This window comes from Sarcophilus harrisii, chromosome 1 (assembly GCF_902635505.1).
Source record: "Sarcophilus harrisii chromosome 1, mSarHar1.11, whole genome shotgun sequence".
NCBI classification, from domain to species: Eukaryota; Metazoa; Chordata; class Mammalia; order Dasyuromorphia; family Dasyuridae; genus Sarcophilus; species Sarcophilus harrisii.
Window position 1 is genome coordinate 266,096,577 of NC_045426.1, and position 72,089 is coordinate 266,168,665.

Genomic DNA, 72,089 nt, shown 5'->3' on the forward strand with positions numbered 1-72,089 from the left:
TAACCAGAAGGTAACTGGCAGGTTTCTGTAACTGATTTTCTTTTTTTTTTTTTAAGTACTATTTGATTTTTCCTAAAACATTCAAAAATAATTTTCAACATTCACTTTTGCAAAACATTGCATTACAAATTTTTCTCTCTCTCCCCCTCATCCCCTCCCCAACAAAACAAGCACTCCGATATAGGTTAAATACGTGTAATTCTTCTAAACATATTTTTATATTAGTCATGCTGTACCAGAAAATCATCAAAGAAGGGGGAAAAAAAACATGAGAAAGGAAAAAAAATGAGCAAATAAACAAAAAAAGGTGAAAACCCTATGCTTTAATGCACATTCATTCTCCATAGTCTCTTTGGTTGTGGATGGCACCTTGTATCACAAGTCTATTGGAATTGCCTTGAATCACTGAATTGTTGAAAAGAGCTAAATCTACTACAACTGATCATCACATAATCTCATTGTTGCTGTTTACACTTCACTTAGCATCAATCTTTCCAGGTATAAATGATTTTCTATAACAAATCATTATCTATGCCACCTTAGTGGTTCAACAGATAAAATGTCCAACTTAGAAACTGAAGGACCTAAGTTTAAATTCTGTTTCAAACACATCTTAGTTGGGAAAATCACTTAAGTGGTTTTAGTCTCTGTTAAATGGGAATATTAATGATATCTACTTCACAGTTAGAGTGAAGAACAAACAAAATAATATGTGAAGTGATTTGCAAACTTTAAACTATATAAATGTTAGCTATTATAATTATAATCACACAATTGACTGAAAGATAGAGAGAACACAACTTTTCATTCTGATTCTTGAGTCTGAGATATTTGCCTTAGTATGAATGTATGAAAAAATATTGATTAATGCTTCTGAATATATTAAATATGTTTAATATATTTAATGTAATTATTATATGCAAAGTATATAAGATAAAAATAGAAAAGTAAGACAGAATTTTTATTCTAATAGGGGATTCACAATGTATAGGAGGTCTCAATGGCAAGTCCAAGTCAAAACCCCAGTTGTTGTTAGGGTATACTGAAAAGCAATTGATTATTAATTCACCTTCTTTGATGATATTTCCACTGATAAAAGTGTATCTATTTCTAATGCTGAACCATTTAATAGTATCAACAAATTTTATGATGAGGACTTTCTTTTCAAGGTCTTTAGAGACTGTAGCTGTAGAGGAGAGATGGGGGAGGGCTCTTCTCTGGGAGGTAACTGGCTTTGGTGTATGGTAGAAGACTTCTCCACAAAGATTGATCTCTTTCAGATGGCTGTGGGGACTGAGCTGAAAGCCAGGTTGGTATTTGGGAAGGGAGAGGAGCACTGTTTTTTCCTAATGTTCTTTTAGATCAGAATGCAGCCTAGACTACTTTCTTCCAAGAAGACATTGGCCATGTACATATTAAGATCATATATGATTGGGGCATCTGGCAGAATAGTGGATAGAGCACCAGCCTTGAAGTCAGGACCGGAGTTCAAATCTGGTCTCCGACAAGTAACACTTCCTAGCTGTGTGACCCTGGGCAAGTCACTTAACCCCAATTGCCTCAGGGGAAAAAAAAGATCATATATGATCGATTCATAGATGTGATTATGGAAACTTTGGCTAATGGTTCCCTGATTATCAATATCAAAGAAGATATAAAACAAGGAGGAATTTTTAATTTTTTAAAAAATTATTTTGCAAAAAGATATTTATTGCTATCATCAAAGAGATTTAGGGAGTCCAAGCCAGAGAAAAATTCTTTATATATCAGGGGTTTTTATGTTGAAGTCTATGAATGTTTTTAAGTGTTTTTTTTTTTAATAACTACCTCATTGTAACTGATTTCCTTTGCAATTTTATGTACTTTATTTTATGTAATCAAAACATTATTCTGGGAAAATGTACATAGGTTTCAGCAGACTGCCCAGCAGGCTGCCCAGCAGGCTGTCCAGGACACAAAATTTGTTCAGAATTCCTGCTATGGAGGGTAAGATCCTTTGGTTGTTCTTGTTTGAAGAAGTCATGGTGTTTTCTTAGAATACTACAAAGTGTCCCCACTAATATCCACAACTACTCAAGAGAGATCACCCTAATAATCTAGGAAGGGGGAAAATAAATAAAAATACTTATTGTCCAGACTAATTATATGAGGTTGGGTAGGCAGTCTATTGATTTAATTCATCAATATGTACATCTTGGACAGGCACTATAGATGGATAATGAATTTAGTCCCGAACTGAGGAGAAGGAGTATGAAATGAATTTCATTTGTGAAATTGTGAACAATTTTTAATGATCCAATACTACCCAAAGCAAAAGCCCATATTTTTTACACTATAATAGTAGAACAATTAAATCTCCAAAATATCAAAATGGCAGCTGATCTAAAGGTCAATGGAGAGACTATGGTAGGTGTAACAAGGCTTCAGTATATTAACTGACAATGTTGTATGGATAAGACATGATATAAAAGAAATCATCTAAGAAAACATATAATTGGAGAAGGTGTTTCAGTCATACAACAAGAGAAGGGAATAAGCAATGTAGATACTGCTCAAGGGATGCTCTATATTCACAAAGTATTAAAGACCTGGAGGAATGGCTCCAAGATGCTGGGTAGATTCTCTATAGGGGATTTATGGGAGGATATAGACAAGGATCACAGGAGGCATGGAGGAATTGCAATCTGCCCTGCTATTCATATTCATGAAATCATGAAATGATTGAAAAAGAAAGTGTGTGGGGGAGCCTTTATACATCGTCACACATATTATGTATATACACACACACGCACACACATATATAGAGAGAGAGATAGAGGAGAGAAGAGAAAGAGAGAGAGAGAAAAGAGAGAGAGAGAGGAGACAAAAAAGAAGTAACAAAAATAGATGCAGCAGCAGAGGAGGAGGAGGAAATGGTGGAGGAGGAGACTTTGAATCTCTTGGTTGGAGTTTAATTGTTCCATTTAAAGAATTACTCAGAGAAATGAAAGCTAAGTGACCTTTCCAGGATCACACAGCCAGAATATATATGCCAGAGATGGTATTTAAACCTAAATCTTTCTGGTTCTAGGATCAGCCACATTGTCCCTAGTATCAATGCTAAATATTTATAATATAATCATAATTACCCAGGGTATCCCAAAAGTCTTAATGAAGTTTTAAACTTTAATACACATCTATCTATAAATAGGTATGTGTGTATATACCTATTGTATAAGAAAAAAAAATATATAGAGAGAGATGAAGAGGGAGTTGTCTGTGAATTCATAGACTGTGTATATGTCTACACATATAAAAATAAATATATATTTATTGGCTTCCTTAGGAACTCATAGTCTTTCTGACTTGTGGCAGGGTTAGAAGCCTGGGAAAATATTCCTTGACTACAGAAATGCTAAAATCCATCCAGGAAAGTCAGGGTTATTGATGAATCCATAATGACCTGACATTCAGAGTGCTAATTAAAACACTAAGACAAGTTGCTTTCCATAGATATTCATGAATCATGGCAGAGCAAGGAAGCTGTTTTCTACTCAAAGATAGAATGCTGACTGTCACTACTGACTAGAGTTGATTCGTAACTAGATGTAGGAGATGAATACAGCAAGGAGATGGCTTGAAGCAAGTTCTATGTCCTTTCCTCTCCCTCCCTCTTCCTTCCCCCACCCCCTTTAGCTTCTTTCCCCTCCCCCTCTCTTTTCTCTTCCTCTTCTCTCTTTCTCTCCCCCCCTTTCTTTCTCCTCACTCTCTGTCTCTTTCTTTCCTCTCTCTCTCCCTCCTCTTTCTTTCTGTCTTTTTCTCTGTCTCTCTTTGTGTCTGTCTGTCTGTCTATTCCTCTCTGTCTCTATCATTACTCCCTAACTCTCCCAAGCCCCTCAAATACAAGCCCTCCTTTATAGCAAAAAAAAAAAAAAAAAAGTCAAGAAAAACAAATCAATACATGACAATATAAAAAAAGATACAATTTGTATGTTTAAGACATGGTTTAGTAATTTCCTTAAAGCATTCTCCATCCCTACAATATTCAGAGTTTATACCCTAATGGGGCATGAAATAGTCCATGCCATTTTATCAACACCATTCCCAGATCCATGAAGTATGTTATATAGTTCTATATAACTTTGCTTTGCTGCAACTTGCTGGAAAATCACAATATTTAACCTATTGATAACAGTCTGGAATTTGGAGTTCTTTTTGAACAAAAGCTTCTCAGCAACTACAAATCTAATAGGTAAAAGTATTACTGTCTGAAAAGTTATTTTTTAAAATACGTCTTTATGCTTCTTCCTCTTTCCCCCTAGAATGTAAGCTCTTTGAGGGAAGGACTTTTTCTAACTACCTTTGTATCTCTAGTGCCTAACATGATGCTTAGTAAATAGCAGGCACTTAATAAATGCTTATTGAACTAAATTGAATGGTGTTTTCCATATGTAAGCTGAGTGGGAAATGATTTTGTTAAAAATTGCTCTTTTCGGCCATTGGAGACATCATAAAGATATCCACTCATTTAAGTGGCCATATAACCTTGGATAGGACACTTCACATTTTCTGGGCCTCAGTTTTTTACCTGTATAGTGAAATGATTGAACTATTTCATAATTTCTAGAATGAAAATCCTATCAGTGAGTATGTTGTTATGGGGGAAAAAATCAAGCCTGGGTGAAGTTCAGTATCAGAAAAACTGGATTTGAATTTTGACTCTGCCATTAATTATGTGACCATTGGCATTTCATATCACCTTTCTAAGGCTTCATTACTTCTAGTTCTAAATCCTTTAATGTAATGATTTTTTGAAATCAGTATTATATAATGTGCTTATGCATGGTAGGTAGCTCCATAAAAATAGCTTAAATGCCACCTCCTGTAAGTCATTGAAATGCTGAATCATCCATTGGTACCTGTGATGGTAGTAACTATTCTTGTATTAACATATATATGTTCCCCCCCACCCTCAAGCATTTGGGAAGGAGTATTTTCACCCTTCCAAACTAATTCATTTTGATCAAATTCAGTAGTTTTTAAGTCCCTATTATGTAGCAGGTGCTTTGTGCTAAGATCTGAAGTTATAGAAACAGACAAAATAGTCCCCTACCCTGAAAGAGCTCACATGGGAGGAAGGGGGAAATTGGAAATATCTTGTATTCAAATAAGGGAATATGAAAGATAGGCAATATAGATACAAAAAGCTTTAGTAAATGGAGAAATCAGAAAAAAGTCCTTTGTAGGAGGAACCATGAAGCTAGGGGTTCCAAAATATGAAAGTGAGAAAGGAGAAGATTCCAGGCATGCTGGATAGCTTGTGCAAAACAATTGAGGGAAGTGAGAGATTGACTTGTGTGTAGGAACATCCAGGAAGTTCATTTGGAACACAGACTATGTGAGAGAGAATAATATATCATCATCCTGAAAACTGAAAGACCAGATCAAACTGAAGAGCTATATTGGAAAGCACTTCAGATACTAAACAAAGAAATTTGACTTTTATTTAAAAGGCAGTAGGGAGCCCCTGAAACTTTTGTGGGGAGTCCGTGGTCATACCTGAAATTTAACAATCTCTCTTCAGCAGCTGCGTGGAGGATAGATAGGAAAGCTGAGAGACTGGATGCAGAGATGAATTATGAGGCTGCTTTAATAATTTGGGCAAGAAATGATAAGGGCCTGCATAAAGGTAGTCACCAACTGACAAGAGGTAAGAAAGAACAAGACTGTGAGAGCTCTTCTGGAAGCAGAGTCAGTGAGGATTGGCAAATTATCTGGTAAAGGGGGGCAAGTGAGATAGCTTAGGATAATATCAGTGTGCTTGGTAGATTCTCCCAACAAATTAGGCCTTTGCCTATTTCCAGGGGACTACTATTGTGATTATTTAGAGAGAGACAAGAATATTTTATGAAGTTTCCGTTGCAACTTGCACCAACAGCAGGAATCACTAATTACTTGTTGGCAGTGGCTACAGAAAAGAGTCTCTGTCCATAGGAGAAACTAAATTACCTCTTTAGGACATGTCCTAAATTTCCTACTATGGAAGAAGTAACATGCTTCACTGATGTATAATAGGGAAAAGGACACATTTTAACCATCAGTTAGTAGATGTTTGCTGTTATGCTGGAGGAAATTTGCATTAGGCCCACACAGGCCACTGGGGAAACATGCCCTGTCACATGCAAACACCAAAGAATGCCTCCCTTGGAAAAGCAACATGGTCCATCAGTTTAATGAGACCTGTGAACCATTTTTGCTGATATTTCACTCAATAAAACCCTTCATTTCTCTTTATCTAATCTGTCCACAGGCAATGACTCTGCATCAAGGGTTCCAAGTCTTTTTAAATTTTGTTTTAATTAACTGTGTATTATTGCAAAGCAGTGTGTTCCACTCCCTGCTTTTGATTGGGAGGGGAAAAAAAGCTCCAGTCTTCTCTCCTTATCTGCTTCCTTTTACTCTGGGAGACCCTACATAAGGAGAAGGAGACTAGACTAAGAATCTGAGGTCCTGGGTCCTAAACCAGGATCTATAACCATAATTCGCTATACTTCCTTTGTGTTCTCACTTTTTTTTTCTACTTCTGAAATAGCTTAGAGACACACCTGCTTTCCAAAGGCAGTCACAGTCTCCAATCTGATTTTGGAATTTCCCTAATTCAACAATTTAGAACAAAGGCTCTTTGGGCATTAGAAAACTTCTTTTCCTGTTTGCCCTGCCTCTAGTGTGTGTACATATGTGTGGTGTGTAAATTAGGCAGTTCAAGAAGATAGGGAAGCAGAAATGAGTGAACAGCTTGATTGTTTCACTGAAGAACTGAGAATATTTTTCACAGTTTAAATTTGCCCTAGACCATGTTCTCACTAATGTGGTTGTAAATGGCATGCTGCTTTTAATGAGAATTGGATAAAATTTAAGAATTGAAAGGGACCTTAGAGATCATCTCATTTTACAGGGAAAGGAACTGAGACCAAAAGAATATAAGGGACTTGCTTAATACTATAGACCTAGTCATGGAAAAGCCAGTACTGGAATGAAACTCAAGTCTTGTGATTCTCAAGCCAATGCTTTTTCCATTCTACCACTCTGCTTGTTGACTATAAATAAATGGTGTCTTACACGGCAAGCCAGTCCAGAGAATTGCAGGGAGAATTTGCTCAGAATGTCACGTTTGCCCGGCAGAAAGCCCGAAAACCTAATTAGTGTCACATAGAGATGAAAGCGCAGCAATCAAGCTTGCGATCTCTCAACAATTAATCATCCACCTATGATGGGTCACTGGTCTCATTTTTCAATTTCTTTTTCTAATATCCCTTACAGAGCTGAAGTGGCTTGTAGAGCAAACAAAATGCTGGAGTTAGAGAAAATCTTTGCTAAATACAACTGCCTGGACTCTAGAGGATAAACAGTTTCCTATCTCACCCAAGAAACCATAAAGTGTATTAGCCCATAGGATGCTTACACAAACTTAGGCAAACAGGATCCATCACGGTTTTTGACAAAAGGTTATAAGAATATTCTTTCAGGGTAACTGCTATTTCACTGACATAAAGCTAATTATTCACTCAAGAAAGACATATCAAATATCTGCTTTTGAATTTTAATGTTGGAGAAGGTCATGAATTTATTACTACTGCAAAGCCATAGAAAATATGAATCATCAACCTGTTTGATGTAGTTATTGTGGTGAGGACCACTAGTATTAGCAATTAAAACAGGAAGTGGTAGCCCTGAAATTGGTCTGGACAAGGATTGAGAAGTCTGCCAGTGGATAGCCACAACTTCTCATATTTCAACACTAAACTATCCCCCCAAATACTCCATGATGTCACATGGTATATCATCAGTTGTTGGAAGCTCCCAGATATCACAATTGTCCTTAATCTTAGTGCCTTCCATCTGAGCTTATCTCTAATTTACTCTCTATATATCTTTTTTTTTAAATAACTTTTTATTGACAGAACCCATGCCAGGGTAATTTTTTACATTATCCCTTGCACTCACTTCTGTTCCTATTTTTCCCTTCCCTCCCTCCACCCCCTCTCCGAGATGGCAAGCAGTCCTATACATGTTAAATAGGTTACAGTATATCCTAGATACAATATATGTGTGCAGAACTGAACAGTTCTCTTGTTGCACAGGGAGAATTGGATTCAGAAGGTAGAAATAACCCGGGAAGAAAAACAAAAATGCACCTCTCTATATATCTTGAACTTGTTTGTATGTTGTCCCTTCTAGAAGCCTTCTAGCAGAACCTTCTAGAGCACCTAGAAAATGCAGATCTTTTTGTCATTCTTTGCATCCCTAGTTCTTAACATGCCATATGGAACATAATAGGTGTTTAATAAATACTTGCTTATTTGACTTTACACCTCCAGGAATGGTTGTTGTTGCTTTTGTTGTTTGTCCTTTGTTCTTTAAAAAGATCATTGCAAAAGGGAGGTGATGTCATGACATACAAGTAAATTGGATTTAAGGGAGGGAGGGCTGTGCAAGATCCCCTGCCTCACTTTCTCCTCTAGGTCATTGGGGTCCAATTGCAGTCAGAACAACTGGATTTAACCCTGGATGCACTGGAAGACCCTGAACTTTTTAAGCTAGGTACTTTAAGTATAAATGGTATTAGAAGACAAAAGAAAGTCACAACTAAGTGAAAGCATGGCTAACAGGTCTTTCACAGATTAGCAACTAAAAGAGTATGGTTGGTATTGTTTCTTATCATACATCCAAAGGCAACTTTCAAGAATAGGCAACAAGAATAGGTAATGAGATATGGTATTTAAAAAAAAAACAAATATGATATAATTCATCAAATTTGGCTCAAAATGACCAAAGAACTTGTGGTATGATAAAGGAGGTTTCTATCTTTAGAGGTAGAAGATGTAGGATTTAATTCTATTTTTTAATACCTGTGTTACCTCTGAAAAATCATCGAAATCTCTTGCTTTAATTTCCCCATCTGCAAAATGAGGAGATTGGACTAGATAACATCTAAAATCCCTACCAAGTTTAAGTGTATGATGTTTAAACTTTTTTATTGATTCTAAAATCAAATCTTCATTCAAAGGATGAATATTTGCTCCTACTAAGGATATATTTTTTAAAAATATGGCTGAAGGTATTTTGGAGGCAATTTCCAAAGGGGAATTTCAACAGTTTTGACAAATGGTACCCTCACTGAAATCAGTGGGAAGCTTTCTAACATAGGAGTATTTAAAAAAAAATACATGGTCAGTTAAGTTTTGCTTTTTAAAATAACCTCATAGCTTTCTTTTCTCATAACTTCATACCTGAAAAGTTACAAGACGATATCAGATAAGGAGAGCTGTTTCTGGGGGAGGGGACAATCCTTCTAAACCTAGAAGGCTTAAAGGAAGGCATTGGACTGAGGTCAGAAAGTCTAGGGAATAAGAGCTCTAAGTTGAGGAGGTTGGAGTTGACAAAAAAAAAAAAATGTCACTATTTTATCCTGTTCTAAATAGACCACACATAAATATAGAATTTAAAATCATTGTTATTCTTGTTTTTATTTTTGACCTGCTAAGTGGGTGGGGCTAGAACAGATAGCTGTATAGTCAGTAATGAAGAAGGGTGCTAAATTATAATTTTTCAACTATTTAGAAACATTAATTTAGTCCCTGGAAATTTAAATATAAGATTCTTCTTCATTGACATGAGTAGACAAAACTACTGGAGGGACTTAATCATAACATTCTTAGTATAAATAAAATGGAAAGATGGAAATTATAGTCAAATGGAAAATTGCCTCACAGCTCTTTGGAGAGGCAAATAGAGGAGTAGGTTTTATCATATATCCAAAGACAACAAGAAATATCATTTCACAGGACACTTGGACATCTTGTAGTTCAGTGCTCTTGAGAAGAATTTGCAACAAGACCACCTTGAAGTTAATTGCAGCTTCTATGCCAGCATCTGTTGCATTGGATCAGAAAGCAGAAAAATTCTATGAAGACTCTTCAAATTAAATCAGTATATACTTGATAACTCCATAACTTATATGCAATGTTGGGCATAGGGGAAACTATTAAAAAAAATTAGAACAGATGATTTTGAAGTAAGAAATTAAAGAGAATATAAGATTTTGTGCTACATATAAATATTATAGCTATATATGTGTATGTATGTGCATATACATGCATATACATATATATGAAAAATGAACACTTTCTTTGAAAATAAATATGAAAGAGTTGGACTTTGTGGGCACCCAAAAAACATCATAGCAATGACTTTGCTTACAGTTTATCAGAAAAGACAAAACTGATTGCCTATGTGGGAAAAATTTCTAAATCATCTGTCTGTATGTAGTCAATCTACTGACTTGTTAGGATAAATATTAAAACAAATACCAAATTAAAAGTGAGAAAATATGGTTTATAATTATGATAATTCTAATATGATCTAGGCAAGCTACTTGTTGATGTCAAAAAATGAGAGATTGGCATAAGAATAAATGTTGACACAAACTATCACCATTTCTTAAGAAGTTTTAAGTGGGTGTATATGAAAAAATAACTGAGAATGGCATCATCCAGGAAAAAAATTAACCCCAGTAGCCAAATGAAATAATATGGCAGCTAAGGACAGACAAGAAAGGCATTTGTAAAAGTTTACAGAAGAAAGGAGAGGATTATGAGTACTATCACTTTATAAGTCATTGAGAAGCAGTGAAGAAAATAAGTTTAGATAAAACTTGTCAAGAAGCACAATGAAACCATATTATTCTTTTTTTGTTGTTGTTTTTGTTTTTTTATTTAATAGCCTTTTATTTACAGGTTATATGCATGGGTAACTTTACAGCATTAACAATTGCCAAACCTCTTGTTCCAATTTTTCACCTCTTAACCCCTACCCCCTCCCCTAGATGGCAGGATGACCAGTAGATGTTAAATATATTAAAGTATAAATTAGATACACAATAAGTATACATGACCAAACCGTTATTTTGCTGTACAAAAAGAATCAGACTCTGAAATATTGTACAATTAGCTTGTGAAGGAAATCAAAAATGCAGGTGTGCATAAATATAGGGATTGGGAATTCAATGTAATGTTTTTTAGTCATCTCCCAGAGTTCTTTCTCTGGGCATAGCTGGTTCAATTCATTATTGCTCCATTGGAAATGATTTGGAAACCATATTATTCTGAGATTATTTAGGGATGACTCTGGAAGAAGGACAGTAAACAACAGAAGTTAAAAAGATCTGTAAAAATTTCTATGGAATACTGATTTCTTCGCAAATGACAGTGCAATAGTCACATCTGGACTCTTATAGTTCTCAAATTGATACATGATGGATTAGAAATAACTTGAAATATAATACAAATTTATTGTGCTATAAGAAGTTATTGGAAAGACTTAAATGAACTGATGCAAACTGAAATAAACAGAACCAGGAGAACATTGTACACAGTAACAGTTACATTGTGTGATGACCTTAACTATTTTCAGCAATACAGTTCTGAAGAACTCATGATGAAAAAATGCTGCCCACATCAAGAAAAAGAACTTATGGACTTTTAAGGCAACTGAAACATACTATTTTTACTTTCTTTATTGTGTGTGTGTGTGTGTGCGCACACACACACACAAATGCGTTTTTCCTTTTGGTCTGTTTCTTTATTACATGACTAATATGGAATTATGTTTTACATGATCCAACATACATAACCTACATTGAATTGCTTACCATTTTAGGTTTAGGAGACAAACATTTAGGTTTGTCTCCGTACCAAAGGGAGACAAATTTGGGAATCAGTATTTTACAAAAATCAATGTTAGAAGTTGTCATTACATATAAATGGAAAAATATTATTAAAAAAGAAATGTCTTTTAAAAACAGATGGGAAGAATAGAGAAAGTTTGAGCATACTGTAGCTGATACTATATAATAGGGCACTGTAAGTGAAAAAATGTTTAGAGTTTTAAATAATTCATAATTCCTATTTTCCAATTTCTAGAAAATATTTTTGAGAATAATCTAGAAAATATTTTTGAGAATAATAAGCCATAGTGAGAGTTTCTGGTAAGGATTTTAAACATAAAAAGGAAGACTCATAAACCACGTTCTAAATTAGATTATAACACACAATTGATAGATGTGAAAAATATGAAAATACACTATGCTTGTTGTTTGACTACAAAAAAGCATATAATTTTTAATAAATAATAAATAATTATGATTTTGAATGTGAGTGTGATAAACTCATCCATGAAACAGAAGAGTATAATAGAATGAATGAGAAAACAGGATCAATAATTTTTTGTTTGTACTTTTTTTTTTTTTGGCTGAGCCAATTGGGGTTAAGTGACTTGCCCCAGGTCACACAGCTAGAACGTGTTAAGTGTCTGAGCCCAGACAAAAAGTATATTTCCAATGCATATATCAAAATTATGCAAGATTCCTTGAAAGCTACAATTTCAGAGATAAATTTACTTGATGATTATTAATATCAAGTGAGGCATAAAACAAAGGATGTAATACTACTTAAAGATATTTAGCAATGCTGTAAAACATTTCTAGTTTAAAGTCCAAATTGAATAACCATTTCCAATTGATAAGTAAAGTCCACAGACAAATGTTGTCTATTGTGCTAATGGCTTCAGGTTTTGGAACACTGCAGAATCATCTAAAAGAGATCCATAATCACTCTTAGCTTAACTATAGAGTCTAAGTATAGATATAGGAAAATCAAATGGTTGAGGAATACTTATTGTGCAGACAATGATATATAGTTGGATGAACAGCACATATATAACAGCACAGGTCAGTTTTTGTAAAGATGCCATGCATAATTATATATCTATATCTGGCTATCTATCTATTTATGTGCATATGTATGTGTCCATTTAGTAATCATCAGAGCATGATCATTTTTTTTTTTTTTTTGCTCTTCTAAAATTCTATTAAGGTCTTTAACTTCTTTCTTCTTTACCTTTTTGTTAGATTTTGTTAGATTTGTTAGATGTACCTAAGAGAGGTACATCAAAGTTCACAATTATTATAGGGTGGTATTTTTTTTCTGTCTCTTCCTTTTAAGTACATCTGCCATTCAGTGTATAACATTAAATTATTTCATCATCTATGGTACATTTAAGCATAATTTAGTCTCCCTAGTAATCTCTTTTAATTCTATTTAACTTTACCATGGGTAGCTAATTGGTGCAGTGGATAGAGTGCTGTGCCTAAAATTAGGTAGATTTATTTTCCTGAATTCAAATCTAGCTTCAGAAATCTACTAGCTGTGTGACCCTGAGCAAGTCATTTAACCCTATTTCCTTCAGTTTCTTCATATGTAAATAAGCTAAAAAAGTAAATAACAAATCACTCTAGCATCTAGCACATTTAGCACTCTAGCCAAGAAAATTTTACATTGGGACACAAAAAATCAGAAATGACTGAATGACTAAACAACAGACCTTACTGTTGCCCTGCTTAAGATTCTGATTGCTACTCCTGTCTTTTTAAAATTTTTGTTCAACTAAAAATAATACAGTCTACTCCATCTCCTCATTTTCATTTTGTGTGAATTTGGAAGGATCCATTTAAAAAATATATAAGTATGAACAGGGGCAAATAGGTGGTGCAGTGGATAGAGCACCAGCCCTGAAGTCAGGAGGATCTGAGTTCAAATCTGACCTCAGACACTTAACACTTTCTAGCTGTGTGACCCAGGGTAAGTCACTTAACCCCAATTGGCTCAGCCAAAAAGAAAAAAAGTACAAACAAAAAATTATTGATCCTATTTTCTCATTCATTCTATTATCTTCTTCTGTTTCATGGATGAGTTTATCACACACATTCAAAATTATAATTATTGTTTATATTTTTCTACCATTATATTTATACTCTTTGTTCATTTTTCTTTCTTTCCTCTGGGAGTCTCTGTGCAAAAAAGAAGAGACTAGTAAAAGATAAGAAATGTGGCTAATACTAGTGATCAGTAACTGAAGAAATTTGCTTCCATTCCTTTCTTTCCCATATCTAAACTCTGATCCCTCATTCTTGTATTTTCTTTTCTCTGAATTACTCCCTTTATGAATTATCTTCCAGAGGTGAAGTTTGTCTTTTTTGTGTCTATTCCCTCTTTTAACTCTATCTTCCCTCTTCCTTTCCCTATGCTTAACTTGTTTCTTTATTGGGTTTAATGAATTACTACACCAAATTCATTGTGTATATAAGTCTGAAAGGGTATTCAATTCTCCTTTGACCTATTCTGGTAAGAATGATACCTCCTCACTATTTCCTAGTACAACCTTAATAAATGTTCTATGTATGTATGTATCTAATCTATCTTGAATATTAATATAGTAATCTTTTTCACATCCCAATTAGGAGGTATAATAAGTTGGGTCTTGTTCTTGTTCTTGTTCTTTTTGTTCTTCTTGTTCTTCTACCTTCTTCTTTTTAGTGTATTCCTTTTTCTCCTTCTCTTTATTTTTACCTCTATTAAGATCAACAAAACAAAACAAAACTATGAGGCCTATAATATTTCTTTTGTCTTTTGTCCTATAATATTTTTATAGTGTTTGAAAAATGCAATATTAACCAACCCCAGTTGAGTTATGTCAAGGCCAGATGTTATTTTCTCCCAAGCTCTTGAATTTTCTCCCAGGCTCTTGAATGAGGTGATCAGGGCTTGTTTGTTCCTGATCTTAACTTTCTGAACTTTTACTTTTGGCTTCTACTTCCCTTGAAGTGTCTGGATTAAGAATATTGGCAGCCTTTAGGATCTTCTCCTTGTCTTCCTTACAGAGCTCTGTGGTTGACTTTTCCAAGCTGCAGGCTTCCTTCCATCTTTTTGGGGGGTTTATTTGGTTCTGCTATTACTCAGGTTTCCATCCTCCCCACAGTTTTCCTGGTTTTGCTGCCACTTTAGGTTTCTAAGCTCCCTATTTGAACTCATGTTGACATTCCTAGAGGGATGCCTCTTTCATCACTCATAGCTTCTGGCTGTATTTTTGGATAATTCTAGACTGTATGAGGGAGTCTACTGATGGTTCTCTTGAGATTTATTAATATTACTTGATCTGGTACCCTTTAAAGATTATTTTTAGAGTATATGTGAGAGAGCTAGGCTTCTCTATAATCTATCATGCCATCATCATAATTGGAATATCTATCTTTGATAGATGTTTGAGATGAACAATAATTTAGGATAAGAATTGAATAGGTAGAGGAAAACAGGCAAGATTGCCTTTGGAAAAGTATGTAGTATTTTTAATGAATTCCATCTTCTCCCTGAAACAAAGACCCACCTTTTCAACATCAACATTCTTCTAATAATGCTATATGGCTAGAAGTTATAAAAGACCAAAATTATACTTGTGGAAATGAGAGGCATATGTTGGGTGTGGGTAGATTGTAATATATTACCAAAGAAAAATTATAGAAAAGAAATTGTAAACAATATCATCAGAGATATGTACTAATTAGAAAAGGGGAAGGATGATTGTTCAACAGAAACAAAGAATGAGTGTAGCTCAATAAAACAAACATTTATTAAGTACTTAATGTGTGCTAATCATTCTGCTAAGCATTGGGGATGCAAAGAAATATTCTGACTGGACCACCTACAAAAAATCTAAGAGCAGATACAGACAAGAGCTGCCCAGAATGGAAAAAATGGCCGATTTGTGAATTGCACCAATGATTAAGTACCTACATTGAAGAAACCAGACTTTCTTTAAAAGTACTGAGAAAGTCTCAGCCCTTGATCGTCCCAATGGATTTTAACAATGTATATAACACATAAAGAGAAGTCTATCATCTCCTTTGTATCATGTTCAGCAGCTATTCCCCACTTTCCTACTTAGAACATGTTTTTTTTTTTTTTTTTTGATTACTGATAACAGTGTATCCAATATGATACTTCTCCATGTAAGTCATTTTCTCCTATCAATTTTTAATCAGTACTAGGAAAATGGCTGAATTTAAAATGTTCCATGTTAATTTCCATTGCTTTTTGATGGCATAATTTCCAGATGATCTTCATCAAGGAAGAACAAAGCTAAAAGAAATTCAGGAGTTTTGTTAGGTTCTGTAAAGATGGTGGCTGAAGGAAACAAAGAGAAGTATCATATTGGATACAAATGAATAGGTAGTGTTTGAGCAGATTATGGAAGACCATAGTATCCAAGCAGAAGAATTTGTACTGATGTAATTGATAATAAGGAATCACTGTAGTTTCTTGAGAAGAAGATTTTACTTTAGTCCTTGATTGCTTTTTATTAATTTCATAAATTGATACATAAAAAATTTTCAGAGTCAGTGTGACATGGTAGAAGGAGCACTGAATTAGCAATCAGAAGACTTGGATGCTGGTCTGTTATTTACCAGTTGTGCGACATGGGCAAGTGACTTCAACTCTCTAAACACCAGTTCTCTCATCTGAAAAAGAGAAAAGTTGAACAAGATGAGAGGGGATAAAATGAATTTATTATTCAGATTCTTCCTAGCTCTAAATTTGATTAATCTCTGTTTTGACCAGCTCTGTAATGTAATGTAGAGAGCCAGGGTTGAGAAATTCACTCTACTAATGTAGGTGAACATCATATGTACAATTTAGAATCTTAGAGAACTACTGTGAGATTTAATGACAAGCCCAAAGTCACATTGTCAATGTGTCTGAAAGGAGTCTTGCTCTCTTATCTTCTGGATTTGCAAGGCCAGGTTTTTATCTATTATACCATATTGTTTCTCATAGATGAGGAACAAGTTCAAAGTGAATTTTTCTTTGATTAAAAAGACTTAATTTTTTCCTGATTGTAAGACCAAATCTAGTTTTAACACTTTTTGTTAACCTCTTAAATTATAATTAGGAGCTCAAAGGTAGGAGAAGTTTGATCTTAAACTTCAGAGTTTCTGGTTCCTTAATGTAAAGCAGAGATGTCAGATATCCTGCCTGTGGGTCCATGCAGCTCACAACACTCCCTGACACAGATTAAATAACAACTGAGAAATACTTGATAATATAAATAAAAATATGATAAAATGTAGATAATATTAACGTGTAATTTTCTAAAACAATATATAGCCTCAAGGATGCTGATGTATGGTTTAGTGCATATTTAGTTGAGTTTGACATCACTGATATAAAGGATCCCTCAGTTCTGAGAGATGCTAATATAGATCATGACAGGAAAGGTCATTTAGAAGACTTTAAAATCCCTTCTTGTCCTACATAGCTCCTGATAAAGTTTTTTGATTGTCTGGTTAGGCAATGAACAAATACAAAAAATACAATGAATGTCAAAGTTGAATAAGCAAAAAGGAATGTGTGTTCCATCTGGTGTTCTATCACTGAAATGACCAGTATTTGTCCTGTACATGCTCAATTTATCTGGATTTTATTAATGTAAAAATTGAAATGATTACCATTTTAAAAAATCCAGCTCAGGCCAAAAATAAAATTAGCTTTAAAAGATTCACCTTCATTTCCAGTTATTAAATGAATGCGTAAAATGTTCATAAATATAAAGGACCTTGAAATTGTAATCTACCAATTGCCATGATAATGAATTAGCTTTTTTTTAAAAACCATAAAATTTCTCATTATAGTCCTTGTGCTGACATTTCCGAAGCATTACTTTTCTCTATTTCTTTGACTTTTTTCTTTCTTTCTTTCTTTTTTTTTTTTTTTTTTTTTTTTTTTTTTTTTTTTTTTTTTTTTTTTTTTTTGTCTGAAACTTTAATACTGTCTGGGAGGCATCACTGAGAGATTATTTCCTTGGTAGATCAGATATTGATTCAATGGGGAAAAAAAGATTGATCTATAATCATAGGAATCAAAGCTGACAAGGACCTTAAAGATCATCTGCTCAACCTTCTCATTTTGCAGATGAAAAGACTGAGGTCTAATGAGATTAAATAATTTGTCCAAGGTCATAAACATATTAAAAGTAGAGCTAAGATTCAAATTTAATTCTTTTGATGTAAAATCCCATAAAATTTAAAAGTTGAAAGGGATCTCAGGGCCATCTAATCCAACCCTTACCTAAAAAAGAATACTCTTAAGAACAACTCCCACAAAGTCATAATGCTTCCACTTGATAGTCTCCAGAGAGAGACTTCCCTGCTTTCAAGGGTGATTTATTATATTTTTTGCTTAATTCTAATAATGAGGACATTTTTTCCCCTTAAATCAAATGGAAATTTACCTTCCTCACATTGCTCCTATTTCTGCCCTCCAGGGCTAATCAGAATAAGTCTAAACTTTCTTCCCCAGGATAATCCTTTATATATCTGAAGATAGTTATCATATCATCCAGGAATGTTATTTTCTCTAAGTCAAAGACTCCAAAGCTCCTTCAGCTGATCCTTTTGTGAAATATTTTCAAGGCCTATCACCTACACAGTTATTCTCCTTTGGATCGTGTTCAACTTATTGGTAACATTTCTCAAATGTAGTTCCAAGAATTGAACGCAATATTTCTTAGAGGGAATAGAAATAAGCCAGGATAGACAAGAGTGGAATCATTGCCTCCTTATTTCTAGAAGCAATACCTCTCTTGGGTGAGGGAGAGGAAGGGAGAGGAAAAGCATGAGTATCCATAATGTGCTAGGAACTGTGCTAAGTATTTTTAAAAATATTACCTCATTTGATGTTCATGACAACTCATAGGTAGGTTCTATGATTATTTCAATTTTATAGTTGAAAAAATTAAGGCAAATAGAAAGTAAGTAACTTTCTTAGGGATATAAAGTTAGTGAGTGTCTGAGGCCCAGATTTGAATTTCAGACCTGGTGCTTTCTGTAGTGGGACAGTGTAGTACCTCTTAATATGGTTTAAGGTTGAATTAGCTTTATAGGCTACCATATCATACCCTCTGTCTCATAATGTTTTAGTAGTCTACTAAAACTCCTAGATCATTCTCAGAAAATTTATTTATAAAATATGATATTGTGAAATGCAAATACAAATAAATATTTAAAATATATAAAAATCTTGAGTATGCATATATGTGTATATATATACATATATGAATATAAATAGGTGTGTACATATACATATATGGATATATATGTACTCACATACATATACATATTTCCAAGTTCAGTGTTCTTATGAGAAGGTCTGGATCTTATATAGCTATGTCCTTATTAGTACAAACAAGGAATGTCATAAAGCCATTGCAAGTTTTCAAATTAATAATATTCAAGATATAATTATGTAAACTATGGCAAATGGTTCTATCCCTATGGAAATATGCAAGGTGAATTTGAATAATATGGTCACATCATGAGATTCATTATTCTCACTAATTAGGACCTAGCTCTATGTCACAAAGACATAATATCCTTACAAGAATGTCTTAGAAAATTTCACTACCATATCCACTAGGTTGAGGGAGGGATTTCTCTTATAAAAATGTGAGCCTTGAAGCTCTAAGATGTTCATTTTATCTCAGAGTTCTTCTGAAGACACAGGAAATCTAGAACAACTGAAACAAAGAAAACTCTTCATCATATATAGGTATTTCACTGATGGCTATTGACTGAGCAGTCAGTAGCTCCGCTTTGCTTTGCTTTGCCATTACTAGCCTCTAGCCTACATTAGTACTGACAGATCAATTAAAATCTCTCTTGCTCATCTTTAGAGGAAATAGATTCCTCTCATTGGCATTCATGTAAAGGCTGGATGACCACAGGCTGAGCATGTTATAGGGATTCTTTTTCAGGCATTGGTTGGGATCTCAAATGAGCCCTCCCTTCCAATTCAGACATTTTGTGATGGACTTAGTGGAAAGAGTAAAGCATTAAGAATGACTCCAAATCAAACTTGGCCAACTAGAAGGCTATTGATTGCTTTCAACTGAAATGGGTAATTAGTGAATAGAAGTTTAAAAAAATATATTCTAAATCATGGTTACTATAGCTTTTAATTGAGGTAACTAGTTTTAACATCCCATTACATGGATTTGGTACTTTTGCAAAGTTAACAGGTTTCTAAATAGTTCTGAATAGAAATGTTTTTTAATTATGATGGCTTTGTTGTAGGGCAGAGGGATCAAACGCCTCATTGCTGAATGAGGCCAGAGCCCAGTTAAAATTTAAGTCTTTGACAGTTTCATATGTTTATATTAATGTATCCCTTCTCATATGAGAATCCCTATCCTCAAGGGAATGTTAGGGAATATGGGACTCATCAACCCCTGGTTTTAAGCAAATGTAAATATACTGGTAATTTTTCATGCTTAATGTGCTAATGCTTTTAATTGTCTGCGGAGACAAAATTCCATGGATGTAATAAATGAGCAATCTTGTACCTCTCAAATATCTTTTCCCTGCTGGGGACACATGGCATCCTAGACAAGTATGTTTGAGATGGAATTGCTTCTTCTTTATGTCTGTTTTCTTTTGGTACGTGAAGTGGAGAAGTTGTGGTAGAACTGGGTGAGAAAGATGGAGAAACAGAAAGAGAAGGAGACAGAAAGACAGAGAGAGACACACAGACAGAGAAAGAGAGAGAGAGATAAACAGAAAAAAAAAGACAGAGACAAAAAGACACAGAAGCAGAGAGATAGAGAAAGGGAGAGAGACAGAGACAGAGAGAGGAAGAGAGAGAACATAGGGAAGAAAGAGTACACATGGTTTTGACTGAGTTGTACTGACCAGAGATAAAATATAAAATGGTTAATGAGCAGCTCCATTACAAATGTCCCAGGAAGCCTAAATACCAGTCTCTCAACTTATTGTAATCATTCTATGATTCTTTATTGCTTTTCCCTTTTTTTTCATGGGAATAAAGTTGCCTCTTCCTTATTCAATTCATGTTTTTACTCTGGGTACCTTGTTACTTTCTCCTTTTTCAAACAAGAGCCAAAAATAAAATTGTTCTTCAGGAATTGGTGGAGAAAGAATTGAAGCATTGGAAGACTGATTTTTATACTAATAAAAGAGTTAGCCATAAGATAATGAACCTAGGAAGTACTTTAAGCAATTGGTTAAGATTCCCAACCCTGTGGCCCCAACTTAGTGGTACCATGCAAGCTATTGTAACAAACAATTAATTCTTCCCCAGTTTGTCTGAAATTGTTCTGTCTTTTTTGGCACAGTAATATTCCATTACATTAATATACTGCAATATGTTTAGCTAGTACACAATCAATTGACACACACTTTCAGTTCTTTGCTACTACTAAAAGTACTGCTGTAAATAGTTTTGTATATATGAAAGGCATATATATTAAGGTAGCTTGTTGGCTCAGTGGATATAGTGCCGAGCTAAGAATCAGAAAGACCTGAATTCAAATCTAATCTCATACATTTACTAGATTTGTGACAGCAGACTACTCATTTACTCAATCTCTGTTTGCCTTAATCCATTGGAAAAGGAAATGGCAAACTACTTCAGTATTTTGGAGTCATAAAGAGTCAGATATGACTGAATAATGATATAGAGGAATTTTCTCCTTGGAGGTGCACCTTCTGTCTATTTTTGATGTTAGCAATTTTTGTAATATAATTCCAAATTATTTTCCAGAATGAGCAGAGTAATTCATATCTTTACTAACAATGCATTAATATGCCTGTCTTCTCATAGTCCCTGCACCATTTATAATTTTTATCTTTTGTCATTTTTATCAATCTGAAGAATATGAAGTAAGATCTCTGAGCTACTTTAATTGTATTGAAATGTCAATATACTTTGAGAAAGCTTTGTTAGGGTGCCAAAAGAGAAGTGTTGTGATAAGTCCAATAAACAACTCATCAAAATCCATGAGAAGATGACTATGAGAACTTATTTTAGAGGATTTAGAAAGACACTATAACTAGTTCCCTCTGGACAGGGATTTATTAATCCTGCTCCTGTGAAGTCTGAGCCAGCAGTGATTGAATAGGCCTAAATAGCTCATCCTCAATGGGGCAGGGCCAATGGCTATAGGCTTCCATCAGCTTCACTCATTGTAAATAAAATAATTTCTCTGCTTATTGTGGGCCAAATCCTCTTTTGACAAATTCTTTTGATGATAACAGGACGGTTTAGTGGAAAAAACCTTGGATAGCTAATCGAGCACTTGGAATCACAAAGTTCATGACTTAGTTATATTACTTACTAATTGGATGATATTGGGCAAGTAATTTTACCTCCTCACTATCCTGGGAAAAAATATGAAGGTTTCAATATTATCCCATGGGAAGTGAAGCCTAGCAAAAAACTTTGAAGTCAAAAGACCAAGGGTCAAATCTAGCCTTTAATGAATCTTAATTATGTGACTTTGGTCAAAACATTTCATTTCCTAAGTCTTGATTTCCTAATCTGTAAATCGAGAAAGTTGGACTAGCTGGCTTTTAAGACTTTTTTTTTTAGCTCTAAATCTATGATTCCAAGGTCCATTTCAGCTTGAATTTTCTGAAATAAAAAAAAGTCTTTGTTTTTGAAAGGTTTTTTTAATCTATAGTCATTGATCCACTTGTTTTAATCAGTTTTGATAACCCTGTGAAGTAGCTCACAGAGTTATTATAAAGAAGGCAGTTAAGGAAAATTGTAAAGTGGTGTATAAAATGTGAGCCATTATTGATATAAGATTCCAGCTCAGAAAGACAGTCCCTTGTAGCATGTTGTAATGGGATCTGACTGCTGCATGGGTATTTGTCTGTGCTGGCATGTCACATGGATGAATGAAACTAATGTTGACAAATAACGAATGTGATTAGGTGTGGTAGAGAAATCCATTCCCAATTTGTGGCTTAATGTAGTTTCATCTTCTTGCCAAGGATAGCTCCTGGCTTGATTTTGTTCATCTGGATGCTTTTCTCTGAGAAAAAGGGTGTTCCCTGAATTTGAATTCTCTTATACCCGAAGCCCAATTCTGTCAAATCCTTTGAAAACACCAGTATGGAAGAATTTAAGGATTGCTTTTGTCAGTTCCCAGGAAAGAGGAACACAAGCGACCAGAGCTTTCTCTGTAGTTGTGTCTGTGTCTGGTCAGAGGACAAAAGTGTGAAGTGACTATAGGATTCTGGTGACCTTCTACTACCCTTACAAGATCTTCTTTGTCAGCATTTTCTTTGACATTTTGGTATTGTCTCTATCAGTTTATATACCTTGTATCATAAAACTATAGATTAAGATCTGGAATGGACCATAAAAGTTGTCTGATCCACACTCCTCTAAAGGAAACTAAGGTCTAGAATTAAATGACTGGCTCACAGTCATACTGATAATAAGTGGTAAAGCCAATTTTGGGACCAGGTCCCAAGATCCAAAATCTACTTCTCTTTTCACTGTATCCCAATTAAAAGTGATAAAATCTGAAGTATTTATCCCAGGATATATGAAATATATGAAACAATAATCTTGTTCCTACTCCTATATCTAGAAAAAAAAGTATTGTCCTTTATCCATGTTCATAATGATAAATCTGCATTATATCCAGGGCCATTTCCAATCATCCTGATTTCTATATATCTGGCTACTGGACCCAGAGGGTTCTGGAGAGGAAAATGAAGCAGGTAACTTTGCCCAGCCCTCCTTAATAAAATAAATTCTTAAATAAAATTCCCTTAAATGGTATGGGATCCCCTCATTGATGTCATGGTCCTCTTCAGAAATGAAAGACAAACAACAACAATAATGATAAATCTAAATGGTTTGTTGTTCCCATTCTTAGACCTATCTTAAGTAACATCTTCATATCCAAATGCTTTCTAATGCATTTCAAACTTCTCATTACAATTTACTTGTCCTGTATCTTGTTCTCTTATTGTCTTTCCAAATTTTTGTTCTATTGTGTCTGACTTTTCATGACCCCATTTGGGGTTTTCTTGGCCAAGAGAGAGGAATGGTTTTCCATTTCCTTATCAATCTCATTTTACAGATGAGAAAATTGAGGCAAACAGTGTTAAGTATCATGTCCAGGTTACGAAACTAATAAGTGTCTGAGGCTGGATTTGAATTCATGAAGCTAAGTCAGGATTCCTGATTCTAAGCCCAGTGCTATATCTATTGCACCACTTATATGCCATTTTCCCAGTACTGGTGAAACATTACTATCATGCATGATTTAAAGAAATAGCTTCAAGCAATTTTAGTTTCTAGGTGCTTTATGCTAAGATGGATAGACTATGCATAAAAACAAAGATGTTGATAATTAGAAAGCTAAAAGCAATAAATGGCCATCAAATGCTTCCCACCAACCAATGCTTTTTCTGTCTCTTATTCCTGAGTCCTGCTTTGGCTCTTGCCTAATTCCTTAATTTCTCATTCTTGGGTTACCCATTACAAATACCCCTCTCTCTTCTCCCTTGCTTCCCCAAGCCAGTGAAGACCAGCCCCATCAACTTCCTCAAATAGTGAAACCTGACTTAGTCAGTGTAAGATAACTAAAGCTAATAATGTCTTAGTGTCATAGGATTTTAAAGACAAGACCTTAGAAGTTATCTAGAGGCAAGGTGGTGTTAAAGAAAGAACACAGGATTAAAAAATAATAATAATTGACATTTATATAGAACTTGAAAATTAGCAAAACTTTTCATATGTTATCTTGACCAAGTGGCATACTGGATGGAGTGCTAGACTTGAGAATCAGGAAAGCCTGGGTTCAAACCCTCTTTGAGACAATTACTAGCTATGTTAATCTAGGAGACAGGTAGGTGGCTTAGTGGATAGAACACCAAATTTGGAGTTGGGAACAGTTGTGTGACCCTGAACAAGTGCTGTTGGCCTTAAACTATTAGAGAAGGAAATGGCAAATCACTTCTGTATATCTGTCAAGAAAGTCCCATGAACAGTGTGGTACTGGGTCACAAAGTTGAATAACAAACTATGGTATCCTGGGCAAAGTTTTCTATGCCTCAGTTTCCTCAACAAAAAAATGGAGTTGAAAAATATGAGGTCATGTATTTCTAGCTCTATATCTATGATCCTATCATTTAATTACCCTATGAAGTAGTTTTATAGGAATTGTTAACCTTATTTTACAAATGAGAAAATATACCCCGAAAGATCAAGTAATTGTTCCATTGTCATATAGATACTAAATAAGATTTGAACTTAGGCTTTCCTCCCTCTGAGTCTATCATTCTATCTAATATACCCTGTTTACTGCCTGTTTTTCCTGCCTTTATAACATCTCTCCAATATACCTTCTCTCCTCCTAGCATAGGCCTTTATCCTTCATATCTAAACTCTTGAACTATTGAATTGGCTTGCAAATTGTCCCTTCTCTTTCCTTATTTTTTTAATTTTCCCCACTTATTGTAAAACAATTGTACATGTACATTCATTTTTTGCATATTTTTATAAGAATCATGGTAGAAGAGAAAAACCAGAACAAAAGCAGAAAAGACATGAGAAAAAAAAACAAGAAAAATGGTGAAAATAATATGCATTTATCTATATTCAGTCTTCCTAGTTTTCTCTCTAGATGAGAATAGGACTTTCCATCCAAAATATATTAGGATTCCCTTGGATCACTGAACTGCTGAGAAGAACAATGTCCCTCATAGCTGATTATCACACAATCCTGCTGTTTCTGTGTACAATGTTTTCCTGGTTCTGTTTGCTTCACTTAGAATCAGTTCATGTAAGTCTATCCAGGCTTTTCTAAAATCAGCCTGCTCACTAATTTTTTATAGAACAATAACATTTCATTACTTTCATATACATAACTTATTCAGCCATTCCACAATTGATGAGCATCTGCTCATTTTCCAAATTGGTCCTCCTTTGTCAAATCTCTCTCTCTCACTCCAGTTCTTCCTTCCCCCAGATGTCAAATAGGTCTAACTTTGTCATTTCCCTAAAGACAGCTAAGTGACACAGTAGAGTGAGGAAGGCTAAGCCTGGAATCAGAAAGGCTTGAATTCAAATACAGCCTCAGAAACTATGGGTCCCTGGCAAATCATTTGACCTCTGTCTGCCTCAATTTTATCAACTGTGAAATGGTAATAATAATAGCCCCTATCTCCCAGAGTTATTGTAAATATCAAATAAAGATTAAATTTATAAAGCACTGAGCATAGTTCCTGGGACATAGTAGGTGATTAATAAATGCATATTTTGTTTTCCTTTCTGTTATTCAATAAATTCTAGTGACTATAACTTCCAGGATAAAATACAAAATTCTCTGTTTGATCTTTAAGGCCCTTTATGATATGGCCCCTTTACACCTTTCCAGGTTTCCAATACCTTCTTTTCCATCACAAAATTTATTATCCAATAACACTGTATCCTTGCTGTTTTTTCATATATGACTATATATATTATATAATAATACTACTACATTTGTATACTATGAGTATACAAACTTTATGTCTGACTGTGGGACAGTTTCATTGGTTGTTGCTTAGATTTTTCCCCTCTGCTCTGGCATTCTTAGCTTCCTTCAAGTCTCAGTTAATGTCCTTCATTCTTCAAGAAACCATCATCAAATTAGCATTTATTAATTGTCTATTATGTATCAGGCTAAATGTTGGGAATACAAAAGACAATCTCTGCCCTCAAAGAGCTCACAATTTCATAGGAGAAACAAGAAGTAAACAAATATATACAAGCAATTTATATACAGGATAAATGGGAAGTAGTTAACAGGAGGAAGGAAATATTGAACTCATTCTCCTTAGGCAACTTGTGTATACAAGGGGAAAATGTTTGAGTGCATGTTTTTTGCTCCAATTGTTTTTTCTATATTTTTTCAGTAAGAACCTCTTTATAAAAGCTAGTGGAGTTCAATTGGCTAAGTAATAATGGAGGAACAGGCGTTACAGTGTTAGAATTCACAATCTCTCAGAGATACTCCTGAGTGAAGAAGTATCAGTTGACCTCCAGGAAGTTGGCTTGTCAATGCAAGTGGAAATTGGGAGAGTGGCTACAGAGAGGGTATTACATATAGATCAGGAAACTGAAGTAGAAAGAGATGACTTTTCCATAGTCACACAGCCATTAATGGGAGAAAAAGTATTAAGATTCCAATATTATGATTTTAGAGCAGTCAGGTGGTAAAGTGGATAGCATTTCAGTCTCAGATACTTACTAGCTATGTGACCCTAGGCAAGTCACTTAGCCCTGTTTGCTTCAGTTCCTCATCCATAAAATAAGTTGGAAAAGGAAATGGCAAACCATTTCAGCATTTTTATAAAGAAACTCCAAATGTGATCATGAAGAGCTGGAGATGATTGAAAAGTGACAGAGCTGAAGTTATGACTCTAAGACCAGTGCTGCATACAGCATACTAAATTTGAGCATGTTATAAATCTCAAATAACCCAAGTATCCTTAATAGGATTTTTTAATACCTATATTAAAGGTATCCAAGTAATGGAATACTATACAAACTTTAAGTTCTCTGTCAGAGAATTTGGAACAGATGGTTCTCCTCTTCCCAAAATAATACTATAATATTTCTAATACTATGTTCAAAATAAGGGCTACAACATGGTTAACTTAGTTTAAAAAACAAACAAACAAACCCAACTCATCAGGTCCAGCAACCTCAAATTATTTGGAAATAAATAATGCATCAATTATTGTCATCATAATTCTGAAATTTCTATTCTTGAAGACTAACCCATGTGCTAGTGAAGAACTTAAAAAAAAATCCTGTTATATGTTTTGTTTTCACATCATATTCATTTCTTGATATTCTTCATTTCCAACAAACCCTTCCTTGTAACAACAACAAAAAATTAGACAAAATCAGTTAATAAGGGACTGCATGCAACATTTTGTACCTATAGATCCTCCCTTCTCTACCAAAAGGAAGAACTCATAAAAATGTCGATTTCAAGTTGAAGGGACCTTAAAGATTATCTTTTATAATTAATTTTTTTTAACAGATGAGAAAACTGAGGCCTGAGGAGATTAAATGATTTGTCCTTGTGTAAATAGGTAGAAAATGGATGAACCAGAAGTCCCTTAAACCCTTCTGTTTTGGAGCCAGGATGCACCTCTTAACTAAACTGACCAAATCTAGGAGTGGAGATGTGTGGCTGGGAAAACCCAGGCCAAAGGCCCTTCAGCTTCCTCTCTGGTCAGTCTTCCTATTCAGCTGGGTGGAGAAGATTTGGGAAGGATTGTGACTAATGCCCCATGTCTACACCGAAATTTCATATATAGCCATTTGGGAAGGAAGCTAGGAGTGTTTAGGGCAAGTTAGCTCTCACAAATAATTTCTTTCCCAAATCTGAAGAGCTATGAAAGCCTGGAAACATTGCACATTTTTATGCTTTTGAATGTCATGCTTTTCCCCCCCAGACAAGCCCTGTAATATTTAAATTGTAAGTCACTGTCAACTCAATGGTCAAATTATACATAAGGGAGTTGTACATGATGAATAACATACTAAAATCTGCTATTAATTTTTTCATAATCTTGAAATTATCATTGTAGAAACTGAACACACTGAATTACACAGACACAGAGTATAAATTTACCCTTGGGCTTATATACATGCATAACTACATTTTGATGGATAGATGCAGAAGAACAAAAATTTCTGCCATTTCCCCATATAAAATCCAAGGAGTTGCTGAGGTTGAGATGGAGAATTTTCTCAAAATGGCACTCCTTTTCCTGAAGAGTCTTGGGAATAGAATTAGTTGTACAAGTAGGAAAAAAAGACAGCTGCTTGCACAGTGGGCATACAAAAAGCCAGTGTGACATAATGATAGAGGATTGAATTTGGCATGAAGAAGACTTGGGTTGGAATCTCATCTCTGGAATTTTCCTTCCTATCATAGTTAAGTTACAAGCTCTATTTGCCTCAATTTCCTCATTACTAAAATAGAGATAATAATGACTATTATCACGAGAATCAAATGATATAAGATAGGTGGAAGATCTTGGCAGACTTTAAATATATTGACCTCAGAGACAAGAAAATCTGAGTTCAAGTTTTACCTTTGATGCATACTGGCTCCATTGCCCTGGGCAGTTGTTCAAGACTATAAGTTACATAGCAGTTATTCACCTTCATTGGCAGAAACAATTTCCTCACTGAGAGTTTCCTAGACTGATAAAATCACAGTTCAGGACTGGATAGATGTCAGAAATTGCTAAAACTCTGGGAAGGTTATTCCACAAAACCCCCTCTTTCTGTCTCCTTACATATGATATCTGTATATAATACTGTAATTATTCCATTTGACATTATTTCCTTTAGAAACTTTGTTAAAATGTAAAGTACCCTTAGAAGTAAAGCACCTTCATCTTATCAGTCATTTGTGTTGTTACTCAACTATTTCACTAATGGCTGACTCTTCATGACCCCATTTGAAATTTTCTCAGCAAAATACTAGAATGCTTTGCCATTTTTTTCCCTCAGCTCTTTTAGTAGATGAGAAAACTGAGGCAAACAAGGTTAAATGACTTGCTCAGGCTCACAGTTACTCTTTGAAACTGCCTTTGAACTCAGGTCTTCATGATTCCTGACTCAGTACTCTATCCACTGGACTACCTAGCTGCCCTTTAGTCATTCATATGTCAATATAAATGAATTTATCATATCCTTTTTCTGAAGGCATTTTTAATGGAGAATTAGAGAGAACAATATATAGTTTCATCTAAGAAATAAGAGTTTCACATCTAGTTTTCCTAAAGTTTAGCTAAAAGGAATACTCAATTACCATATAAGCCTTCAAGATAATGAATATAGATTAAACAGATAGCCTTCAATTCAGCCTAAAGAATTTAAAGAAAATTCAGAAAGCAAAATATACTCAAAGTAGTTTATAAACAAAATCCAGAGAATGCATAGTTGGGACTAAGATTTAGATTCTTTACTTCCTTATATTTTCAATTCTCCTCATTGCTCCTCTAATAAGAGAGGCAGACAAGAGGAGCCCATAGAAAATATTGAGGAAATGAATACAGATAGATATGAAATAGAGATATTTAGCTATAAAGACACATCTAGCTAGCTAGCTGTCAGTCTGTCTACATGTCTATTTTTTTCCTCCAAGAAGCACACTCCAGAAAATCCCTCTACAAGGCCAATTTATTATTATTTTTTTTTTGTTTTTACATTTTAATTTAGGAATGTTTTAATCTGGTGTCTCCTACAAGGCAATCCCAAGGCTAGTGATACACAGGGAATCTCTTTTCTCCTTGTTAGAAACTAGATGGGGTAAAAATGCTGCCTAAGTGACCAGTGCTCCCCCTTTCTCACACAGGAAATTAGGATGAGGGAACGTTGTCCATGACCTTCACTTCCACACTTACAGTAGATAACTTCATGTCTACTGTTGCCACAAACTTCTGCAAGAAATCTGGTAATGTTTTAGGAGCTGTTCTCTGTTGAGTTGACAAAATTTTCCCTCAGTATTTATCCTCTCAGACCACTTGAAAAAACTCATTTAACTCTTCTGTTCTTCTGGCCCAAGGGTGCCATTATTTGTACTGTGTTGTGGGAAGATACCGTTACTAAGGATTTCTCTCAACCCCTACAACCCAAAGACACTGTGCTGTCAGGCTGGCCTGTCTTTAGAATAGGAAAATCCAAAACAGAGAGAGACAGAAAGAGACAGAGATTGAGAGAAACAGAGATATAGAGACAGAGAGAAAGAAAAACAGAGACAAAGAGTCAGAGACAGACAGAAAGACTTAGAGAGATAGAGACAGAGATAAAATCAGAGGATGAAATAGATAATAAGAGAGAGAGAGACAAAGATAAAGAATCTGCTCTTATGTTAGCTTGCTTTTATAGATCACAGAGAAAGTCAATTTCTTGGATGATAATTCATCCTCTTGAGTGCCCAGTCAGCTAAATATCTTGGAAGTTGCCCCAATCACTAAAAAACAATTAGGAATTGTTTATATGTTCTAACAAGTCACCAATGGACATGCCTATTTTTGATTAAAAGATATGCTCACATTGATCAGGTAGGACCCTCTGGTCAACCTCATCTATGCTAAAGCACATGTTTGTAAGAGGAAAAGAAATCTTATTTTCAATAGGAAAAAAAAAAGCTTCTAAGAGATTTTTAGGTTACCTAAAATACAGAAAAAGGTCTCTTGAGATAGAAAGGATTTGAAATTCCTGGAAGAAACAATAACAAGCTGCTTTCTGGCTTGAGAATCCTCCCCTGACTCTATCAATAAATGAACCAAACTGCCAATCAATCAATCAAGAAGCATTTATTAAACACATATTATAGTATGTACCAGACACAAGGACAAAAATGGCATCCTTGCCCTCAAGGAGCTTATATTCTATTAGTGTAGACAAGTTATACATGTCTAATTATATAAAGAATAAAAGCCAGGCAGAGTACAGGGAAAATCTAACTTAGATTTAGGGGACCAAACTTGGAATCTTGGCTCAAGTACCTATTAGCTGTGTCATCATTAGCCCATCATAGTTGTGTGGGACAGCTAACCTTACCAAATTAAAATTAGAGACCCTCAAAATTAAAAAAAAGCAAAAAGGATTTATTATGATCTCTTGAAAAAAGGCAACTCCCAACACACAAGCTGCAAAGACAGGATTTATATAGACCCTAATGTGGAAGCCTTCATTCCTTCTGACCTATTCTCCCATTGGCTGAGGTAGTTCAAGTTTTACCATCCTGACCAGTGATATCTGTAACACCCTTGTGATAAGCTGTATTACAATTACAGGAGGCAGACAGGGAGTAGTATGAGTCCACTTAAAGTTATGTGCAGGAACCAAAGACCATAGGCTAAGACCACCAAGAGGTATTAAATGGTAAAAACCAATTTTCTGATGTTTTTGGCAATTCCCTTCACTACCTGTCCATTATCATCAATTTTCATATAGCAGGTGAATAAATTTAATTTCCCACAATCTAATACAGTGCTGGAGTACTGCTTCTTTAATCTGAGTAGCTTAATCTGCTAACAAATACTGTGCTTTTGCTATCTGGTTGTAATTATTTCAATCATGGCCTGAAGTCTAATGAGTTATTCCATATATAAATTGGAATTCTTTACCCCCAACTCTCATCTGGTTTCATCTCTCACTCTAACCATTTGCATCTCCAGTCATTGGAATAGGTAACTTTTAACAAATAAAGATGTCTATCATGAAAGTCAGCAACAATAGAAATCCTAAAAAGAACAGACAGATATATGCATCTAGCAACAGATAGATAACTAGGCCAAATACTCACTTACCTACTTATTTAGGATATTATGACCACATATTTTTAGATTGAAAAGCGTAAGATCTTACATTCTTAAATTGTGCTCATGGCTTCTACTGACCATTTGCTCTGATTATAGAAATTCATTGTAAGAGAAAAACACAGGGACATGATTATAATAGCATCAAAACTGGTCCTTCAGGCTTCGGCCCTAGAGCACATATATGACAGGATAAAGCATACTTAGCTCAGTTTGACATTAGGTAATTGTATGCAGTAACAATTCCATATTATACCCAGACTCAGGAATAATAAGGTGGGTTCTTATTCAAAGGGACACCATTGGGAAACTGAGTCAGAAGCATCCTACCTTAAGTGGATGTCAACATTGTCCTCCCAGCTCTTGCCCAAATATTAACCTCCACCTCTAATATTTCAGGATCACATTCCTCTGCTTAGTTGTTGTGGCATCTTTCAAATGGTGGGTAATGACTTCATGATCCATCAGACAATCATACCTGAATTCAAACTCCAAATACTATCAGTTACAGTCTCAAAAGATTTTATTTCAAGTAGCAAGTCTTATTAATCAAACTTCGGGTGAATTTAGCTCTCAAGGATCACATATACTAAATAAGTATTTACTTTAATCTTATGTTGATAACAGTAAGAGATTCAGCCTAGAAAGTTCACAGCTTATCTTCATATATTAGGAGATGGTTTTAAATTCAACATTACACAAATCATTTTCAAAATGTGTTCAGGTATTAATCATGTTCAAAGGGACAAAGACATAGACCACTGTTCTCATAATCCCCCTAAATAATGAAAACAACTTTAAGATGATACAATCCAAACAAAACTCACATAGAATATAGAATGTACTGCCCTGAATACACATTAAATAACCTTATCAGAATTAACATTAATATTTTCTGCATAAAAACTGTTCATTCAACTTCTTCCAATTGAGAAGTCCCTCTAAACTTTTCTGGAAACATAAATAAAAGATACACCACAAATACTGTTAAAATTCCCCAAAGCTCAATTAATTCCCCCCCACACACACCAAAACATTCCTAATTGCCCTGGTGCAAAATCAATTTTAGAGGTTATAAATTGTCCTTAACAGTTCATTCTTGAGGTTCCTCCATAGGTCCTTTAATCCTAGTGTAATGAATCCATCCCTTCTCATGCTCTGGACTGCAGTCTTGATTATGGAACTGCAAACTCCAAAGGTGTTATCTGATCCAGCAATTCTTGCTTCCTAAGGGCTGAAAGGGAAGAGGACACTGCCAGTATATAATTCCTGGAAAACTTATCCTTTGTTTCAAAAGAGGGTATTTTCCTTTCTCCTCTCAAATAAAATAAACCAAACAGCATCTCATATTGTCTCAGATCACTTCTAGGGACAGTTTTAATTCTTTAACAAAGCAATAAGGAAACATTTGATCCAAGGCAATTTAATCTCTTAACATAGTAATTCGTTTCTTAAGAATCTGAATTATTCTTTCCACTTTCCCTGATGAGGGCAGATGCTCAGGTATAGGGATTTGTTACTCAATTTGCAATCTCTCCCCATTATTTCTCATAAAACCTTAGAAGTAAAGTATGTTCCATTGGTAGAAACTATTGTTTCTACCAATCTATACTTAGTACAATTTGTTCCATTGTATTTCACTAATCCCTCTTAAGGCATCAGAGATCAGGGAAAAGATTCCACTCATACTATCAAATGGTCCACTATAACCAGAAAACTTAGTTTTCCCACTGGTGTCATTTCAATAAAACCTAACTTGAATATTCTGAAGCCAGGCTCCTTCCTTCCAGAGGGACTTCTCCTCAGGATCTTCTTATTTATTTTTAGATATATTACACACCTTTCAGATACAATTTGTTTTGCAAATCCCTATCTGCCAAATTTTCTTGCTTTTATTTCTTTATTAAAGGGAGAAAGCAAAACAAACCTGATATACCTATCAAAGTATAGGTAATATCTAAATATCCAACAGGATTGACAAAGTGTTAAAGCATAGCTCATATACTTTTTACAAATTGTCCAATATACAATTTAGAAAGCAACATGGTACCTTTCATCTGATTAGGAGATAAAAACACATGACCTCTAGGTAAGTTACAAGAAAACTTTCTTTTAATACCCATTTTAAACTTAAAATCAAATCAATACAAATTTAAATTTCTAGAAACAATACTTCAAGATCAATGCACACATGTTTCTAAAATCTTATTCCCAAAGCATTAATTGAAAGTAATTTTGATCATATAACATTTAAATTTAAACACACAAATTTAGGTCACCTTTGTGGATGGTCAAAGGATATGAACAGACAATTTTCAGATGATGAAATTGAAAATATTTGCACTTATATGAAAGAGTGATCAGAGAAATGCAAATTAAGACAATTCTGAGATACCACCACACACCTGTCAGATTGACTAAGATGACAGGAAAAAATAATGATGAATGCTGGAGGGGATATGGGAAAACTGGGACACTGATGCATTGTTGGTAGAGTTGTGAATGAATCCAACCATTCTGGAGAGCAATCTGGAATTATGTCCCAAAAGTTATCAATCTGTACATACCCTTTGATCCAGCAGTGTTACTACTGGACTTATATCCCCAAGAGATACTAAAGAAGGGAAAGGGACCTGTATGTGCCAAAATGTTTGTGGCAGCCCTTTTTGTGGTGGCTAGAAAGTGGGAAATGAATAGATGCCCATCAATTGGAGAATGGTTGGCTAAATTGTGGTATATGAATGTTATGGAATATTATTGTTCTGTAAGAAATGACCAGCAGAATGAATACAAAGAGACTTGGAAAGACTTACAAGAACTGATGCTAAGTGAAATGAGCAGAACCAAGAGATCATTATACACTTCAACAACAATACTGTATAAGGATATATTCTGATGGAAGTGGATATCTTCAACAAAGAGAAGATCTAATTCAGTTCCAATTGATCAATGATGGACAAAATGAGCTACACCCAGAGAAAGAACACTGGGAAATGAGAGTGAATTGTTTGCATTTTTGTTTTTCTTCTCAGGTTGTTTTTACCTTCTGAATCCAATTCTTCCTGTGCAACAAGAGAACTGTTAGGTTCTGCACATTATATTGTATCTAGAATATACTATAACATATTTAACATATATAAGACTGCCTGCCATCTAGGGGAGGGTTGGAGGGAGGGAAGGGAAAAGTCGGAACAGAAGTGAGTGCAAGGGATAATGTTGTAAAAAATTATCCCATGCATATGTAGTGTCAATAAAAAGTTATTAAAAAAAAAAAGCAAAAACAAAATGTGTGCTCTTTACTAAATCCATGTGATAGAGAAGGGGGAAATATTTTATCTCCCTAAATTTCCCAAGCCACATAGGGATAGACCACACTTTTACAAGACAAACACTTTTAAATTCCAAATGACCAGATCTTTTTCTTTGTAATTCAGCTAAGAGAAGCATAGAAAATAAAATACACACGCACACACACACACACACACACCGCGCGCACACAGAGTACTTCTAAATATCTGCTTAAGTTCTTTCAGAAGAGGGCCATGAGGAGAGGAAATAGACAATAGTTCTAAACCAATATGCTTCTCATTCTCAGCCCTTCCTTGGGGCACAGGTGAGGAGAGGAGTTCCAGATCGTGGTCAGCTGGGGGGGCACACAAATTGTCCTGTACTTAGAAACCACAAGGCTGCATACTTACTCTCCTCAGTATCAAAAGGCTCCTTTGAATTTACATATAATTCAATTGTTGACAGACCCAGATCTCAGGGAATTAGCACTTTGACCAGAAGACATTTCCTCTGAGTGAGGAGCCTACCCAAACAATACAATAGTATTTAATCATTTTATTTTTGTCCTTCCCTGTAAATTTTGGTACTTCATTTCAATTCTTCCTAAAGGGCTATCTTCCAAGGACATAAAATAGATTTTTAGATCCAGCAAACTTAGATTGTTCTTTCCCATGGTTCACAGTATCTTGTCCTCTTTGATGGATCTCACCCAATCTTACCAAAGAAAATTGATGCACTCTTATGGACTCCAACCATTTAGAGTTTCCCAAACTCTAAGGGAAATTAGACACTCTTATGGACTTGAACTGATTAAAGTCTCTTGATCCCATTCATTCAAGTGGCTCACCAGTTCTTGTCAAAGGGAAAGTATTTTTTATGGGCTCCACCATCACCAATTTTTTTGCTACCTGGATTGTGTACACAACTTACCTGCTTGATTCCAAACTTTTCTCCGCTGGCTTTCATCTTATACTGAATTAATCCCCTATCCTTGTTAGCCTCCTTACTTTCATTTTTGCTTTCTTTGAGTGAATCCTTTTGGGAATTTACCCAATCAGAGTGGGAGTTCCCAAGCTGAGTCCAAGAATTACTGGAGAACTTTCTGGATGGTACCTGTCCGAGGATTCAGTACAGGAGACACTCCTCACAAACAGGAAATATTCCTGAATAAACCTCCAAAGCTCCAAATTAAAATCAGAGATCCTTAAGGTAAAAAGCAAAAAGGATTTATTATTTCAAAAAAGGGCAGCTCCATACAGACAAGGTGTGTCAAAGCAAAGTACAAGCTGCAAACAAAGGATTATATAGACCGTAAGTGGCAGCCCTCACCCCCCTTCTGATCCTTTTTCCAATTGGCTAAAGGAGTGCAAGTTTACATCCTAATGTGGAAATCTACCCAGAGATTAAAATCTACCCAGAGAAAAAAAAATACTAGCTAATGACACACTCTTTACCATATTAGGAATTTAATACTAACTGTGGTGAAAAAGGCAGGAAGAATAGGAAGGAAATGTAAGTGAACACCTGGCTTTTGGCTATAGCACAAATAATAAGTTATAATTAGGGTATAGATCAAGGACATATTCTTAGGAGAAGTTTTTACTCAATTTATCCCATTCATAGTCACTTAAAACTTTTGAGGTCTCAGCTTCCTTCTTTGTAAGGGGAAAACAATACTTGTCCTGTTTTTGCAAACCTTAAAGTATACCACCCTAAATATATTACCAATAATTTGTCTGTAAGTATGGCTTTAGGAGCCAGTCTCTTGGACCATATGACTAATTTAGCTAGCTAATACTTTCCACAAATATTTGTGAGGACTTTGTTCCAGGATCCATGCTAGATTGTATTGAAAGCAATGTGAGATGGTCTTCAGTTTGTCAAAATGTAGGGAATTTAATTAACAGTTCAATGTAGGGTTGTGCCTGAATTTAAGATTCCTGAAGAATGCAATTATTTTATTTAGAATCTAAAACAATTGATGCCTTAATACTTTAAGTACTTAATGCTTATTGTGGGCAATTACATTTGGGAAATATTGAAAAGATGGTGATTTGAGAGGTAACCTAGGTTGTAACTTTCTCCCACTAGATCAAATGGGAAGACATGAAGGGGAAAAAATTGGCAGTGGTGAAGAAATATATAAAAATTGATGGGATGTTATTGTGAAGTGAGAAATGAGAAATATGAAAAGGCATATGAAAAGCAATGGGATGTTATTATGAAGTAAGAATTGAGAAATATGAGAGAAATCCTGAAATATTTCATTAAATTGATACAGAGTGAAATAGGCTAAACTTAAACAATATACATGATGAATGTAACAATGTAAATAAAAAGATCAATAGAAAGAAGCTGAGTTTTCAGAAACTGAAAAACAGCACAGTAGCAACAACAACTAGATCCTAGAGAATGGATATTAAAACATATGTAGAGGTATGTGGGTGATACAGTGGATAGAGATCAAATAAGATAGTAATTATAAATAACATAATACCTGGAATATAACAACCACCCTATAAATACTTATTCCCTTCCTCTCACTTTTCTTCCCTCACTCCCTATCTCCATCAAATCCTTCTAATAATTACAAAGGAAACAAATAGGTTATTTTATATTGAAATATAACATTTCACGATTTCATATTGAAATAGTTATTAAAATATGTTTGGAAAAAATTTCAGGATCCCAGATTACAAACTCATGCTTAGGGATCTTTCTAGGCTCCTCTCTGTTCTTAGAAGTGTTAAACTGAGAAAGAAGAAAATAATTCTCTCATGATCCTTTGGACTGATTTCCATCAGAGACTAAAAGTGTGACTCTTCATAAGAATGTCCGTCTGAGTGACATGTAAAACCTCATTAATCCAGAGTTCCATGAATTAGTATATCACATTTTTAAAGATGTATAATTTTATTTTGCAAACCCCAAGTGAACTAATTGTTACAAAAGACTACAAGGAACAGCTTGGTGAGCCTTGCCTGTAGATTAGAATATTGTTCAATTAGCATATTTCACTTTGTCGGTATGCAAATAGATGTTAATCCTATTAGCACCACTAATTTGCCTGACCATATTCTTTGTTTTACAAAGCAAGCTTCAGTGCTGCCCCCTCAGACTTTTTGTGACATTTGAATTAATGATGTTCTCTTCCAGAATAGCTGTCTCAAGTGTGGAGACTGTAACTAAAGGAGAAACCAGACCACCCCTCTGGTTGAGGGCCAGTCTATACTGACTACTCATGGCTGGTTTAGATTTTGAAGAGATTTCAAGGCTGTATGAAGTTAGGGCGCTCCTCCCTTCCTCTCATCCTATCTGGTTAGAAGCTTAGGTCTTAAGTACACAAGCCACATCTTCTTTGTGGTGTTCTGTGGTATTTCATTTCTCTACTTATCATGAATAGTCACTTTGGTTTGACTCTCCAATAAAACATCAGCCTATTTTATTTGACTGTCATGGGTTGATAAATGCAGAGAGAGACAAATCCCAAAAGCAATCTAATATTTACCTGGTGGAGTTCAAGATAACCTGCTCTTTTCAATGGATGAGGGAGGAAGGAAGGAGAGATGAAAGAAGAGGATATAGCAGTAACCTTGAAGTTTCAGGGGGAAATAGCACTAGAGCAAATTAAAAAAACATGTCCTATCTCACATTAATAAATTTATGGACCATGTTATTCCCAAAGGTGGTGGAAGCTGAAAATAACCTCAAAAAAAAAAAAAAAGGTTTAGATAACCTATTATGGATCTGTCATCCATTGATTTATGAAGGCAAAGGAAAGTATTTGGGAGATATCACTAACCTTTGGAATTGATCATAAGGAGATCAACCACACTTGTTCTTCCTCATCCTTTTCTCCCAAGTAAAACCAACCCAGTCCCTCTCCACAACAAAACAATTCCCAAAACAAACAAAACCAAACCTACAATTACCAAATCTTCTCTTAGAGCTATTATCAGAGACAGAATGATAGACTGCTTGGACAATGGGGCTGACCAAGTGTGATGATGGTTTCAACTGACAATGGTTGTCACTATGCTAATTGAGAAGGGAGATAAATAAAACCTGCCCTCTTACCTCTAGGGAGTTTGTAACTAGCAAGGAAGATAAAACAGTGTGGCAATTCAACAGCTCTCTAGCAGGCATTTATTGGGATTTAGGCAAAAGCTAGAGGTCTAGTCATGGAGTCTGGAAGGCCTGCATTTTTTGTCTGTAACATTTATTAGCAGTGTGACAGAGGAAAGATAGCTAACTCTAGGCCATTCTCCAAGATTATAAATCACAGAAAAGTTATAGATTTGTATTGGGGAATGGTCACAAGAGTTTTCCACACTGACAGTATTACAAATCTCTCTTCCCTCTCCAAATATTACAAGCCTGGATAACACTGAGCATGTCCCACCATCAGAAATTTTCTAACTAGAACTGTGATTTCGTCCATTATAGAAAATTGTCTGGTAAAAGAAAGGTGTCCACCAGTAGAGATCATTACTTTCTCTGTACCTTTTTTTTTTTTTTTTTTTAATAGCCTTTTATTTACAGGTTATATGCATGGATAACTTTACAGCCTTAACAATTGCCAAACCTCTTGTTCCAATTTTTCACCTCTTACCCCCCACCCCCTCCCCTAGATGGCAGGATGACCAGTAGATGTTAAATACATTAAAATATAAATTAGATACACAATACGTATACATAACCAAAACATTATTTTGCTGTATAAAAAGAATCAGACTCTGAAATATTGTACAATTAGCTTGTGAAGGAAATCAAAAATGTATGTGGGCATAAATATAGGGATTGGAAATTCAATGTAATGATTTTTAGTTATCTCCCAAAGTTCTTTCTCTGGGCATAGTTGGTTCAGTTCATTACTGCTCCATTGGAAATGATTTGGTTGATCTCGTTGCTGAGGATGGCCAGGTCCATCAGAACTGGTCATCATATAGTATTGTTGTTGAAGTATATAATGATCTCCTGGTCCTGCTCATTTCACTCAGCATCAGTTCGTGTAAGTCTCTCCAGGCCTTTCTAAAATCATCCTGTTGGTCATTTCTTACAGAACAGTAATATTCCATAATATTCATATACCACAATTTATTCAGCCATTCTCCAACTGATGGACATCCATTCAGTTTCAGTTTCTAACCACTACAAAGGGCTGCCACAAACATTCGTGCACATACAGGTCCCTTTCCCTTCTTTATAATCTCTTTGGGATATAAGCCCCGTAGTAACACTGCTGGATCAAAGGGTATGCACAGTTTGATAACTTTTGAGCATAGTTCAAACTACTCTCAAAATGGTTGGATTTGTTCACAACTCCACCAACAATGCATCAATGTCCCAGTTTTCCCACATCCCCTCCAACAATCATCATTATTTTTCCTGTCATCTTAGCCAATCTGACAGGTGTGTAGTAGTATCTTAGAGTTGTCTTAATTTGCATTTCTCTGATTAATAATGACTTGGAGCATCTTTTCATATGACTAGAAATAGTTTCAATTTCTTCATCTGAGAATTTTCTGTTCTATCCTTTGACCATTTTCAATTGGAGAATGAGCTTGATTTTTATAAATTAGAGTTAATTCTCTATATATTTTGGAAATGAGGCCTTTATCAGAACCTTTGACTGTAAAAATATTTTCCCAGTTTATTGCTTCCCTTCTAATCTTGTCTGCATTAGTTTTGTTTGTACAAAAACTTTTCAGTTTGGTATAATCGAGAATTTTCTATTTTGTGATCATAATGATCTCTAGTTCTGCTTTGGTCATAAAGTCCTTCCCCTTCCACAGGTCTGAGAGGTAAACTATCCTGTGTTCCTCTAATTTATTAATAATTTCATTCTTTATACGTAGGCCATGAACCCATTTTGACCTTATCTTGTGTAGGGTGTTAAGTGTGGATCAATGCCTAGTTTCTGCCATATTAGTTTCCAATTTTCCCAGCAATTTTTATCAAACAGTAAGTTCTTATCCCCAAAGCTGGGGTCTTTGGGTTTGTCAAAGACTAGGTTGCTATATTTGTTGACTGTTTTATCCCTTGAACCTAACCTATTCCACTGATCAACTAATCTATTCCTTAGCCAATACCAAATGGTTTGGTAAGCTGCTGCTCTATAATATAGTTTTTAGATCTGGTACAGCTAAGCCACCTTCATTTGATTTTTTCATTAATTCCCTTGAAATTCTTGACCTTTTGTTTTTCCATATGAATTTTGTTGTTATTTTTTCTAGGTCATTAAAATAGTTTTTTGGGAGTTTGATTGGTATAGCACTAAATAAATAGATTAGTTTAGGTAATATTGTCATCTTTATTATATTTGCTCGCCCTATCCAAGAGCATTTAATATTTTTTCAATTGGTTAGATCAGACTTAATTTGTGTGAAAAGTGGTCTGTAATTTTGCTCATAAAGTTTCTGATTTTCCCTTGGCAGATAGATTCCTAAATATTTTATATTATCAATAGTTACTTTAAATGGAATTTCTCTTTGTAACTCTGACTGTTGGATTTTGTTGGTGATATATAAGAATGCTGATGACTTAAATGGGTTTATTTTATAACCAGCAACTTTGCCAAAGTTGTGGATTATTTCTAATAACTTTTTAGTAGAATCTCTGGGGTTCTCTAAATATACCATCATGTCATCGGCAAAGAGTGATAATTTGGTTTCCTCATTGCCTATTCTTACTCCTTTAATCTCTTTCTCAGTTCTTATTGCTAAAGCTAGCGTTTCTAATACAATTTTAAATAGTAACGGTGATAGTGGGCAACCTTGTTTCACTCCAGATCTTATTGGGAATGGTTGCAGTTTGTCTCCATTACATATGATGCTTACTGATGGTTTTAAATAGATGCTGCTGATTATTTTAAGGAAAAGTCCATTTATTCCTATATTCTCAAGTGTTTTTAATAGGAATGGATGTTGGATTTTGTCAAATGCTTTTTCTGCATCTATCAAGATGATCATATGGTTTTTGTTAATTTGGTTGTTAATATGGCCAATTATATTGATAATTTTCCTAATATTGAACCAGCCCTGCATTCCTGTATAAATCCTACTTGATCATAGTGTATTATCCTGGAGATGATTTTCTGTAGTCTTTTTGCTAATATCTTATTTAAGATTTTAGCATCAATATTCATTAGGGAGATTGGTCTATAATTTTCTTTCTCTGTTTTCAGCCTACCTGTTTAGGTATCAGTACCATGTCTGTGTCATGAAGAATTTGGTGGACTCCTTCATTCCCTATTTTATCAAATAATTTATATAGCATTAGGGCCAATTGTTCTTTAAATGTTTGGTAAAGATTCACATGTAAATCCATCTGGTCCTGGGGATTTTTTCTTAGGGAGTTGTTTAATTGCCTGTTCTATTTCTTTTTCTGAAATGGGACTATTCAAGCAATTTACTTCCTCCTCTGTTAGTCTAGGAAGTCTATATTTTTGGAGATAGTCATCCATTTCACTTAGGTTATCAAATTTATTGGCATAAAGTTGAGCAAAATAACTCCTTATTATTTCTCTAATTTCCTCTTCATTGATGGAAAGTTCTCCCTTTTCATTTTTAAGACTACTAATTTCATTTTCCTCCCTCCTTTTTCTAATCAGATTTACCAAAGGCTTATCTCTTTTATTGGCTTTTCATAGAACCAACTCTTAGTTTTATTAATTAGTTCAATAGTTTTTTTACTTTCAATATTTTTAACTTCTCCTTTTAATTTTAGAATTTCAAATTTAGTATTTGATTGGGGAGTTTTAATTTGGTCTTTTTTTAGTTTTTTTAGTTGCAAGCCCAATTCATTAATCTTTTCTTTCTCTGTTTTATTTAAGTAAGCCTCTAAGGATATAAAATTCCCTCTTTTAACCGCTTTGGCTGCATCCCATAAATTTTGGTATGATGTCTCATCATTGTCATTATCTTGGGTGAAATTATTAATTGTATCTATAATTTGCTGCTTCACCCAATCATTCTTTAAGATGAGATTGTTTAGTTTCAATTACTTTTTGGTCTATTTCCCCTAACTTTTTTGTTGAATGTAGTTTTTATTGCATCATGATCTGAAAAGAAAGCATTTACTATTTCTGCTTTCTTGCATTTAATTTTGAGGTCTTTATGTCCTAATATATGGTCAATTTTTGAATAGGTTCCATGAACTGCTGAGAAGAAAGTATATTCCTTTCTATCTCCATTCAATTTTCTCCAAAGATCTAACATACCTAATTTTTCTAATATTCTATTTACTTCTTTAATTTCTTTCTTATTTGTTTTGTGGTTTGGTTTGTCCAATTCTGAGAGTGCAAGGTTGAGATCTCCCACTATTACAGTTTTGTTGTCTATTTCTTCTTGCAACTCTCTTAACTTCTCCTTTAGGAAGTTGGATGCCATACCACTTGGTGCATATATGTTTAATATTGATATTGCTTAGTTGTTTATGCTGCCCTTTAGCAGGATGCAGTTACCTTCCTTATCTCTTTTAATTAGATCAATTTTTGCTTTTGCTTGACCTGAGATAAGGATGGCTACCCCCTCCTTTTTTGACTTCACCTGAAGCATAATAGATTTTGCTACAGCCTTTTACCTTTACTCTATATGTATCTCCCTGCTTTAAATGTGTTTCTTGTAAACAACATATTGCAGGGTTCTGACTTTTGATCCAGTCTGCTATCTGCCTCCTCTTTATGGGGGAGTTCATCCCATTCACATTTACGGTTAGAATTACTAAATCTGTATTTCCTGCCATCCTAATAACCCCAGATTATGCTTTACTTTTTCTTGCCTCTCCCACCCCTCTTTCCCTTTTTGAACTTATGTACCCACTTGTATCACGATGCTTACCCTCTTTATAATCCCTCCCTCCCCCCTTTGAATCTTTTCCCTTCCTTCCTTCTTACTCTTTTTCACTTTTTCCTCTCCCACGTTTTTAATGAGTGAGAGAATTTTCTCTAATACAAATGTCATTATTTTCTTTGAGCCAACTCTGAGAGTAAGATTCACACAATGTTCCTCCCCTCTCTAAATTCCCTCACATATGATAAGTTTCCTTTGCCTCTTTGTAGGATGTGGTTTCCCTCTTTTTATCCCTCCTTCCCACCTTATTCTGCCATCATCCCTTTTCCATATCTACTTCCCTTTTTATGTTAAATCAGTACAATCAAATTATATATGTATTCTTTTTGTATATCCACAACAGAAATACAATTCTCAAGAGTTATTTTTACCTTTTCTGCATCTCTTGAGTTCTATGGTTGGAGATCAAATTTTTTGTTTAGTTCTGGTTTTTTCTTCAGAAACAAATGGAATTCATTTGTTTCATTAAATGTCCATCTTCTTCCCTAGAAGAAAATGCTCAGCTTAGGGTAGTTTATTCTTGGCTGCATCCCAGGTTCTTGTGCCTTTCGGAATATCATATTCCAGGCCCTTCGTTCCTTTAATGTGGAGGTAGCCAGGTCTTGGGTGATCCTAATTGTGGCACCTCGGTATTTAAATGGTTATTTTTTGGCTGCTTGTAAAATTTTTTCCTTAATCTGATTGTTCTGAAATTTGGCTACAATATTCCTTGGGGTTTTTATTTTAGGGTTTCTTTCAGAAGGTGTTCGATGAATTCTTTCAATGCCTATTTTACCTTCTGATTCTATTACATCTGGGCAGTTCTCTTTGATGATTTCTTGTAAAATAGTATCTAGGCTCTTTTTTTCCTTCATAGTTTTGGAAGTCCAATAATCCTCAGATTATCTCTCCTAGATCTATTTTTCAAGTCTGTCATTTTGCAAAGTAGATAATTCATGGTTTTCAGTTTGTCATTTTTTGTTTTGCTTGACTGATTCTTGCTGTCTCAATGAATCATTAGTTTCTATTTGTTCAGTTCTAATTTTTAAAATTATTTTTCTTCATTAGTTTTTTACTTCTTTCTGTATGCCAATTGAGTTTTTAAATGTATTGTTTTTGGTCTGTGGAATTTTTTCCATTTCACTAATTTTTTTTTAGTGAATTATTTTCTTTCAATTCACAGATCCTACTTTCTTGAGAGTTCTTTGTCTTTTTCAATTAGAAATCCTACTTTCTAGTGAATTCTTTATTTTTTCCAATTCACCAATTTTGTTTCCCTGCACTTCCTGGGAATTTTTAACTTTTCAATTCGTATTTCAGGAAGTTGTTGCTCTCTTGTAGGCTTCTTTCCTTTCCCCATTTATCTTCTAACTCTCTTTTAGAGACTTTTAATGGTCTCTTCTATGAGGACATCATGTAAGAGAGGACAGTCTGATGCATTTTTGCTGTTTGAGGTCTCTGCAGGTTTGCTGACCTGCTCTTTTTCTGCATAGAAGCTGTTGATCGTTCTTTTCATCTTTTTATTCATGTTTTAAAGCCTTTAGGGTAGGTCTCCTAGGCAAGGGAGTTACCAGCTTCCTCTGCAGAATAGGGAGAGATGTAAACCGATTTCCAGCTCCGAGGTATGGGAGTGCTCTGAGTGAGAGTTTTCCCTTCCCCCAACAGGAAGTGGATTCAGCACTGGCCGAGCTATCGAAGTGCCCAGTTGGGCTGTGTGGGTTAGCGATTGCCCTGGGCTACAGACTAAGGGGTGAGAGTGTCACTGCCCCAGGTTGGAGCCTCTTGTGGGACTGTGAGTATTAGCAGCTGACCGCAGACCACCGATTCTAGCGAACTCTGCCCCAGCGTCTCTGCCTGATGCAAATCGGCCCTGGAAAAGCTCTATGGCCCCAAGCTGAGCTCCCCACTGCGCAGATTGGAGGCTAACCCGGGCTGTGTCCTCCTGACGTGCAGGATCACAACTGCCCCAAGGAAAAGCCCCATACTGTGGGTTGGGGCTGAGAGCTTGTGCTGAGATCTGTGCTTTCACTTTCGGTTTGAGACTCTCCTCGGAACCTAATTTCTCTCCCAGTCTATGCTGATCTCCCCCCTGGCCCCGGAACCAACTTTTTTTGGCGAGACTGCAGATTTTCTTCGGCCAGTGAGTTGTTCTACTTCTTATCTTTACGAATTGCAGCAGTCAAGACTATTTTTGAGGCTTGATATAATATTGATAGAGAGGGTAAGAGAAGAGCTTAGAAAGTCGCGTGTGCCTTCTCTGCCATCTTGGTTCTGTCCCTTTCTCTGTACCTTTTAACCTTAAAAAGCTGCCTAAAACACTGAGTGGCATTTGACTTGCTCAGGTTGATAAAACAAATATATTGTGGAGATGATGGGGATAAATAAAGACTTCAGATCTTTGTAGATGGAGGTTATAGGAAGGAGTGTTAACAGGAGAGGGTCTGAATTACTGTCCAAGCTAGTACCTGAGACAAGCATAGAGAAACACTGACAGAATTATCTCCTTAAGGGGACCTTCTGTTGTCCTTAAATGTGCTTTTTGTTATCCTTAAGGAGGCCTTTATTGCAATGGGCCTTTGTTAGATTCCTTGTGAATTCATTGCATTGCCAAAATTATCATGACTTCATAGTTACTGTATCTAATCAGAAGGCCATGTTATGATGTCAACCCCTGAGGTTATTTTTCTATTATAAAGAAACCTACTGATATCCTACTTCTTCTCTACCTCTTTTTAGGGTTAGACTCTTTACTATCACAATGGCTAACTCCTTTTTGGGAACTTAGCTTGCCTTGATGCCTTCCCCCTTGTTAATGGTGAATTCCACTAAGGAACTTAGCTCATGTCTTTCCCCTTGTTAACAGCTAAACTCCATTTTGGAATTTAGCTTGCCAGTCAATGATGTAATAAAATCTTTGCCTCTTGATTTGGAGATCGTCTAAGCCTAAAAAGTCTTTTGAGCCATTTTGGGATACTGGTCTGAAACCAGTTTTTAGAAGTTCATCCCTTTCCAAAACTTAATGGATCATATAAGGAGTGTCCTAGAACCCCAATATATTTTGGGGTTCAGCATTGTACCACTGTACTCCATCATTAGTAGGGCTCAAACCCAGGTTTTCCTGGCTTCAAGACCAACATTTATCTGTAATATCAATAGTACAGAGGAAGGTAAGATAGAGATGATACAGATACTGTTTTAAGGAACTTCTATTATCATGTATGGAAATGCATGATAGGAATGTGAGATTCAGCTAAGTTCAAAGGAATAGTTCAGGTAAGATCCTATCACAGATGTCAGGAGGGAGAGAGAATTTTCTTGTAGGAGAGTTAGAGAAGGCTTCTTGAAAGAAACAGTACTTGGATTGAACCTTAGAGGAAGGGGAAGCCTTTGACAGATAGAGATTTAGGAGGAAATAGATCGAGTCTGTGGATAGCATAAGGATGAGGGCAGTTAACAGAGAGTAGTCCAGTCTGGTTTGGAGCTTGAATATAAGAAATAAACAAGATAACTAGGTGGTACAGTGGATAGAGAACTGGACTTAGAGTCAAAAAAAAAAAAATATGAGTGCTTTAGATGCTTATTAGCTGCATGATCCTGGACACTTAACTTCTATTGCCTCTGTTTCCTCAACTATAAAATTAGGATAATACCTCCCAGGGTTGATGGGAGAATGCAATGAGATAATAAAAGGTGCTTACTGATGCTCATTTTCCTCTCTTCTCTCCTTTATCTCATTGAAATAGTGTAGACAAGATCATTTATAGGCAGATCCTGAGGGGCTTTGAAATCTAGGATAAAAAATTTTATTCAAGAGATGAACAAACAAGCAAACAAACAAAAAACCCTAAAACAAAACAAACAAAAAATTGAGGCAACTAGATGGTGCCCAAATAGAGCAACAGCCCTGGAAGCTGTGTTCAAATTTGACCTCGAACATTTATCATCTGTGTGACTCTGAGCAACTCACTCAACTCAAATTGTGTCCAAAATCTAACCCAAAATAAAAGATATGATGACCACCAAAGTGCAAGGTTTTATATAGAGAGATTTTGTGATCCAAGTAGTACTTTGTAAGATTATGAGGACAATAGTATGGAGGATTGATTTGGAGAAGAAATAGACCATGGATCAGAAAAGAAATTAGGACGATGTGATAATAGTCTAAGAAAAACTTACAAAAGCTTGAACTCTCATATGGTAAAGTCATTGGGAATAGAGGAAAAGGGATAGATGTAACTCATATTGCATAGAAAAAATTGACAATCTATGTCTAGTGATTGTATAGAATTTTGAATAGAATCCTTTGGCTAGAATACCAAGGGTTAAAATTTTTAGTTTTTACTTGGGAACTTGTGGTTTTTCACAAAGGATATAGGGCTTTTTCTTTAGTATATATAGTTTTTCCTTTGAAAATTCATTACATTATTTTGTCATTAACAATTTCCCAAGTCCAGCCTTATTTTTGCCCTCTACTAATAATGCTTCCCCTCCACAGAGGCTGTTTTCTCTGCCAGTGCTAAGAAACACATCTGTCTTCTAGGCAGAAAGGAGAAGTTTCAGGATTATAGTAAGCATTCCATCTTTGTTTATAATATTTAAAAAATGCACATTTCTAGAGTGATTTAAGGTTTACACACTACTTTCCTTATAACAAATCCGTAATGCTGAGATTATAAATATGTTTATGTCCACTTTATTGCTGCAGGCTCAGAAAGATTGTGAATTCCTCACTAGTAATAGAAATAGGAAGTGTCACAGCTGAAATCTGAACCTAGATTTTCTGATCAGAAGTAGAGACATAACTAGGGCAGGGTAACTATCACTTTGTCTCAGAGTGCTGAAATTTATAGTTTTCCTGACAGCACTTGCAATACTCAGAATCTTAAAAACAACCAAACTTTGCACCTTTTTAGTAGGAGTTATTAGCTAAAACAGGTAGCTATTACTAGCTACCAGATTAAATACTCTATGGCTGTATCCCAAATGAACTTTTCTTTAGCCTTCCACAACAATGCCTTGATGCACCAGCAGCATATGAGGTGCCTTTTATGTCATTTATGCTAGGTAGAGAAATCGTTCCTCATGGTTCCAATTCAAAATCCAATGTCTTTGTAGTTTCATCAAGCTATCTCTCAACATGAAGAAAAGGGTGATGTTGAGAAAACAGTATGGCCTTTGAATCCCAGAAATGGCATGGGCAGCAAATTGCTTTTAGAAGGCAGGAAACCTATATAACTTCACAACCAGAATATTTGTGCTTTGTTCTTGGCTTTCGGGCTTTAAATAACCAAACAGTTCAAGGCATTGTAAGTGTGAGACTTTGTCTCTTCCCTTCCCTTCCTTTTCTTACCTTGCAGTTTCTCAACGAGATGTTTCCAATTACTACAAATATTGCTCATGAATACAAGCCCTAATTTCTGAAATAGTCTTAGAAAAAAATATATAAGATCATTTAGTAGAAGAAAAAGTTGAAAAGGGTGTGGTTGCTTCTTGTCTAGGCTCTGGAAAATTTAGGTAGGATTAGGACAAGATCATCCTCACACAAACTACCAGAGAAGGCAGCTTGAAAACAAGATAGACTGAGATGGATTTCAATAAATAAAAAGATCTGACAAAATCTGGATATAACCAAAACACAAGAGGAACCCCAAATTCAAACTTGAGTGGACCCCAAAACAAGACCTAGGATAGGGATATAAAAGATGGTAGAACTAAGACCTGGGAGAACCTAAAATTCCTTGTAGCTATTGCTGGCATTTCTGGACAATTACTGACTTCAGAGCAACATTCTAGGTTCAAACAATCTTAATGTTTCCAAACAATAGGATAAAGCAGTTTTTTTTTTTTCACACAATAATCTTAGAAATTAAATGGAAGAATATGACTTTTTTCTTTTTCCAGATGAAACATTCCAAAGAAAAAAGCTAGTACAGAAGATTTCTGGTAAGATAATTCTAGGATCTTTGTTCTGAATATAAATTGAAACATTAAAATGTGCTTGAACAACTTCTGTCTTCATATGGATAGTGGAGGATGAGAAAGTTAACTTCATAAGGTGATACAGCTGTCATAAAACAACTATGTTAGATATACTGCAAACAATATCCAATTTCCTTCTGTTGTTATGAAGGTGAGATTCTGTAGTGGATTATTTTTACCTGAAAACTAACTTTATGGAGATAGTCAATAATGCAACTTTCCCAAAGATTTTACAAAGACAAAGAAGCTAAATTAAGAACCAAACCAACAGAAAAAGATCTTGAAAGTGTTTTCTGTGTTTGCATGATTGTGTGTATATGTATGTATGTATGTGTGTGTTTATATATACCTCTAGGTGTGTGAATAAACATATATGGATTTATATATTTTCCCTTTAGGGGAGGCCATTTGGTAAAATATAAAATAAAAATTAAGTACCTTCAAAAATAAATTGTAGGATAATAAGATTATAGATTAAGAGCTAAAGATTTAAAGTTGGACCAATTCTTTCACTTAATAGATGAGGAAACGAATTGCTAAGAGTTTGGAGATTTAATGAAGGTCCCAAAAAAAGGAAACAGCAGAGTTGAACATTTAACCAAAATCTTTTGGCCCTAAATCTTGCATTTTTTCTATTGTATCATGATTCTTCTTTTGTGACTAGGATCATTTTTAAATAGGGAAGACTAAGGAAGACCTGGACCTAAACCAGGTAAGGAGTTGGACTTTATTTATTAAGCACATGGTCATTATTGTAGCAGAGGAGGGACATGGCTGGATCTATGAATGAAGAAATGTAATTGAGCAGTAGTATGAAGTATGTAATATTAAGTATGTTTGTTGTGCTATGAAGTATGGCTAGAAGCAGGTATGTATGAAGGATAAATTGAAGTATGTATGATGTGTGGATTGAACTATGTATATATGAAGGTTATATGAAAGATGAATATATATGAAGTATGTATGATGTGTGCATGAAGGATGGCTTGAAATTAGGAGAGAATGGAGTCTGGAAGACTGATTTTCAAGGTATGGCAATAGTGCAAATAGGTAGTAAGGCAGGCCTGTGATCAGAATGTTGGTAGTGGGAATACAAAGGAAAAGATGCATATAAGAGATCTTGTGGAAGTAGTATTGATAAGACTTGGCAGTTTATTGAATCCGGGACATTAAAAGGCAAAGGCAAAGATGACACCAGTGGTACAATTTCTAAAAATAGGAGAATCAGAAGGAGAAGCAGAATTGTAGGGGATTGGAGTTAAGGGAAATTGGGACTTTGACCAAACCTACTATTTATATCCCCAGTGATTAGCACAGTGCTTTGTATATACTCAGAACTTAATAAATGTCTTATTCATTTACTCATTCATTTTCATTCATTCCTTCATTAGCTGTATGAGCTTGAGTAAATCACTTAGTATTTCTACGTCTCCACCGAGGGTTGTAATGGTATATACATTACCAATCCATAAAGTTGTTGCCAGGGAGACACTTTGTAAATAATCAGGAAATATTATATCAATTTAAGCTATTCCTATTGCTATTAAGAGAAATAAAAAGTCAGTCAACAAGTATTTAATAAGTGCAGTGCTCCAGACATTATTGGAGATAAAATGAAAATCAAAAGCACATTCCCTGTCTTGAGGTACCTTATTAGTATAGAGAAATATTGGATGAGGAAATTTCATCTACCAATAGAGATGGGCATCTTCTTTGTAGTTTATAGTATTAGAGACTAGCTAGAGAGAATACTAAGAGATATCCAGAACACTGATTTACAATGTCATATAACTAGTGTATGTCAGGGATGTATGGAACTTGAACCCATGTCTTCCTATTTCTGAGGTCAGCTCTGTTATTAATACCATCTTTCATTACTATTTATAAGAATTTATACATTTATAAGAATAATAAATATGGGTCTAGAGCTGTGTTAGAAATCTTCATTGGGGAGTCAACTGAGGAATGGTGCTAACTGCAGTGTTGGAAGCAGGTGAAATACCAGAACAACATACACAAAGAAGAAAGAACCTCCTTTCTTTAGATCTTTTTCTTACCTTTCTTTCTTTTTTTAATCTTTAAATAAGATCCTCTTATCTAGTGCAGTCTTAAGGAGCACTAATGGTAAGGTAACTGGAAGAGAAGTCAATGGAAAAAAATGGGAGTATTATGGTTAAGAGATTTTAGAACAAGGAGAATATGTTGCCATGGAAACCACGGGAAGAGAAACAGCCATGAATCCAGTGACCTCTCCAGATCTGTTCCCTCCCCAAAATGCTGTGTGTTCACAGGGCTCCCTAGATGCAACTAGTATGCCTTTTAACCTTGTAATTCTGCATCAGCATATTTTGATTCTCAATAAACTAGGCTCAACTGGAAACTCCAGTCCCTGAGATTAACTGCTCTATTTGCTCCTCCAATTATTTTTAAACTTTAGGGCCTTCCTCCTCTTCCTTCATTGGCCCTTTTCTGAAAACTGACCATCAGCAATAATGGTGGAGTTCATTTTAATTAGCATAGATGGCTCAGGGGATGGGACTGTGGGAGATTAATTAGCACACAAGTTTTGTCATGCTAACCCTCCCCTTTCCCCCCAAAAAAAGATTAATTCTGGCTCCTTTAAAGTAAATATCAATATAATGGTGGTGGTTTCCTGACTACTGCTTAGAAATGACCCAGGACCCTGAGGAAAGGGGAGAGGAGAGAACTAGATAACTGCTTGAAGAGTGGAATGATTAGTATCCTTAATGATTGGGAAATAGCTTTGGGCAAAACACATTTTTTATGGAATAATATAGAATCATCTTTGGCCTCACTAGAGTATTGTGTGGAATAATTACTGAACTGGAAAGTGATCAGTATTGGGACAACTGGAATTCCCAATCTGTAAGTTATAACTTTTATTTATTTATTTATTTTTGCTATGTGGTCAGGCAGTTTTTTTCCCCCCTTCTAAAAGGTCCTTCTTGAGCTTGCTTTTTTTCTTCTTGCTTGCTTTTATTGTTGAAATTTTAGGTTAGCATCTTATGCTAAATACTGTTTAGCTATGTGATCTTGGGCAAATCACCTTCAGTTTCCTCATCCATCAAAAGGATCCACGATCTCTCCTTCCCAGATTTATTGTAAGCTCATACAAGATGATATATTGAAAGTATTTTGTACATCTTAAAGGACCAGATAAATGTCAGTAAAAAAAAAAAAGATCATCATCGTCATCATCACTATATAGTATATTCAAAAGTTACTCCTATTCAGCTGTACAGGACCAGAAACCAAGGTAGATATAGCAGAGGAACGCTTAGGAAGATGTCCTTAATTGCCTAGAGCAGGGCTTCTTAAATTTTTCCTACTCACAAACCCTTTTCACCTGAGAAATTTTTATGTAATCCAGGGTTTATAGGTATATAAAGCAGGTATACAAATCAAACATTTACTGATAACAAATCACAAAGAAATTAATTTTCAAACAATTCTTTGCCATACACATAATTTTACTAATTATTAAAGATGAAAGCAAATTTTCATACTAATAAGATGGATGTGCATGTTTATTTTTACATAAACTTTACATTATTTCGGTCTTGGGGTCATCTCACCCTACACATAAAGAATTAAATCTTGTAGCTAAGATGACAGGAAAAGAGAGGGGGTGTGTGGAAACTGGAACACTGATGCATTGTTGGTGGAGTTGTGAACGGATCCAACCATTCTGGAGAGCAATCTGGAACTATGTTCAAAAAATTATCAAACTGTGCACACCCTTTGATCCAGCAGTGTTACTACTGGGCTTATATCCCAAAGAGATCTTAAAGGAGGGAAAGGGACCTGTATGTGCCATCTTTGTAGTGGCCAGAAACTGGACATTGAATGGATGCCCATCAATTGGAGAATGGTTGGGTAAATTGTGGTATATGAATGTTATAGAATATTATTGTTCTGTAAGAAATGGCCAGCAGATTATTTCAGAGAGGCCTGGGGAGACTTACACGAACTGATGCTGGCAGGGCCGGGAGATCATTATATACTTCAACAACAGTACTGTATGAGGATCAATTCTGATGGACATGGCTCTCTTCAACAATGAGAGAATCCAAATCAGTTCCAATTAATAAGTAATGAACAGAACCAGCTACACCCAGAGAAAGAATTCTGGGAAATGAGTATGGACCACAACATAGCATTTATACTCATTCTGTTATTGTCTACTTGCATTTTTGTTTTTCTTCCCAGGTTATTTTTACCTTCTTTCTAAATCCAATTTTTCTTGTGTAGCAAGACAACTGTATAAATATGTATACATACTTTGTATTTAACATATACTTTAACATATGTAACATGTATGGGACTACCTGCCATCTAGAGGAGGGGGTGGAGGGAAGGAAGGGAAAAATTGGAACAGAAGTTTTTGCAAGGGTCAATGTTGAAAAATTACCCATGCATATGTTTTGTCAATAAAAAGCTATAATTAAAAAAAAGAATTAAATCTTGGTGGCATATTTGATATCTTTGACTGTTCCCAAATTTTTCACAACCCCCACTTTCAGTTACACAACTCCATTTGGGGTAGTGACCTACAGTTTAAGAAGCTTTGGCTTCGGTGGATAAAAGAATGCATAAATGAATAAATAAAAGAATGGATAAATTAAAAAAACACTTATAGAGTATTTATTCTGTACCAAAAACTGCTGTGCTGGGGTTACAAATATAGAACTGGAGATAGTTCCTGCTCTAAAGAATTCTTACTCAGATTTGGTATTCAACACAAAACAGTGATAGTGAGGGAAGGACTTTTAGATTTGGAAAGTTATAAAAATGGTGAGGAGATAGTGGGCTGGGGAGTGAAGTGGGGTGAGATGACCCCAAGACTGAAATCAGACTTAGGGGTTGCTGAGGCATGATGGAACTCTATGGTCAAAGTACCAGGCAGAAGGACCAGCATAAAGTAAACTCTTAATTAGATGATAATATATTTAAGGAGCAAAAGAATCTCTGGAATCTTCTTGGAGACTTTTTCTTTTTCTTTGAGTTGACTGACTGGATAGTTTAGGCAGTGATTTACCCAATCCATCAGTCAATAAAAATTTATTAAGTGCTTGTTAGGGGTTAATAACAGTACTAATTCTCAGGTATATGTCTTCAAAAAGGAAAGGTATTTCCTGCCTTCAAAGAGCTTACAATTTAATGAGGGAAGATAACAGACTAAAAAGAAGCTGCAGGGTGGTGAGGGGGGTGAGAGTGAGGGAAGGTGGGTTGAGGAGTATTAGAACTGTGATATGGGGAATAAAAGTGGGGAAAGTACCTGACTTGGTGATGTGAGCTCTGGACTGGGAATGGGAGAACTGAACCTATTTCTGCCATAATTAGTTTTGTATTCTGGGCAGGTAACCTGTTCTCACTGGATATTCACTCTTTCCCATCTAGAAAGTGAGAGAATGGGCTCTAAAGTAAAGAAAAGTCCCCGATCTCTCCTAGCATTAAAGTTTGGATTCAATAATACTTGATTATCTAGGTTATCTTCCACAAGCAGGCTGTTACTCGTACTAAATGCAACCTGTGAGATGAGTTTAGTATGACTAAGCTTGAAGTTGGTATGAAATTTTTAGCTTGTCTGCTTATTATTGATCCCTGTTTTAGTCCAGTTCTCCTTATCTATAGGTGATCAATAGACAACAGTGATATAATGGAACAAGGACTGCATCTGATTGGGTAAATGGATGAATGCATGAATAATAAGTCAAAATGCCTGGATTCCCAAACTGGCTTTGCCAATAGCTACTTATGCAATCTTGGGCAAAGGACTTAACATTTTTTGAGTTTTAGGAACCTCAATTATGAAACAAAGGAGTTGGATCAAATGATCTTTAAGGTTTCTTGCAGCTTAAAAATCCTAGAAGAGTCAAAGAGTATTTGGCTACTTTGAAAGACATCTTGTGTCTTTCAAAATAGCCAACTACACACTTCGTCATTTCCAGTTGAACAGATTGTACAAAATAAATATTTACCTTTATTTACTTTTCTCGACATGCAACTGTCTAGCCTTCAGCAGGGACTGTTCCCATCTGTCTGGAATGCGAGTGTCCTTCATTTTCCACCAGCAGATCTAGAGGGGCAGAGACTCTTGGTCTCCTTGTATGACACCTACTTGGACATCAGGGTGGATACACTGCAACAACTCCCACAGATGAATGCTAAGGTCCTTACCACTTTTTTGAATTCTGCATGAACTTTGGGATGTAACAAAGTTTCCTCCTACAGATTTCCAGAGGAAAGATTTTCTCCAGACATAAGCCTGGACAATTTTGAAAAGTTGTCAGAGAAGTCTAAAGGATGCTCTTGAAGGAATTTTCTAAATTTGCTTTTGGGGTCAAGGTCATTCTAGCCAGGCAAGTATTTACTTTTCTTCCTGCCAAACCCAACATTTCCCTACTTGTTTCAAGGCTAGCAAAGCAATACCCTAGAAATCTGGGATAATAGACTGGAAAGAGAACTGAGCTTAGAGTCAAAGCATTTGAGTTCGAATTTTGACTGCCACTTACTGTGATTCTCTGAGTGCTTAATTTCTCTGTGCTTAGGTTTTAAAAAAATTTTTAAAGGAAAGAGTATCCCACCTCCACCCCACCAATTATCTTTTTCATATATTTATTTTGTTTTTATAAGAATTGTGTCTTTGAGGGACACTTTTTTCCTTTTTTACCCCTCCCTTTCACTCTCTTTTCCTCCCTCCCTTCTTTCCTCCCTTTCTGTCCATACTATTATCCTTTTTATATACTTTGTTTTTGTAAGTTATCTCTTTGAGGGATAGGGACTGTTTTCTTTTCTTCCTTCTTTCATCCCTTCTTCCCCCTTTTCCTTCTTTCTTTCCTTCCTTCCTTCCTTCCTTCCTTCCTTCCTTCCTTCCTTCCTTCCTTCCTTCCTTCCATCTTCCTTTATTTCATCTGCTTTTCTGTCTTTTTATCTCTATAACCTAACACACCAGCTGGCACATTGCAGGTGCTTAATAGATGCTATATTGATTATACATTATAGACTCATTGAGTGAGAAGGGATTTCAGACGCCATCTAGTCCGTTTCATTTTATAGATAAGAACACTGAGAAGATGGGAAGTTAAAGGATTTATCAAAAATCATAAAGGCAATAAGTTTCAAAGGTGGGCTTTACACCCAGCACTGACTTTTGAATCTATACTCAATACTCAATCATTGTTCCATACTGCCTTGAATCTCTCTTTCTCTCTGTCTCTGTCTCTCTCTGTTTCTGTCTCTGTGTCTCTCTGTCTCTGTGTTTCTCTCCGTGTCTCTCTTCTGTCTCTTTCTCTCACTGTCTTGCTCTTAGTCTCTCCACTTATCTCTCTTTCCCTATCTCTCTATCTCTCTATTTATCTATCTCTTTCTTTCTATGTGTCTCTCACTATACATCTCTCTCTCTCTCTCTCCATCCGTCTATCCATCTATCTAAATATCTATCTATCTTTTGGTCTGTCTTATTTTCCCAACTAGAATTTAAACTTTCTGAAGGGAGGAAATATGCTTTATATTTCCCAAATCCCATTTATCACTGCACAGTGCCTGGAGCACAACAGATGCTCAATTAAAGTTTGTTAGATGAATTTATATAAACTTTTAAAAGTTTCCAAATTTCCATTTTATATCATTACTGCCATTCAGCAAGACATGCAAAAAAAAAAAAAAAAAAAAAAAAAGAGAGAGAAATTTTTAAAAAGCCTTAGAATATTCATTTCATCCTAATTCTAGGTTTCCTGACACCTAGTCTCAGGTTTTTTTCCTCCCACAGCTTCATGACCCAACAAGTTTTTAAAGATAAACACTCAAAAAACCCTCAATCTCTTTCCCCCCCAAATTATTATAAAGACATCTATACTAACTCTGGAATATTTATGATGTCTCCTTCAAAAGAGATAAAATCATCAACTTGAACTATAATGTTCATTTCTGCATCTTTAAATTCGCAGTCAAACAGCCTTTCCTATCACCACTACCCTATAATCCACATCTCTCAGAATACACAGTGCCTCACAATTAAGGGGCTATGGTAAATAATGATTGAAGGGAAAATCATAAGGGTAGTTCAGGGGCTCATCTTCTTAAAATAGAAACAAAGGTCTAACTAGAATTGCTGTCTTAGAGAATGTCACAAAGGATGAAAAATGGGATTGTCTAATACTAAACTGACTGCCTATGTTGGGAGGAAAATCCAAAAAATTCAAAAAATAAAAACAAACACAACCCAATAACAATAGCAAAACAATTACTGTCAGGCAGGGTCATTGTCTGAAGGATGTCTATTGGTTGGGGCTACTTATAAGGAAAATATAATGAACTCCATCTAAGTAGCATACCCTTCTGGCAGATAAAATTTGAAAAAACATTTGTCTTGCAAACCAAACTCCTGTACTTCTTACAGAATCAAGATTAAGGTCCCAAGAAAGGGACCTTAAAGGTCATCTAATCATTCTTGTTATCTTAGAAGCCAGCCTCCAAAATGTGGTACAGGGAGTAGAGTGTTGGGCCTGGAGTCAGAAAAAACTGAGTTCATCTTCAATCTCAGGCTTTTATCAACTGTGTAACATTGGAAAAATCATCTTTGTTTGCTTCAGTTTCCTCAACTATAAAATGGGTAGTTTTTTATAGCAATTTTCTCTCAAGGCTTTTGTGAGGAACAAATGAAATATATGAAAAATGCTTAACATAGTGTGTAGCATACAATAAGTACTTAATAAATGCTTTTTCCCTTTCTTTATTCCCTCAGGCCATAGGATTTTGAGATTTAGCCAAAGAAGGGATGGTACAGATCATGTAATCCAATCCTATCATTTTTGTAGGGAAGGAAACAAAGCCCCAGAAAGGTAGAACTCCCCCAAAGTTATAGAACTAGCTAGAAGTAGAATCAGGATTTCATTCAATTCTGATTTCAAACTCAGTTTTCTTGGCATGTATGAGCATGGAACCACATCTAATACATAATCACATTTCTCGGAACCCTGGTAGTTTTGCCCAATTTAATTGTTCATAATGTCCCCAGGAAGCATTTTAAACACTCACGCATTGTTATGTAGGTTAGGCAGCCAAAAGTGAATACAAATTCCTCCAGAGAGGATCTTAGACTTGAAGAAAATCTGGCTTCATGCTTAGAAAGAAAGAGAAGTAGAGTCAAATTCTCTGCCCCTCCTTCAACATTGTCCTGCTTGCTTTCCATCCAATCTACTGCAGCATTGAATAATGAACATAGAAACCTAATTGGAGACTTGGTTTTCAAATTCAAGGGATATTTATTCAAAAAGTGGATCGAAAGACTTAAAGGGGAAGAATTCTAAGAAATTAATAAGTTCTTGCTGATTTTAGGAAACCAAGCTAGTGAATGTGGGTACAAATCAAACAATATCCCTCAGTAGGATTTTATTAATTAATTCTAGAAGCCCAGGTATAGCAACACTGGGGAAATGGGGTGAGTAGATGAGGGAGAGTTATTTATCATTTCAATGGTTTGCATGGCACACTGGATAATGGTCCCTTACTATTGTCTAAAGCCATGTTTTTCATTCTGTTCCCATGTAGAATTTAACCCTCTAATTCCCTGGGTTGCCAGGGGTCATTCTTGTCTTAAGGGTCATGTTTTATGTTAGAATGAAAAATTGAAAATTCAATTCCAAATTGTGCTCTTAGCTGAAATAGAATCTGTGAAGTCCCTGGCTAAAAATAGATTTTAGACCATTCCTTAAATGCAGAATAAGTTAGACTGAAGGTAATAACTGCTTTTAATTTAACCCTTTGTGTGTTGGAAAATAGTGGTTCCTTCCCTATGTTTATGTTAAAATAGTAAATGCTTAATTTGCTTGCAAAAATCATGTGCATATTTTGGGATGGGGTGAAATTCAAATGAATCCCTTCATCATCATCATCATCATCATCATCATCATCATCATCATCACTACTTGTATTTATATAATGCCTATGTTCCAGGTACTATGAGAAATTCTTTACAAATATTATCTTGCTTGATCCTCATAACAACCCTGGAAGGGAAATGCTGTTATTATGCCTAGTTTATAATTAAGGAAGTTAATGTTAATTAAAAAGTTAAATGTCTTGCCCAGGGTCACATAGCTAGGAAATATTTGAAGTTGGATTGAATTCAGGTCTTCCTGAGCCCTGGTCCAATACTCTATCCATAGAGCCACCTAGCTGGGTTTTTTTGCCTTGCTGTTGTTATTTTCTGGCTTTGTACCCCATAAAGTATTATGAGGAGGACATTAATACTTTTAGGATGCCAGGATATAATTTTGCTACTTTTACTAATGTCCTAATCACCTTATTGGTTTTAAAGAACTAATATATAATGCAACCCTTCTACCTTGTCAGCATTTCCTGACTTTTCAAAATCAGACACCCAGAAATATTCCAATGGTGAACACAAGCTAGTTTGATAGGGAGGATTGGAAAGGGAGGGGAAACAAGATTAGTTTGTGTTTCCATTCATATATTTAATTTCCATCTATATTCATTCCATCTATTTATTTAATATTCCCATCTTTATATTTATCCCATCTATGTATTTAATATTCCAGTCTGGTGTCCATTTCCATCTGTAAACTACTGAGGATATAATAAAGTAAGAAGTGACCTGTAAGCATACTAATAGGCAAAATCTGTTCAAGTACAGATGGAAGCTTGATTCCTGGCTTAACAATGACATTAAGAAGTTGTTTACCAAATTCTAAACCAAGACCATTGGTCCAAGTCAGGGTTTCCTTTTCAATAGATTGTGTCTTAAGTACCATTTTATAAATGGATTGATTTCAATATATGGCTTTTATAGGATACCATTTCCCAGTGGTATTTTTGTACATAGGAATACAGATCTGAGTCTAGCCCATACGTAACCAAGGATCCCTTGGATAGTATCATTGACAAGTGATCATCCAACCTCTGCTTGAAGACCTTTAGTATTCCTGTATTAAAGACTGCCATGTGGAATTAATACTAAACTTATCTCATGTGACTCCAAACAGGACAAGGAGTAACAGGCAGAACTTGAAAACTGTCTAATAATTAACACAGATCCAAAACACAATGGGTTGTCTTGGAAGCATCTCAGGGTGTGTATTTCTGTTACTGTATGTTCTCAAGTGGAGGCCGATTGACTATTTTGAAAGGAATTTTTGGTAGATTCTGGAATGACTTAGGTTACTCCCTTTGAGGTTCCTTCCAACTTTGAAATTATGTCATGTGAGTTTGTATAATATCAAGAATAATGAACAAACTTGACCTATCTCTAATCAAGGAAGAAAATCAACAGATTATCAGTCACCCTAAAGAAGACCTTGTGACCTCTTGAAAATTATCCTGATTGAAAGTAGTCCTCAAGAGGACCTGAAAGATTATGTAATTTATACATCCATGGAATTCTGGAACATTATTTCTTTCTAATAATAAGCAATAAAAATAAACTAAGAAACCCTCAGTTTAAATAATGTTTAAATAAAATGTTTTCAATAGACACTAAAAAACGTGATCATTATTAATTTACTAGATGACTGAAGACAATAGAATACTACTCAGAGTCAGGAAATCTTGGGCTAGAACCTTTCTGGACCTTCAACTTCTGATTCATAAAATGGGGCTAATAGTAGCCCCTACTTTCAGGACTGTTAGGAGGTTCAGATGGGATTTTATATATATGTATTATATATATATATATATATATATTCAGTTAAAATGGTATGCATTACACAAATTTGTATTTATAAACATTAGCTTTTTATTATTGATGAATTAATTACAATTAAACACCAATTAAATTAAAAATTAAAAAAAAAAGCCGTTTTGGAGATGTGTATATCTGTACTTCAGTGTTTGCAAAGGGTTTTACATAGATTTCTTATTTGATTCTTATAATAGCATCAGGATGTAGATATTCCTCATTTTACATATGAGGAAATTGAGGCAGATGTGTAATCCTAGGCAAGTCACCTGACTTCTGAATGCCAAAATCAGGACTTGAACGTAGTTTTTTTTTTTTTTTTTTTCTTACACTGTGGGTTGAGAGACAGCTTCAGAACCAGCACTTGGGCTGGATTCAGGTTTTGCTTTTGATACATACTACCTATAAAACTATAAATGAGTCAATTTTTCATTGCCCCAACAATTCTCTTACATCATAAGTTGTACACAAAACTCTGATCATCATCAATGGAGAGGTTCTACACAGGAATTTCCCTTATACTGATTTCCTCAAGGACCCAGATCTTTTTACCTCCATGGCAATTATCATTTCCACTTTTTGACACCATGAGTCTGAATAAATAAAGAGGAAACAAGAAATTTGAGGCAATCAAGACAAAGATCACACAACAATGTATCATGAGGCACCATCTGAGAAATAATACTCTGATCTATTTAACCTATTTGCTTAAAAGAATTTAGCTATGAAGTCGATAACCTATTCCATAGACTCTTTGACTATTTTCGCTGATACCTGCCTGGGATTTTGATATAGAAAGCCAGGGTCAGCTTTCTGGTGGGGTCAGCAAATTTCAGCTCCCACTGCCCTCAATCAGGTCAAATAATTGCATTTTAAATTTTTTTTTTTTTAAAGAGGATGAAAAAATGTTTTAAAAAATCTTAATTCTCTTAGCTGTATAGAAATAAGCTAGCAGTCAGGATTTGGCTCATAAGTAATCGTTTATTCACTGCTAGAAGATAAGAAGCTAGATAAGGGTAATAAGCAGTGGTTATATGGACCTTGAATGCTTGTAAAGCACCTATATTTGAGGGATAAGGGTAAATCGAGGTAAATAGACACATACACACACACTCACACAGATAACTAGCTGTTTAGACTTTTCAGTCATGTCTGCCTCTTTGTAACTCACATGGAGTTTTCTTGGCAAAGATATTGAATTGGTCTGCGATTTATTTCCTTTTCCAATTCATACTGATCCAACAATTTTTCCTTCAAAAAATTGAAGGAAACAGGATTAAATGACTTGTCTAGGATCATATAGTTGATGAAGATGGATATAGTCTGAGATGGAATTTGAACTCAGGTCTTGCTGACTCCAGGTTTTAGTACTCTATCCACTGTGCAATCTAGCTGCTTGGATATAATACACAGACATAAGTATATATATGAGTATGTATATGTATGTGTGTATTATGTATATAGTTATGTACGTATACACACACTTGTAGAAACCCCATGAATAAGGAAGTCCAGGTTTACTAAAGCACTATTGGTGAGGTCGTAAGTTGTATCCATGAGATTATCTGCATTCTTTGTATGTCATTTCTGATGGCCCAATCACTGTCTGTTACAATTGTATATCATCTTTTTCTTCAGCCATCTTCCAGATATTAGGGACTTACTTTGTTTCCAGTATTTTTTTTTCATTCACATAAACTATTCCTACATATTTTGGTATATATTGGATTTGACCATTTATTTTTACTTCTTTGAGACTAAATGCATACTAGAAGGATTTCTTTGTCAAAGATTATGATTTTTAACGCATTTTTCTACTTTCCACTCATATTTTTTAGTATAGTTCTAAGCTATTTTCTAGAATGGTTGGATCAATTCACAGCCCCACCATCAGGGTCTTTCTTCCCAAAGCCCCTCCAAAATTGATTATTTCTGTCTTTTATTATTTTTGGTATATTGCTGATTATTTTTATAATTGTTTCAATATGCATTTTTCATATTATTGGTAAGTGAAAACTTTTTTTCATTATGGATATTAATCATTCGTCTTTCTTCTTCTGAAAATTGTTTGTTCCTATTCTTTGACTTCTAGTCATCTTTCCATCACACTACATGATTTCTCCCTCTGATGATTTTTCTTTTTCTTCTTTTTTAACCCTAAAGCTCTTCAAAGTATAAAATTGTTGCCCCATTCTAGAAAGCTGTGAAGTAGTCTGCCCAAAAAAACCCCAAAGCACTACATAATTCTCTTTGTCAGGAGAGATTAGAAATCATGCTACTGTGCACAAAGTTGTCCTGTCTGGACAGCATTTATTTCTGATCTCCTTGGTAGATAGAATATATATCCATTGTACATGTTACATTATCACTTGGATAAAACACTTCCTTTTTTTTTCCTCCTTTGACAGAGAATGAGGCACAGAGAAAGAAGGGAAGAGAGGCAGGGAGAGGGAAGAGACAGAGGGGAAAAGAACAAGAGAAAGAGTTAAGAAAAGGATTGAAAGAGGAGAGAAAGGAGGGGAGGAAAGAAAGGGAGGAGAGAGAAGAGAGAGAGAAAGAGAGAGAGAGAGAGAGAGAGAGAGAGAGAGAGAGAGAGAGAGAGGGGGGGATGGAGGGATAGAGGAAGAGAAGGAGGGAAAGAGAAAAAAAGAGGGGGAGAGGGACAGAAAGGGAGAGGGACAGAGAGAGAGATAGGTAGAGACACTGAGAGAGACAGAGAAACAGATAGATAGATGAAAGATAGATAATTAGATAGAGACAGAGAATGCACAGAGAGACAAAGACACAGGGACAGAGAAAATAAAAGAGAGGAAAAGACAGGGAGAAACAGTGATAGGGGAAAAAAAATACTTCTGCTGAGAAATTTATTCAAACTAAATGTTCTGCTCAGTTAACAAATCCAGATGTAGAAATAATGATGAGATGGTTTTCAGCTAGGAGGATGGTTTTACAACCCAATCTGTCATTCTTCTGTTAGCAGCGAGATGGGGGAGGGAGACAGTCCTTTAATATGTCTGTCTTCACTTTTTTCAAAGGGCCAGATTACCAAATTCCAGAAATGCCAAATAACACATGGGGTCTGGGCTAAAAAAAAAAAAAAAAAAAAAAAAAAAAAAAAAAAAAAAAAAAGGTGGGGAGAGAAGTATTTACAAAAAAATAAAGTCAGAATTTTCTTCTTTTCCTGACTCTCCTTCTTCCCCACCCCCATACAATCATATCTTTTCCACAATTTTATTTCTCCTTTGGGAAAACTATCAATTCCTGTTTTGTTTTGTTTTTAAAATCCAAATGACACATTTTACAAAGTTGACTATTTTTCACTGGGTTGTTGAGGACAAATGAAATAATATTTATAAGAACTTTGTGAAACTTAAAACACTACTAAGGAATGTTAACTAATCTTTTAGGAACTTGGAGAAGGATTTGTGGGGGGGTGCAGTTAGAATATTAAACTTGGAAGTCAGTAAAACATGAATTCAAATCTTCATCTCTATCAGCCTCAGTTTCCTCATCTGTAAAATGGAGATAATAATAGCTCTTACTTCATAGGGTTATTGGGTGGAACAATGGAGATAATGAAGATAAAATGCTTTGTGAGCCTTAAAGCACTACATAAATGTGAACTGTTATTATCCCTATTTTTCTGATAAATGCCCTTTTATCTCTCCTGGCAAATGGGGCAATGAATTCCAGGCTCAAATCCAAATGAGGGCATCTATAATAATAATCAAGCTTCAACTAAAGCCATCCAGTTCCTTCTGGAGAATGTTATAAAAGAAAATGAATTTGGATTCAAAGCCTCTCTCCAGGTGTCCAGAGGATCCAGATGTTTGGGGGACCCCGGAAAATATGCAGGAAACTCCTGGATTCTTTCCCATCAATAATTTCTGTGCAAATAAAATTTCCAGGTGCTTAGCACAGATGAGCTCCAAATCTTCAGTTGGAGGAAAATCTGAATATTTTTGTTATATAAAGTGGCTCTCTTTGCAGTTTGTGATGCCAAGCTTTCTTTTAAACATGACTTTATTGCATAAAGAGAAGATATATTTATGCCTCATTCCTGCTAATGCTGGGTGCAAGAAAAAAACCAAACAAAAAAATTTTTTTGAGTGTTTAGAACTCATGATAGTGCTAGAAGAAAACTGACAGCTCATCCATTTCATGTTTGCCAGTAGGTTTCTCATCATTCCTGGCTCAAAGAAATTCCCATCTTTACTTGAATATCTTTCCTATTCTATTTATTCAAGTCTATATTCAAAAGGCTTTTCAGTCTAACTCCAGTGAATATTCACTTTCCCCTTAGCCTGAATTCCCAGATTATTTTTATCTATATTAACTTTGAAAAGCCATATATTCAGAGCTAGAAGAGACTTCAAAGGCCATCTAGCCCATCCCCTCATTCTGGAAGAGTTCCAGATAGGATAATTAATCTGCTTAGGTCATATAGATAATCCTATAATTTGAACCCAGGTTCTTTATCTTCAATTCTTATATAACATAATATTCTACAGCTTCAAATCTGTCTATTGTATCTAGCTACTACAAAGATAGTTTATATTTGTTTATATATTCTTTGATTGTATTTATTTCCTCAGCATTTAGCACAGTGATAGTATACAATAGGTATTTAATAAATATTCTTGTTTTCTTGTATTTGAATTTCCAGTATTTATTGCAATACTAATTCATAATAGGTGCTTAATAAAACTGTTCTTACTCTGTCTCTCTCTGTGACTCTCTTTTTGTCTCTGTCTCTCTCTCTGTCTATCTCTGTCTTTCTCTTTCTCTATGCGTCAGTGTTTCTGTCTCATTCTCTCTTCTGTTTCCATCTTCCTTCTTTTTTTTTTCCTGTTCTTTTTTTTTTCTCTTCTATCATCTTTCACCTATCTGTGAAAGCCAGCCCAACACATTGATAAAGATAGTGCAGTAGATAGATCATTAAACCTGGAATCAGGAAGACCTAAGTTCAAATCCAGTCTCAGTTTCTTCCTAGAACTATGACTATGGGCGAATTACTTAATCCTGCTTGTCTCAGTTTCCTCATCTGTAAAATGAACTAGAGAAAGAAATGGCAAATCACTCTAGTATCTTTGCCAAGAAAACCCAAAATGGGGTCACAAAAAGTTAGACATGAGTCAACAACAACAAAGAAAGTATATACTATCATTTAACGAGTGCTAGGAAAGTCCCTCTTCCTTCTATTCCTTCTTATCTGTCCACTAATACTGGAAATTATTTTAATGAATCCAAAGACTTTTAGTTCACAGTTAGGCTTAAAATGGAAATATCCTTGGAAGAAGTAAAAACTAATATAAATTCATACTTAAGGCATAAATATCTGATATCAGATTCCTTTGTGGGGGAAACAAGGAATTTAATTCTTAGTAGGAAAACACCATATTTTTGTCTAGGGCAGGGCAGAATACATGTTATAAGAAGGGATAACAAACAGAGAGGGGAGATTGAGGACATAATTTTGTCCAGGTCCAACTCTGGGCAAGACATTTAATTTTGTTAATTATAGCATAGGCTCTTCAAGTTTAGAGTCTCTGATCATTTCGGGGCATCTAGGTAGTGCAGAGGATAAATTACTGGCTCTGGAATCAGATTGACCTGAGTTCAAACAAACTGGTCTTTGATACTAGCTGTGTGACCTTGGGCAAATTATTTAACCTTAACCAACCTCAGTATTGTCCATTAGAAAAAAAATGGGAATAATTATAGGACCTGCCTCTCAGATTTGTTGTGAGCATAAACCGAGATAATGTTTATAAGACTCATTGTAAACCTTTAAGTATTAAATAAATGTGACCTGCTATTATTATTTTCTTCTATTTTCCTATGGGGCCTAATATCGTGCTGACCCTCGAGTAGTGGTTAATAACTAGCAACACTGGTCTTTTTGCTATTCTTTGATAAACCACTCCACCTCTTGATTCTGTTAGCTGATGTTAAAAAAAAAAAAAATATGCTGCAAGGATAAAAAGGACTCTGGAGTGTATGAAGTAAATTGGCTTATATAGAGTTCTTGCAAGAAAAGGGGGATCCACGCAGGAGCAGTCCCTGGGTAAATTGATGCTTATAGATGTATGAATGTCTTTTTTATTTCCTATCCTGAAGCACAAAGTCCCTCCCTCATTATTCCAATTGATTGGGAGGAAGGGTGACAAAATTAACAGACTTCCTGGTCTCCCCATTGCCTGTTTCTCCTTGACATGTTTCCACTCCCTCATCATCCAACCCATGTTCAAAAATGGCAGAAAACTCCTCCTTTAGAAATGAGAAGTTAATATTAATCAACTCATTAAGCATATGCACTCAGTGCCTACAGTTATTCTCATTTTGGGGTGATTTTTATCAGTTCATCAGTTCAGCAGCTCAAGATTTTGTTTTGTACAACTAACTTGGTGAGTTGAAGTAACCTTTCTCTAAGTCTTTGTCCCTACATGGAAATACAACTCTATGGGTTGCTCACTGCTGGTTGGTTAATTGTTGTCCTTCATTCTTTTTTTTTTTTTTTTTTTTTTGTCCTTCATTCTTAAAGAGGATCAAAATGACATCACTATATAATTTTTCACTGGCTGTCACATGTACCCTTTCCCTTCCCCCAAGTTCTCACACTTGAGATTTTTTTTTACCTCATCTTCTCTACCTTTTAGCTTCCCTGGGTTCCCAGTTCAAATTCCATTTTTTGTAAGAAGTCACTTAATCCTGTTTGCCTCAGTTTCTTCATCTGTAAAATGAGCTGGAGAAAGAAATGACAAACCACTTCAGTATCTTTGCCAAAAAAACCCAAATGGGGTCATAAAAAGTTAGACTAGACATCCCTACTCCTTATTTGTCCCTTTCCTCTGAGATCACTTTTCATTTAAGCTGTAAATCTGTAGAAATCTATAGATATGTATCATATGCATTATTATTTCCCTGTTGTCTCCATCATTAGAAGTGTGACCTCCTTGAGGGAAGAGATTGTGTTCCCTGTCTTTTCCTTTCTGTGCATCCTCAATGCTAAGCCACAGGGCTTCTGAACATAGTAAGCATTTAACAAATGTTTGTTGACTGACTTTATTTCTTTAGTCTTTATTTTTTTAATTGGGAATAAATCCTGCTTTTTTTGGTGTCAAATTGTGGTTCACTTGTGTCCAACTCTCCTTGCCATTTCTTTCTCCATTGGGAGAAAGGTAAACAGAAATTAAGAGAATTGTCCAGAGTCAAATGCTGGTAATCTTGGGCTGGATTTGAATTACAGTCTTGCTAACTCCAAGCCCAGTGCTCTATCCAGTGAGCCATTTAGCTATTTACATTGCATAGTTGACTTAATCCTAAACAGATCGAGATCTTGAGATCTTAAGCAGAGACAAAGGAAAGAGGAAGGTTCTAGTTGAGCGGGGGAAATGAAATGATAGGATATTGTCATGAAAATATTCAAATATATCAATGTTTGGTAAATCTATTTCTGAATATTCTCTTGGTATAGGGACTTCAATTCTAGGGCTATATTTCTTCCATCTAATTCAGGGTCTTTTAGTTTGTATTTGTGCAAGAGTAGGGATTTGAGCCTGAAGTGCCTCAGAGCAATCTGGCAATATAGAATACTAGAATTTGGCTTCCTGTACTGGAATCCCAAAACCTTAGAGGGGTGACAGTTCTATGAGGCATTTCTAATCTGCATTAAGAATTGAGAATTTGTCAATTGTATACTTTTGGTCTGAGTCATTTGGTATTTAATGATGATACATAATAAAATAAGCCTATTAAGTATAGAATGATCCAAGAATTCAGTTTTTAATCCTTGAGAAGATTTACCTGTCTCTTTCCTTTTGGGATTACTTCAAGTCTACCACATTTGTTATTTGTGCTTCTTTTTTAAAGAACACATCAGGGAGGTGATGCCGTGACATGCAAGTGAATTAGATTTAAGTGAGGGAGGCTGGGCGAGGTCACCTGCTTTACTTTCTCCTCCAGAGCCATCTGGGTCAGTAGCCAGATATAGATCAGGAGGACTGGAAATGGCCTTTTAAAGCTAATGTCTTCAACAAGTCTCAGTTTGACTGAAGCAACACCCATTCAGTGATTGACTAGGTAGTAGTTGAGGCAAAGAATGGACTCTTTTACCTAGTTAAAAAAAAAAATCTAAATAGATAAATCTGGAAGGAGATCTTCAGGCTTCTGATCAAAACAGAAATGATTACTATTTACTAAATTTAGATCTTATTTATATGTAGTTGTTTATGATCTTCCCCATTCTAAGATGAGCTCCCAGCAGACAGAGGCTGTATTTTTCTTTCTTTATATCCTCAGCACTTAGAACATAGTAGGTGCTTAACAAATGTTTGTTGACTGACTGAAGCTGTTTAGCATACAGTTTTCCATACTCACTTTATTGAGCCACTTACTACATTTTCAGGGAAAACAGCTATGTTGGATGCAATGTATACCTATAATCCTTCCTAGAATCTTTTTTGAAAAGTTATGTGTGAATTGAAATTTTTGCAAATTGAATAATATAAAGTGTATTGAAGGAACTTGTTTTAAAGGAATATTATAGTGCTGCCTTTAGTAATAATAGCATTTAAGACTCCCAAGTGATCTATTCTCTAAATGGGAATTTTGTGTGTATGTGTGTGCACGTGTGTGTACGTGCAATTTGGAAGGCTTCACCTCTGTCAGATGAATCCCTTCCCTTCCTTATGGCCTTGTTTTTGGTTTACTTCTATCAACAAACAGGTATTCACCAGATCCTAGGGGAGTGATCATTAATGCAAAAGGTCACATGCAATGTTTTAACGTTGTAGTAAAAATGATGTGGGAAAAGGGAAGATGATACCCATGAAAATTTCAACCTTCTATCATTGTATGCCTTACAAGTATACCTAGGATTTATAAGCACCTGTTCTCTCCCTTTTTCTGATAATGACCTTTCTGATTTCTGGGGCAACAAATCCATGACTACTGCTCCAAATTTGAAGGTGGAGGAGGAAATTATGATATTTTCCTGTCAAAAGTATCCAATATCCTGAGGAAAATCCTTTAATGTTTGCAATGAATAAAGTCAGGGGGTAGGGGAAAGTATTTTCTCAGCCTTGAAAATACTTCCTTTTTCCCCCCAAGTCAATATTTTACCTATGACATTATTTCTTTTTTTAAAAAAAGTACTTTGGACAAGTGTGTGTATGTGTGTATGTATGTATGTAAAGGGGCAGCAAGAAGAAGAATCATTTTTCTGAATTCAAATTTGGAATCAGATATTATAAGCTATGTGACTCTAGCCAGTTACTTAACCCCGTTTAATTCAGTTTCCTCATCTGTAAAATGAGCTGGAGAAGGAAATGGCAAACCATTCCCCTATCTTTGCCAAGAAAACCTCCAAAAAGAGTCATGAAAACTCAGACATGACTGAAAGCAACTGAAAGTATATGTATTTATATAATGTGTGTATCTCTCTCTCTCTCTCTGTATATATATACATATATATATATGTTTGCTCCTAATAAACAAATGCCAGATAATTGTTCCCATTATTATTCTAGATTTATTAAATTAGATTTATCCCTTCTCCCTCTCTTCCTTTTAAACATTTGAAAATGAACAATAGTTGTTTTAATTTCCCATAAAGTCCTGGGTCACTAGGGGTAAGGTTGGTAGAAAAAATCTATAGCACTGAAAAGATTCCCAGGCAAGCAGAGAAGGGCATTGATGGGGATCAATTCATTTTTTTTTTTTTTATTTAATAACATTTTATTGCCAGAACCCATGCCAGGGTAATTTTTTACATTATCCCTTGCACTCACTTCTGTTCTGATTTTTCCCCTCCCTCCCTCCACCCCCTCCCCCAGATGGCAAGCAGCCCTATACATGTTAAATAGGTTACAGTATATCCTAGATACAATATATGTGTGCAGAACCTAACAGTTCTCTTGTTGCACAGGAAGAATTGGATTCAGAAGGTAAAAATAACCCGGGAAGAAAAACAAAAATGCAAGCAGTTTACATTCATTTCCTAGTGTTCTTTCTTTGGGTGTAGCTGCTTCTCTCCATCCTTGATCAACTGAAACTGAGTTAGATCTCTTTGTCGAAGAAATCTGCTTCTGATGGGGATCAGTTCAATCCTACAGACCCACCCTCTGTGGAAGTCTTGTGTAACCCCACTTTACTGTATCCAATTTACTATATGATTTCGAACTCT

At 35.3% G+C, this 72,089-nt stretch overlaps 1 long non-coding RNA gene across 2 annotated transcripts; it reads right to left on the minus strand.

The window, feature by feature from the left end:
* Positions 1-16,195: 16,195 nt before the first annotated feature.
* Positions 16,196-52,363, minus strand: LOC116421062. 2 transcript variants are annotated; one of them, XR_004231381.1, is made up of 4 exons: positions 52,242-52,363; positions 47,904-47,993; positions 36,305-36,577; positions 16,196-16,390 (listed from the first exon to the last, which is right to left on the minus strand). It is a non-coding gene; the product is annotated as an uncharacterized LOC116421062 (long non-coding RNA). The 2 variants fall into 2 exon arrangements; XR_004231382.1 differs by lacking the exon at positions 47,904-47,993.
* Positions 52,364-72,089: the final 19,726 nt, after the last annotated feature.